Source organism: Lacerta agilis, chromosome 12 (genome assembly GCF_009819535.1).
Source record: "Lacerta agilis isolate rLacAgi1 chromosome 12, rLacAgi1.pri, whole genome shotgun sequence".
NCBI lineage: Eukaryota > Metazoa > Chordata > Lepidosauria > Squamata > Lacertidae > Lacerta > Lacerta agilis.
In genome coordinates, this window is record NC_046323.1 from 29,232,374 (window position 1) to 29,304,462 (window position 72,089).

Genomic DNA, 72,089 nt, shown 5'->3' on the forward strand with positions numbered 1-72,089 from the left:
TTATGAGGACTGAATTCTTTAATTGCTCTGTCTTGTCAACTTTAGTTGATTAGCTGGTGGAAGTCCCTTTTAATTGGCTGTGTTGATTGTTAAAGGCACTTGTAAACACTTGGACGCTATTCTTGTTCTGGTATGTTGCTGTAATGAGGAATGCAAATGTGAAAGAGCATAACAAGTTTGGCATTTTTCACTAAGAATAGGTGTTAGTTTTGGTTTATTGAAGTCTAAGTTATCTCATACGTTCTTCAATACATCAGAAAAGGGGACTTGTATTACAATGGTCTTGTTTACTAGTTAAAAGACCATTATTTAATCTATCAAAAAGTCTTTAATCAGTTGAGAGTCTCTGTTATATCTTCATTTAGATATTTAGCCTGCTGCAATGCTACTTGTGTTTTCTGGCCTTACACACAAAAGATAAGTACAGTATAGTCTGAAAGAAGAGCCAAGGGACAAATCAAAGTAAAGTAGAAATGAAATGAAACAGACCAAGAGGTTATGTGGAAGATGTAACCTTATAATTTATGTTCTTTCCTCCACCAGAGTCCTTGGTACAGTTGATGGTCTTTATTACTCAGCAGTTCCTACTGAGTCATGAAAATTCAAAATGAGTGAACTTCAGCTGAGCTGCCTTTAATGGGCATCTGCATGCTTCTGTACAATAGCAGGGCCAACCCAAGGCATTTTGTTGCCTGAAGCGGAATTGCAAATGGTGCCCCTTTCCCTCAAGATGGGTCATACAAAGAGCTTGTCAAGTTAGGATGGCATCCAAGACAGAAAATCCCATAAGCGTTACTGAGAGTAAAACTACAGCAATAAAACTAGCTAACTAAACAAATTGCTGTTCTTTAATTGCACTCAGAATTATCAGCCTGAGGCAGCCAGCTCACACTGCCCAATAGTAGGAATGGCCCCCTTCCTGTAAGAAGGTATAGTCTGTCCTATGCAAACTTTTATCTAATGCACCAAATGAGTTTAGAATCCCAATAAACTGACGCAAACATCATCTTATTTGGGCGAATGAAGAGGAACTGTTTCCCCTCAGTATTACCTAGCAATCCCAGACAATTCAAAAACAAAATGACAAGCAAATGGTAGCATATGAGATACTCTTCCTCAAAATGAGAGATACAGTGGTACCTCTGGATGCAAATGGGATCCGTTCCGGAGCCCCATTCACATCATGAGCAGTCTGCATCTTGAGCACCGCGTCTGCGCATGTGTGTGACACAATTCGGCGCTTCTACGCATGTGCGTGACGTCATTTGACGCGTCTGCACATGTGTGAACTGCCAAACCCAGAAGTAACCCGTTCCGGTACTTCTGGGTTTCATGCGTTCGTGACCCCATGACAAACGCAACACACAGCATTTGTAACACGAGGTACGACTGTACTCGTTTTGCCATGTGGTGAGCTGTGAAGCTAATTGGTTTACATAATTCATTACAGTTTTTCCAAAGTAAATAACCTCTGGCCCACCAGAAAATGACTCAAGACTGTTGATTAAAAAAAAACTCTTGGACCGTGTACAGATAGAGTCTTGATTTGTGGAAGGAGTGTGATAACGGCTATGAATTGAAATTGGTACTTATGAATACTGGTTTCCTGTAAATAAAGAAAAATTGAGCGGGTCAGAATAATGCTTCAATAAAGTGACTTAATTTATAGCCCATAATCAAAAAATGGTTTTATTTCCTCCATTAAAGCTAATGGAATGAAGTCTAGACAGAAGTCCGGTTATCTAAATGAGGGTTTAAAAAGTGTTGTTGTTTTTTAATCTTAAACCATGGCTGTGGTCCCAAAGAGATTTTCTTAGATGTAATGGCCGCTCCACATGGGACTGAATGTCCAAACGAAATCCAGACCGCAAAATCTTGAAAGAGCAAGTTGCCTTCCATTGCCACAGCTGACACCTATCCCTAGCAGCCCTTGTAGGAAGACAGGAGAAATTGAATTGAATTAATTTGTTATCTACCTCCTCTGTTCCGTCATCTGCCTCCTTCAGTTTTTATTTTTAATTCGCCTGTTATATTTATTAAGTGCTTATAAAATAATTTACATTCTGCCCTCACACAAAATGTCAGGGTGGTGTACCATGATCTAAAAGACATTAAAAGCAATACAAAACTATAATCAAAATGGCTGGCTACTCAAGAAAATTATAAACAGCTACATGGGCCTGCCAGCATTAAAAATATGATATTATTGTTGTTTGATTTTATACTAGGTATATCTTGAAGAGCAAAAAAAGAGGGCTGGCTGTGGCCATGGTATGCAAAGCAGCCTGAGCCCCCAAAATCCCCCCAAACCTGGACATTTCCTTTAAAATGAAAAAACCCGCCCAGACTGGCATGTTCGTCCGCCAAAAGAGGACGTGTCCTACTTTTCCTGGACGTATGGCAACCCTATTTTATACTGTAATCCACCCTGGGAACATTACTTTGAAGAAAGACGTGTTTGAAATCAAAACGCACCCACAGAAACCTGTTGGTCTTTATTTCTGCTATTAAGATTTTGCCTGCTCGCTTTTTAAAGGCAACAAATTAAACATGTGAAGACACTTTTTGAAATATTGATGCTCTGGAATCTTGGGGAAAGAGAAGGGAAATAAACGGTAAATAAAATATGAGACATTTAAAATAAAACTCAGTAATAGGAAAGAATGAACTATAAATAAATCAACCATTGCAACAGGGCCCATGTCACAGGATTCATACCAAGATTTCAGCAGAGTGGAGTTAGCACTCAAACCCACAGGAGGCAGTGATGGTTGGTGCCCTTTGGGATTGGTGGGGAAGAGCAATAGTATTCCTGTTTCTGCTCACTACAAACAAGTTTTCTCTTCAAATTAGACACTGTTTTCATTCAGTTTCCTCAGTAAAGTGTTATTTTCTCTCTGGGCATTTGCATTATTTAAGTGACTTTTTCTAACAGTAATTACCTTAAGATCATACCTTAATCGACCCACTGGGCACCTGCAAGATAATTAGTTATTTTCTGACACCTTTCCTCTGTCAAGGGACGACCCAGGTCCAACCCCAGACCTGCAGCAAGATTGTGGGCTCCTATGCCTTCAGATTTAGATAGATGTGCTGACATGTGCAATAATTTTGGCCAAGGATTAATCAGATTACTTTTACCAAGAGAGACTACATATCCAAATGAGGTGCCAGAAAAATTATCCCAGAATTTGAAAGCCTTTGAATTGGATCCAGGCAAAGTTAGTTGTTCTTTAGTGACTTCGAAATCAGGATTTCAATTAATCATGACCAATATGTCCCATTGATTTCAGTGTGACTAAGCTGCAGTCCTAAACCTATTTGCCTGGGAGTAAAACCCATTGATCTTAGCAGGATTTACATTTAAGTAGACAGTTAGGACTCTTAAATTGGGATCCTATCTTTAGATCCTATCCCAAGCCAGAATTAAGATTGCCGGAAGAAATATCAACAACCTCAGATATGCTGATGACACAACCTTGATGGCAGAAAGTGAGGAGGAATTAAAGAACCTTTTAATGAGGGTGAAAGAGGAGAGGACAAAATATGGTCTGAAGCTCAACATCAAAAAAAACTAAGATCATGGCCACTGGTCCCATCACCTCCTGGCAAATAGAAGGGGAAGAAATGGAGGCAGTGAGAGATTTCACTTTCTTGGGTTCCATGATCACTGCAGATGGTGACAGCAGTCACGAAATTAGAAGACGCCTGCTTCTTGGGAGAAAAGCAATGACAAACCTAGATAGCATCTTAAAAAGCAAAGACATCAGCTTGCCGACAAAGGTCCGTATAGTTAAAGCTATGGTTTTCCCAGTAGTAATGTACGGAAGTGAGAGCTGGACCATAAAGAAGGCTGATCACCGAAGAATTGATGCTTTTGAATTATGGTGCTGGAGGAGACTCTTGAGAGTCCCATGGACTGCAAGAAGATCAAACCTATCCATTCTTAAAGAAGTCAGCCCTGAGTGCTCACTAGAAGGACAGATCCTGAAGTTGAGGCTCCAGTACTTTGGCCACCTCATGAGAAGAGAAGACTCCCTAGAAAAGACCCTGATGTTGGGAAAGATGGAGGGCACAAGGAGAAGGTGACGACAGAGGATGAGATGGTTGGACAGTGTTCTCGAAGCTACTAACATGAGTTTGGCCAAACTGCGAGAGGCAGTGAAGGATAGGCGTGCCTGGCGTGCTCTGGTCCATGGGGTCACGAAGAGTCGGACACGACTGAAAAACAACAACAAGCTGCAGTCCTAAACCTATTTGCCTGGGAGTAAAACCCATTGATCTTAGCAGGATTTACATTTAAGTAGACAGTTAGGACTCTTAAATTGGGATCCTATCTTTAGATCCTATCCCAAGCCAGAATTAAGATTGCCGGAAGAAAGATTAACAACCTCAGATATGCTGATGACACAACCTTGATGGCAGAAAGTGAGGAGGAATTAAAGAACCTTTTAATGAGGGTGAAAGAGGAGAGCGCAAAATATGGTCTGAAGCTCAACATCAAAAAAACTAAGATCATGGCCACTGGTCCCATCACCTCCTGGCAAATAGAAGGGGAAGAAATGGAGGCAGTGAGAGATTTCACTTTCTTGGGTTCCATGATCACTGCAGATGGTGACAGCAGTCACGAAATTAGAAGACGCCTGCTTCTTGGGAGAAAAGCAATGACAAACCTAGACAGCATCTTAAAAAGCAGAGACATCACCTTGCCAACAAAGGTCCGTATAGTTAAAGCTATGGTTTTCCCAGTAGTGATGTATAGAAGTGAGAGCTGGACCATAAAGAAGGCTGATCGCCAAAGAATTGATGCTTTCGAATTATGGTGCTGGAGGAGACTCTTGAGAGTCCCATGGACTGCAAGAAGATCAAACCTATCCATTCTGAAGGAAATCAGCCCTGACTGCTCACTGGAAGGACAGATCCTGGCCACCGCATGAGAAGAGAAGACTCCCTGGAAAACACCCTGATGTTGGGAAAGAGGGCACAAGGAGAAGGGGACGACAGAGGATGAGATGGTTGGACAGTGTTCTCGAAGCTACCAACATGAGTGACCAAACTGCGGGAGGCAGTGGAAGACAGGAGTGCCTGGTGTGCTCTGGTCCATGGGGTCATGAAGAGTTGGACACAACTAAATGACTAAACAACAACAATCTTTAGTTGTCCATAATAAAAGGAAAGCCTAGATATTCTTTGAAACATTGGTGGTTTCAGATTCTGTCCTCTGGAAAGACTGGGTGGGGGTGGGGTTGTCACTAACAATTGTAATGGATGAAAATCATAAATATCCTACCAGAGGTAGCTTAGAGATCATTTAAACTTAGTTAATTGCACTGTATTCAATTTACTATCAGTGTTGCTGTAGGTGGATTCATCAGGTGTGTGTAAAGATGCATCCTAGCAAATCAGGTCAAGCTGACCTGAGCCACAAGCAAATATGCCCTCAGAAATTCTAATACTATAATGTCTCACAAGAAATGAAAAAGAAATGAAACTGATCTGTAGAAAACACAACTTGAAAAAGAGACAAGGCACGTATTTTTTTTGTAAACTAAGAAATCTTTAATAGCAATATATTTTAAAAAAAATGTGCAATAAACAGATCTTTTGCATGTCATTCTGAACTTGTGGCAAAATAAAGTAAGGTATGTCCTAATGATGACAGAGCATTCCTTGATCACTTCTACCTGGTAGTCATGGAAGAGTCTATATTCCTTGGATTTGTATAATATTGGTATAGACTTATAGGCATGACTAGTTCAGTGCCCTTGGGAGGACTTTTGGACTTGCGTGTCAAGAATAGCCCAACCTGTCACAGTGAAAATTGCTTCTTCTTCTTTTAAACAGGGTGGGAAAATCAAAAGCTGTTTGTGAGATGCTGTGGATGGCAATAAGAATACAGCAAGCATTCACAAGCCCTTGAGAATACCTAATGTACTTCTGCCAGCCTTCGAAGTGAAGAACAGGATGAATTTTCTTTATACATGCATAGTCCTTGGTTGTGGGGGCAGAAATATGCCTATTTAACTTAAAGGTGAAAAGGAAAGAAATACTAATAGGCCTGCTACTAATAATTTCATATTGAAAGCACCTAAAATTTGGTGCCTGCAAGCTTGCAACCTACTAGGCACAACACAAAATTAAAGGGCAGCGTCAGGGGGACAAGAAATAAATGTAGGCAAATAAATGTAAGCAAATATTAGGGTTACATAATTGTTTGTATAATGACCAGCTGGAATGGAGCCAGCTCCGTCTGTTGGCCTAAATAAACAATATTTTATTTGAGGCCAATAAAATAATGTGTATCTGGGCCAACAGACAGAGCTGTCTCCATTGCAGCTGGTCATTATTATTATTTTCCCTGTCAATGCCTCAAAATTGCTTTCGGTTAGACTTTTTTTCTTGCCGCCTCTTCCTTATCTCACTACGTTGCTGCATATCAGAGTAATACAACTATTTCAGATCACGTGCTCTGGTTTCTCTTGTGATGCAGATGCCTAATGTGGTTAAATCCTCTGGCACATGGTGCTTGAACGTTTCCCAGTTGAAAGACGAGACTTTCAAAATGCAGGTGGGCTCTGAACTTCATTGTTTTCAAAACATTCCTGAAGGTTGGACCATGGGCCGGTCTCAAAATATATATAAAACATTACTCCAGCAGGACATGGGTGCAGCGAACGGGCTGTGACTTATCTGGTAGTCAGACTGGCAATCTTCTATCAAAGAGGCAGACTGGGCTGCCATGTGGGGCAAGTTCCCCTTCAAATCAGAGAGGGCATGGGAAATTCTGCAGAAGGGGCACCTCACACTCCAGTTTGTCTGACCCACTCACCCTGAAATTTCATGGAGTGGGTGCATGACGTTGGGTTCACATCAGGGCATGTGGTGGACCTGTGAAAAGGCAGCCACATTCAGGGAGGCAGCATTCAAAGAAATCAGAGAGATACCTGGATAAAACATAACAAAAGGCTCGGAGCTGGCTTTACCTTAATCTTTACTTATGGACAATATGACCCTGCATTTTCAGCATTTTGCCAGCTTTTATTAGCAACCAGGTTATAATAGCTAGATAACGGGAAATCCTTCAGAGGGTGTGACATGGACCACGTTATTAAAAAGTCTGGTACTGATACAAATAATGTGCTCAGGGCCCTACGTGGAAATACCGGACATTGGACCTGGGTCCTTTTGTGTGCAAATCAGAAGCTCTAACGCTGAGCTACAGCTTTCTGCTAATATCTGCTTTGCTATTATTGCTTCTAGGATATTATGCCAGTGTCTGGTTTTATGAGTGCCTGCAGCTGACAAGTGTCATGTGAGCCCCATATATGGCTATAGTTTGGAGATATAACATTATACAGTCCAGATGTTTTAGACTACAATTTCCACACCATCGTCCCTGGTCATGCCACTTGGGGCTGATTTTGTAGTCGGTGCTATTTTTCTAGAAAAAGAGGTGCCAGAACTCACCACGAATACTTTCCTTGTTCTCTTATGGCACCCACCTGAGAGGTGCCAGAACTGAGTTCCGGCATGTTCCAGCTGAAAAAAGCCCTAGTTGTAGTCCACCAGAGGGTACAAGGTTGGCTACATCAGTATAGACTTAATATGAAAAATATAGGGTACTTTCTGTAAGGCGAACACTCTAAACATACCATGAAGACCTTGGTTAAATCTTCACACAACGGGGCAATGAGGGAAGTAAAGGACAATTGGAAGGTGGAGAAGTACAATTTGTAGAGCTCTCAAAATAAAATAAAAGCAGCCATGCAGCAAAGTTGCAGTCATCATGACCGAAAACACGCCAGCCCACACCTGCTTTTCATTTTCAGCACAGTGAGTGGGAGAGTTCATCCTGCCTCATCTGTCAATCTTAAAAACATTCGATGGGGACCTTGATCTGTTCATGCCTGATGCCAAAGATCTCAGTATCTGTGTCATCAAAACAAGATAGATGCTGTATTTACGCACCTTTAACGTCATTGTCGTCTATGCTCTTTAACAAAGAACGCGACTGCAGGCAAAGGTTGGAAGAATGGTTAACAAAGAAACATCTTTCTTATTCATAATGGCAAATAAGTGCTGTAGTCTGGATCCAGTCCGAGTACCTGCTGTTGGGCTCTAAGTTAACCTACAGAACATACTGACTCACTCACTCATTTGCCTGAGAAGGAACTGGGGCAACAGCAACAATAGAAGGACTTGGGGAAGCATTACATTATCCAAATATTAGTCATCCTCAGAGTAGCCCCACTGAAATGAATGGAGATGACTAACTTAAGTCCATTAAGTTCAATGGGTTATGAGTAGAGTAAGTTCCATAAGTAGAACTTAGTTGGATACAACCTTCTGTTCTGGGAAGAGGCAATACTGTACGACAGAAGTGGGGACCTTGAGGGAAGGCACATTTACTGCAAAACATTGTAGCAGATATATCATCCATATATCATGTGTGTCCAGTCTACTAGGCCTCCCTGCATGGGGCTGGGAACCCAGATTGACTCGGTCCCCCATCCTGATATAGGTATGTACAGTATGTAGATTCCCCTTCAGACTGGAGCCGATCACACAACTGCTAGAGGCACATGCCTCTGGGGCAGAGCTGTCCACTCATTCTCACTGGCTACTTCATGCATTCGGTACCTGCACATGCAGAATGCCTGAAAGGGGCTCATGTTCTGCTGCGCTACAAATTTAGGAGGCAGAAAGTGTAGTCAAACCGAACAGGAATAAATGAAAAATGTCATCTGCTGCCATCCAAAAAAGGCATTAACAGCAGTCAATGGCATGTGAAAGTAATTAGTACAAAAATATGGGGCTAATTAAGTACAGATGTAATGATTTTTGTAATTAGGAAAGAGAGAAAAATTAATGCCAACATTAGCTGCCATGACATAAAACTTCAGCATAATAATGACGACCCAAAGATTCTTCCATCCAAATGTCGATATTGGAGTCTTAGATATTCCACAAGATGAAGATTTAAAATGCCGTAGAATCAAAAGAATTGTAGAGTTGGAATTTAATTTTTAACATCAGTATTAGAGCAGAACTCCTGTGTAAGAAACTGGGCAGTCATGGATTCAATGATATAACTGCTATTTTTTGTCCATAGACGGTTGATCAATGGAGTGGAAAAGCAGGTAAGAGATCATCAAAATAATTATACATATACAAACGTATGTATTTTTATAACTAATGCAGCTTTCTGACAAACTGACATACTTCTGAATAAGATCGTTTAAAACAAATCACTGATCATTTCTGCTATGTCCATTGCTGAAGCCAGCTTCAAAGAATTCTGGGAGTTGCAGTTTGTTAAAGGTGATGAGAGGTGATAGGAGACCTCTATTCCCCTCCCAGAGCAACAGTTCCCAGTGTTCCCTGGGAAGGGCTGTTCAACCATTTGGGGAATATATACCCAGAAAATCCAGTTTTAGCACAAAGACATTAGTTTTAATCCCTGCACTATTACCACCGCCCCAGGATCTGACAAATTTAACACAACCAAAATGTTCCTTTATTCTAAATACTAGCTAGGCTGTAATTAATATAAATGGGGCCATGTGTATTTCTAAATATTTGTCATATGTATCCCTGGAGGCTGAAATAAAACAGAAAGGGTGAACATCAGTTTCATTTATTCTTCGGAGTGAAAATCTCTTCCAAAACAGAGCTAAAGAGGCACCAAAAACAAAACAATAAAACAAAATAACCCACCACCCTACTTAAAGCATATCCAAAGTAATGTGTCAATTTTTGTGATCTGTGTCATCCAAAATATTAAACTGTCTCTTGGGTTTGGTAGCTTCTTGCATCAGTTCCTGGAGCTGCCCAACTTGCTCATCTCGTAGGGCATGAAGCTTATCTTCTGGGAGGTGGGATCCAAAACGAGGCTGACCTGTACAGTTCTGTGCCTTTGGGTTAGTTTGTTGCAACAGCGTCGCTGCATAGATCTAAAAAGAAAGAAAAAGAGGAAACACTTCAGTTTGGACCCACGTTAAGGAAGTTCAGTAAGAATGAAAGCTTCTCGCTTCTTTCTCTTCTCTAGGTAAAGGGACCCCTGACCGTTAGGTCCAGTCGCGAACGACTCTGGGGTTGCGGCGCTCATCTCGCTTTATTGGCCGAGGGAGCCAGCGTACAGCTTCTAGGTCATGTGGCTAGCATGACTAAGCCGCTTCTGGCGAACCAGAGCAGCGCACAGAAACACTGTTTACCTTCCCGCCAGAGCAGTACCTATTTATCTACTTGCACTGGTGTGCTTTCGAACTGCTAGGTTGGCAGGAGCTGGGACCGAGCAACGGGAGCTCACCCCATCGCGGGGATTTGAACCGCTGAGCTTCTGATCGGCAAACCCTCTAGGCTCTGTGGTTTAACCCACAGCACCACCTGCGTCCCTTCTCTTCTCTAAGACCCCCTAAAAAACACTCTCTTAAAGGGCAGGGACTCTTTTGAACAACCTGACAACCTGGGAGCTACTGGAAGGAGGAGGTGATGGGAATTCTTTTCCCTTTTATTTGTAAAGGATTTTTTATTTCATTTTAGAATGCATACAAAGCTGAGGGAACATTTTTAATAACCAGTGAAAATTAAAACATAAAAAAGCAGAACTATAAAACAGGCACATAAAATAAATACAGTTGCATATGGGTTAGGTAACAAAGTGCCGGTCATGAAAGAAAGAAAGAAAGAAAAGCAAGGATAAGAGTTAAATAAATAATGTTAGTGTTATTTGGCTGCCAAGTATAGTTCCAGATTTGTCGCGCTTGTGCCGATGGTTGTCTTGAAAATGATGGTTCTGGTGTATATGTAACTAAAGGAATTCCAAATCATGTAAAAAAGTGTCTGAGGGTTCTAGTCCATGTCCAAATCTCACAATTCCGTGTAACTGTTTCCATCAGGGCTATATTCCAGAGGGAGTGGAACCAAGAGTCCAGTGTAAGATTTGGGGCTGTTTTCCATTGAGTTGTTACCACTATTCATGCTGTCAAGATCATATATAACGGCAGGAAAATGGGTCTCAGAATCCATAAACCAGGTCAAAAGGACCCCAAAACAATGTAAGAAACAGTAAATACTGATGGTGAAAATAACGATGTAGGGCAATAATATTTTTTTTAATAATATGAAATGAGCTCTGTAGTCAAAAAACACTGTACAGATGAAAAGCAAAATTTCCCCCTTGAAGCTGAACCTAGAATGAATGTATTACAGCATCATTGACGAGATCTGTGGACTGCTTCATTACTTTGCCAAAGCCAGTGTAGAAATGAGGAACTTCTCACGAGCAGAAAATGCGACCTTAAGATGCAGGGCTCAAGCAAGTCAATATCCCCATAGCCATTAGGGTCCTGCAATTCAGAAATAGCTTTTCAATTTAGCACTGGAAATCTGAGACCATGCACCACCCTAGGTTTTTTTTTTTTTAATGGCTCTATGCATTTAAACATCCTTTCCACACATACAACCTATAGCGTTGCGGTGGTACCAGTCCTACTTGGATTGTCGTTCCCAGAGGGTGTTGCTTGGGGAATGTTTTTCAGCCCTGTCAAACCTTCAGTGTGGGGTTCCGCAGGACTCAATCCTATCCCCCAGGTTGTTTAACGCCCCGCTGGGTGGGGTTATCCGGAGGTGTTGTCAGCAGTATGCTGATGAAACTCAGCTCTATTTCTCCTTTACATCTGCAGGTGAGGCAGTGGAAGTGCTGGACCACAGTGTCTTGCCTCAGTAATGGACTAGATAAGAGCCAACAAACTGAAGCTCAATCCAGATAAGCCTGAGGCACTGTTAGTGGGTGGTTCCCTAGACCAGATTTGGGGGGGGGGGAGGCTGCCTGCTCTTGATGGGGTTACACTTCCTCTGAAGGAGCACGTTTGTAGCTTGGGGGTACTCCTGGATTCTTTGCTGCCACTTGAGGCAGTGGCCCAGAGTGCCTTCCATCAGCTACGTCCCTATCTGGACAGGGATAGCCTAACTACTGTTGTCTATGCTCTGGTAACCTCGAGGTTGTTTGTTTGTTGTTGTTGTTTAGTTGTTTAGTCGTGTCCAACTCTTCGTGACCACAGCACGCCAGGCACTCCTGTCTTCCACTGCCTCCTGCAGTTTGGTCAGACTCATGTTAGTAGCTTCAAGAACACTTTCCAACTATCTCGTCCTCTGTCGTCCCCTTCTCCTTGTGCCCTCAATCTTTCACCTCAAGGTTAGATTACTGCAAAGTGTTATATGTAGAGCTGCCTCTGAAGCTGGTTTGGAAACTTCAGCTATTGAAGAATTCAGCGGCCAGGTTGCTCCCCAGAGCAAGACATTTTGAGCATATTACACTGATCCTGGTCCGACTGCACCGGCTACCAATTAGTCTCTGGGCCCAAATCAAAGTGCTGGTTTTGACCTATAAAAAGAGCTCAGGACCGCCTCTTTCCATATGCACCTACCCAGACCCTGAGATCATCTTCTGAAGCCCTTCTTCGTGTGCCTCCTCCTCGAGAGGTCTGGAGGGTAGCAACTCGAGAACAGGCCTTCTCTGCAGTGGATCCCCATCTGTATAATGCTCTCCCCAGGGACGTTCGCCTGGCACCTTCTTTATACACCTTTAGGCACCAGGCAAAAAAGCTCCTTTTTAACCAGGCCTTTGGTTGATTTGATTGACATCCTATGCCCTTTTTAAATGTGGTGGGTTGGGGGTATTTTTTGGGGGATGTTATTGGGTTGTTTTATTTTGATTATATATTTTGTGGTTTTATATTTTATTCTGTGAACCGCCCTGAGACCTCCGGGTATAGGGCAGTAAAAAATAAAATAGCTGGCTTTTCAATAATAAAAATAAACCCTTTAGGTTCCCAAACTGTGGTCCATGGACCTCTGCTTTATTTAGATGATCTGCAATGTGTCTATGGATTTGTGGTCAAAGATGGAAGATGGCACATTCCTTGCATTAAATATTCATATTGATTCATTTATTTGCACTTTTATTGGTTCTTTTATTTGTTATACTGCATTTTATTGTGCTATAACCTGAAGTCTGCGGAATTCAAACAGTAATACAATAAAGTACAATACACAATCAATAAAAGAAGCAACAGAAATACAATTGAAAGTCGTGCAGGCTCTTGCCCAGCGCATTACAATTGCTACAACAGGCAGAAAAATCATTTAAGTGGTCCGTCAAGTCCCTCAGCAATTTTCAAGTGGTCCATGAAGGAGAAGAAAGTCTAACAACCACTACTTTTGCACTCCGTGTTTGACGGTCACGATGAAAGCCAATTAAATTTATTTATAAGTGTGGGGGAGTGTAACATCTTTTGCATTACCTGAATATTCTGTCCTCCTATCTTGAGGTCAATTAGGCAAGATCTGACCTTTGTCCATATGATTCTTTATTTCTTTGGTGATAATTGTGTCCTATACACAGAAGCAGTTGTGTATTTTGCTCCAGCAGCTTCTAATATTAGAGCAGTATTTATTAAGGGGGTATGTAATGGTGGCATTGAACAGACATGGCATTATAATTGCAGTATGGCAGGGTCTCCTGTTTATATTCCTGTTTGTTGCCATGGTAGCCATGAAACGACTGAGATAACGAGGAACGTGTTTTATTTAAAAAGCAGGAACTATTGACTATTTTCAAAGATAATTTATCAAAAGTTTGTAATTGTTCCCCCCCTTATATATTTATTTATCTGCTGCTGTTTGCCATGTTGAAAATAGCTTCACACTTCAAGTAGTTAAAACATGATGGGCTGCAGAGAAGCATCACTGTTTGTAGAAACCTGTTGTTGGCTTTCGGCTGCCAACTACATTTTGGTATGTTCAGCTTGATTCCCAAAGTATTCTATCCAAACCCATTCTGGATCAGTCTTAAATCCCTAGTCATGATCTTATAATGTATATAGGTAAAGGTAAAGGGACCCCTAACCATTAGGTCCAGTCACGGATGACTCATGGGTTGCGGCGCTCATCTTGCTTTACTGGCCGAGGGAGCCGACGTTTGTCCACAGACAGTTTTTCCGGGTCATGTGGTCAGCATGACGAAGCCACTTCTGGCGAACCAGAGCAGCGCACGGAAACGCTGTTTACCTTCCCGCCGGAGCGGTACCTATTTATCTACTTGCACTCTGAGGTGCTTTCGAACTGCTAGGTGGGCAGGAGCTGGGGCTGAGCTCACCCTGTCGCGGGGATTCGAACAGCTGACCTTCTGATTGACAAACCCTAGGCTCTGTGGTTTAACCCACAGTGCCACCCGTGTATATATTTACCAACTTACACACAGTTATGCACACTTACGTCCCATTGCTTATTTTCTATTTTGTGCATGTGTGCGTAACTAAACTGTGCTCTGAATTTTGGCTAACTTACTTATAACTTAAGAATGTGAAGTGGAAGAAGATGATAAAGATACATGCTTCCTATCAACGCAAATAAACTGCAGGTCTCAATTTCAAAATAACCCACCAATAAAAGATGGTTTCTGTTTAATATTTATGCTTCATCTTTTATTGGTGGGTTATTTTGAAATTGAGACCTGCAGTTTTAATTGAATTTTTAAATTTGTATTTTAATCTGTTATTTTAAATTGATCGTTTTTATGTTTTTTGCTGTGATTTTAATTGATGTTAGCCGCCCTGAGCCCGGTTTTCTGGCTGGGAAGGGCGGGGTATAAATAAAATTATTATTATTATTATTATTATTATTATTATTATTATTATTATTATTATTAAGAATACCAGCATGCAGACTACAGCAGAGGTCGGGAACCTGAGGCCTGGGGCCAAATGTGGCCATCCAGTTCTTTTTTAACTGGCCTATGTGACTCTCTCATGGCCACACCGCTTCCTAGCCCTCCTCCACTGCCTTATCAAACGGTTTTGCCTGGCTCTGACCTTTAACAATGATAATGCCTCCTGCTTGTCTGGACAGAGAGATTTGAGGGTGGAGTGGATAATGGTCCTATTCATTGCCCCACATTAATTTTGCCAGTGGTATCACCCACCATGGTCATGTGGTTCTCAGAAGCTTGTCCTCAGCCTGAAAATTATTCCCCATCCCAGTCTAATAATATTAATAATAATAATAATAATAATAATAATAATAATAATAATAATAATAATAATTTTATTATTTATACCCCAGCCACTCTAAGGGACCAGACATTTTAAGAATACATTCATCATATATTGTATAATTGTATGCTTGGGTAGTACTTTCTTAAGATGCACCTTTAAGAAATTTTATTAGCAGCTTTCTTTCCAACAATGTTGATTCTCTTATCTTTTTAACCTAATCTTACATCCTGTCAATAGATGCACTCTGAAGCAATTGTTTCAAACAAAGTTATTACTCTGTAATCTTCATAAGCCTCATTGCCCTTCATCTTACTGATGTATTTTGATAACAGTAAATGCTAGAAACATTACCAGCCCATCAGGTTAACTTGCTGTATTTTCTTTTCACTTTTGCAATGGCTACAACTTCACAGCAGCCCACACTCCATAAGCAATTTAAAAGAATGTATTAAGATTTCAAAAGAAACACTTAAGTGTAGATCAAATTATAGAATCAGTTAATGAAGCTAATTTGAACTGACAGTTACTTTGCATTTCAATTTGAACTCCTGTACCAAGTCACCAACAGCAATTTATCTTCAGGTTATTTCAAGCTGCCTTTGTTAGTGAAATGAATCTATTAAACGTATCGAGTGGGTTCCCCCCCCCTTTTTTGGCAAAGGATGGAATGTTTTTCTGTGTGTTTATTACCTTTGCTTTTAAGTAAACAAGGACCGCTTTTAAAGGACTGCTTTTAAGTAAACAAGGACCCACTGTGGATATTTGCCAACCACATTGATCGTCTCATCACATTTAGACAGTCTTTATCAAGCCATGTCACAAGTGTCGTTATTGATTCCTTGATCCTTAGCAGCATCAGTCAACACCGCCTGTGAACTATGTGGACGGCAGAGGCATTTCTCATAGATTTACTTATGAGAATCAGCAATGAGGCATGATGGGAAGGGGGAGCCTACTTAATACCACTTTCTCATTCAACACAAATAAGGGTATGGAAGCAATCGGAGATGAGCTCCAGTCTCCCTCACTGCTCTTGCCTTGAGAAATTTCAATTACCGTATTGTTTGTGTTTGGATTTCTTAGTGGAAAGATGTCTAGCCTCCTCCCAAGCTCATGTACTCCATCCTAGTTCCTCTTTGTCCAATGCAGATTATTTTGCTTCCAGTTTTGATTAAATGAGCCCCACAAGTTATGCTTAATCTGCATTAAAAGTACAGATAAAATTATCACAAGTACCGCTATGGCACTTTTCTGGCAGATGGGTAGTTACTGCTTACTAGGAGAGAGATGGGGTGTTGGAAATGGCAGGGAGATCAGTGCTGTGCAAATTAATTGGCAGGGACAATAGATGGTCTCATCGCCACTGTCTTGTGCCTCCCGGTAAGTATCAGTGATCTCCTCCAGTCAAGCCGCTTCTGAAAATTGTGAATAAAATCATAGATGATTTTGAAAATGAGCATTAACCTTGCAACCGCAAGCTGGTTGTAAACTGAGGTATTATTTCATTTTCTGGCACCTATGGATTCCATTACTTAAAGGAGCCTTTCAGACAACCTAACTCTACTTGACTCCTGCCCATAAAGGTAAAGGGAACCCTGACCATTAGGTCCACTCTGGGGTTGTGGTGCTAGGAACTGCCCACAGGAAACTACAAAAATCAGTACGTACTGGGGAAGTGGAGAAGGTTGTCTGAATCCACCAATACCTCCAAGAAGTCGGGTAGAAAAAAATGTGTGGATCTGCCCAGAAATTCAAGTATCAAACAACTTCTCATTCCACTGCTTGTAAAGGATTGCTGGTGCCTAGAAGGGTTATTTATGTTCAGGTTTCTTACTTTCAGTCTTTGAGCAACTGAAGTCAATGACAGCTAAGTACTGAAGGAAACTTAGTTCTCAGTGTTCCATAGACAAGAAGTAAACCAGCCAGGTATGAAGCTCTCCAACCTTAAACAGCAAGAATGGCATCCCTGTAGGCTGGGATGTTCAAAGAAACCAAAAGGGAATCGGGTGCTCCCAGTCCATTGAAAAAAAAATGAATTTAGTACCGTACTAATTTGGGGATCCTTTTAAAAATTCAATTGATAGAAAGGCTTGTGCAGTTCAAAGACATTTGGAGCTTTGAAAAGCATCACTTCCGCACTCTGGGTATTTCAAAGTACTGTACTCCACATGCTAATGCCAAAGAACACACAGAAGCTAAGTTGTATCTCGCCAGAATACTGAACAAGTCAGACAGAAAACCCTGTGGGAGTGTTCACCCAAAGAAATAAGCACATGCTTATTGGGTAAAAGAACTTTCCCAAATCACGTGAAAATATTTCCACTGTACAAATCCACAGCAAGCACTGGGGGAAAGAATAAGAGAGCTTCCTTTAAAACTTGGGATCTGCTGAAACCGTTTTGATCATCTTGTTTTCAGCTGAAGTCTAACAATACATTTCATGCAAATATGCACACTGTTTTAACTTTGCGTGGTGGTCTTTTGCTTGAGAAGGGGAGGAATGTAAAGCACCCCACAGCTTCCTGTGGTCAGGAAGACAATTCCTGCATCTCCTGTGTAAAATCTTGTTTTGCACTGAGTCTTCCTGTTGTTTGTTTGTTCATACCACACATTTCAATGGATTTCCCCATCACTTTCCTAACTGCAAAAAGATGGTTTCTTTTCCCCCCAAGTGGATTTGTTGCACTAGAATACCTGAACTGGGCAAACTTAAATTTATCAGTATGCGCTTGGACCCCTTGCTCCTATTCCAGTATCTTTTTCAATGTGCCAAGAAAATACTGCTTCCAAGCCAACACCACTGGCTCCCCTGTTGCCAGATCCAAAATACAGTGGTACCTCAGGTTACAGATGCTTCAGGTTACAGACTCCGCTAACCCAGAAATAACGCTTCAGGTTAAGAACTTTGCATCAGGATAAAAACAGAAATTGTGCTCTGGCGGCGCAGCGGCAGCAGGAGGCCCCATTAGCTAAAGTGGTGCTTCAGGTTAAGAACGGACCTCCAGAACGAATTAAATTCTTAACCTGAGGTACCACTATATAAACACTACTGATTCCAGATGGTACTTTCAATTCATATAATCCATACATTACTTTGACTCGATATTCAGTCTCGCTCTTGTCAAGAACAAATCTTTTATTTCCACAGAGAATTGAGTTCTGCTTTTACTGCCACAAAGATTCATTGCAGGGAGAGGCCAGATGCATGAGAAATGATCACAGGGAAGGATATCTAATCAAACTGCAACACTGACTTTTCTTTTCTTTATTTTAGGACAGTATGAAAAAATAAATCTTACTGACTACAGAAACCCAATAAGTGTGTTACATTTTTTGTTGCAATGTGCACATCCAAGGGATTGGCCTAAGCAGAGCTTTCCAAATTCTGTGTCACGACACATTAGTGTCTCTGCTGCAATGTGTATAGGTGTGTCGCACAAACGCTCCCCGTGCTCCTCCCGGGGCTGGAAAGGAGTTAAGTTTAACCTCCGGTTTGCTAGTAAAGCTGAATTACTGTGTTGCAAAATGATGCATGTCGAAAAAGTGTGTCACCAACATGAACGATTTGCAAAGCTTTGGTCTAAAGTATTCTTAAAGCATTGTATTAAAGAAAAACAGGATTGCCAAATATTTTGAGCTTTGTATAGCATGCTACCTAGACACCTGTAGATGTCTGATGCTGGAGGATATGAGCTGCTGTAGCAACTCCTATGTACTCCCTCTTTGGGCTTGCTGCCTATCCCTCTGCCTAACTTGCCAAGAGACACAAAGCAGATGAAGAAGAGAGAGACAGATGAAGGGGCCAGGGAGGAGCCAGGTGGAAGCAGGTGCAGCTATCTCATCTACTGCATCAATGGCTGTATGTCCAACACCCAGGTTGTTATGTGGCAACCCTACTTATATACCCCAAAGATGGGGGATATGTCACCCTCCAGCTACTGTTGAATGCCAACTCTCTTTAGCCCCCCAACGAATGTAGGCAATGGGCAGGGATGATGGGATTTGTCATCCAACATCTGGAGAGATTATCCATCTCTGCCATACACCATGAAATAGCAATTCAAAACATCATTTGCCTTTCCAAGCATCCTGCACTTTCCCAATGGATTTCCCCCTGGGGAAGCAAAGCAGCCTTCTTCTCCATGTGTTATTTATTTATTTATTATTAGATTTATAGCCCACCTTCCCTGCAAGGAGACCCACTGAATATTTCCAAGTGAAACACACACAAACTGTGCTGTTAAATACTGAATATTTCCAATTTCCAACTTAATATAAAGGAAACACAATAATGACTACTCGTTATGAAGAAGCACAGAAGAGCTCAAAAGAGATAAAAATGTTATGCAAATGTTAATTCATTTATATGCAGGAGGCCATTCGTCACGCCTGGATTTCAATACGAAGTTGTAAGGTTAAGCCTGGGCCCCCCCCTTTAAGTTTTCGAAAAAGGAAAAGCTTTCAAATACTCTTTAAGCTCTTGACAGCAATCAAACAATGTACGAGCCCTGCCTCCTGAAAAACTATGTCGCTCTGGAAGCTGAAAATAAAGGAGTGTTTAAAATGAATACACCTTCTTAGAAATAAAACAGAAATCTCAGCTTCTTCTCCTCTGCCTTAGCTGCCATAGCAACGTGACTTACTCTCATACAATGAAGCGTTCTCTACCTTTGCAGCCCTGAACTAATAAAAGTTAAGCACGGCACGTCATATTAATGAGTTTTGATTCACTTAGGTACACCAACATTTTGGTTCTAGCCTATAGCAAGGGTAGGGGACCACCTGCCCCACACACCCAGGACCGGTGCTAGGGTTTCTGGCGCCCTAGGCAAGACCACCTTCTGGCGCCCCCCGCCAAAGCCTGCTTTAGCGGGAAGTGGGGGTGGTGGAGAGGCGAGCAGCAGTTTCTCCGCTGTAGCGGAGAAGCTGCTGCTCGCCCATCCCGCCCCCCCGCCCAAGCCTGGCCAGCGCCCACTCCATTTTGGCGCCCTAGGCAATTGCCTAGTTCGCCTTAATGGACGCGCCGGCCCTGCACACACCTCCCCACACCTGACATCAGGTGACATCGGGTGTGGGGCAGGTTAAAGCTACACAGCTACAGTTAAAGGGAGCTCCTAGTTGTTCCTTTGAAAACAGAGCTCCCTGGCAGCACCGACAGGGAGCCCCTTGGGCTTGGCAGCAGTAAGAACTTCCCCATCGGGGAACGTGCTTCTTCCAGCACTTTAAACCACTTCCTCTTACTTCAAAGTAAATGTGCATAGGACTGATGGGGTGTCAGGGACTGACTCCAAGCACAGATCCTTGAAAGACTATATTCCACTGCAATCAATGGCGCTTACTTCCAAGTAAACATATTCTACATACACCCTTGTGCAAATTAATTGAAACATACAATGTAGTTTGTTGTACAAATCTCACATATACGTACATTAGTAATGGATATGACCACCGCTATTTTTAAGCAGCATATGAACATGGTTTGGCATGGATTCTACTAGTTTTGAACCGTCACTGCTGATTTTTGGATCCCTGTAGCACGCTTGAATCAGCGCCTGGATGAGCTTCTCCATGGTCGTACAGTCTACAGCATGGAGGTGACTTTTGCATATAGCCCACAAATTCTCAATGGGATTTTCGTCTGGGGAATTCCCTGACCAATCAAGTACCTGGATTTGCTGCTCTGTCATGAATTTCTTCACCACTTTCGGTGTGTGACAGGGGGTTAGGTCCTGCTGCAATATCCCAGTACTGTCAGGATACCTCTTTTCCAGCTCTGGAACAACTCTCTTTTGTAGAACCTCAATATATTGTGGCGAGTGCATCATTCCTTCTATTGGCTGCAGGCTTCCGACACCATAATGATCAACTGACTTTTCGTGTTTGTTTTGAGTACAGGATTACAAGTAAGATAGAAAACATGCTTTGTTTCAATTAATTTGCACGTGTGTGTGTGTGTGTGTGTGTGTGTGTGTGTTTAAAGTGCCTCAGAATGGTGCAGACCTAGTCCTTTAGGTTACTCCTTTATGCACAAGAAATTAGTTATTACTTTTGTTTTTTTCTGTTAATATATATATCTACTCACACACAGTTGCAGGGAATTAATTTTAGTAATGTATTCACACATACACAAGCAGAAATATGACTACTGGTTTTTCTTCCGCACAATATCTGCAAAACAATTTTATCTAAAAAGCCAAAGTGTCATCAATTTGGAATTTCATTATCTTCCTGGAGAAATGTTTATCGCTACCACTCTCAGAATTACCTCCTTTGTTCCAGTTTCTAAGGAACTGTTTCAATGCTATCTGGACAGAAATGCAAACAAATGCATACATTTTTGGGGGGGGGACAACATACCTGGTATGTTTATAGAGGCTGGCAGGCACTGAAACACTCTGGAAACCTTTAATTAACCAATGGGATAGACTAATTAGGAGAAGAGCATGACGACGCCAACAAGGAGCTGACTCTGAACACATTTGATGGTGCAAAAGAACAAAGGCACTAAGCAGAGACCACAAACCAAATTCTAAGCACCTATTCACACAGCAATTAAAACCCATTACACGCTATTATCGGTTTTTCCACCAACTAAGCTCACATGCAGTTCTTTGTTATTAATTTAGCTGCTAATGGATTCTATAAAGCAACATCTAAAAAATATCTCCACTGATATGTGCAGATCCAAAGAGTTATGCACATAGGAAAATAGCTGTGACGATCACACAGGGTCCCCGGTCGTTTAACGGACTATTGATCCCTGTGCACCACGGCGCTTCGCTGCCACCAACCAGGATCCCCTCCCTGGTAATCACTGTCACAGTCAGGGTGTGATTTTAAACAAAATAATAAGTGTTTATTTAAAACATCAACAAACTTAAGATATTGGTTACATTGGTATGTATTTGTTCTTATCTCAACCCTATCCTAATCCTACACTCACCACTCTACCTCCCCACCAACCCTCACAGTCACCAACCAACTGCTTCAGTCAACTGCCCTGAACCAACCCCTAACCCCAACTGACTCACTCCAAGTGCCTTTGTTCAGCTGCCCCTAGCTCCTCCTCCCTCTATTGATTGGGCCATCTAGGGTCAGCCACTTAACCCTTTACTTACTCCTGCACATACATATATTCTCTAGGAAGGGCAAACGCCACAATAGCTGCCATGAACCACACCGAAATCTAACACGTGTATACATATACTCTACTCAGATCAGAAGATGAGAAAGATGGCAAAGGTCAGGATCAGGGAAAACAGGCACAATCCTGGCCCTGGATTAAATGTGAACTGAACAAGAGAAGTTCAGTTCACATTTAAAAACAAGCCTGCTTAGTTCTCACTTTATGAAACAATGCACTTCTCTGAATTTTGCATTGCCATTCTCCAACCATATATAGTAATGGGTAGAGAAATGCACATACGAAGGTAAAGTGTGCATATATTAGTGAAAAATAACACATTTGGGAAAAATAATTGTTCATATTAAGGAATACTGCATACAAAACACGTATATATCTATATATATAAAAACGTTCAAGATGGGTGCACAGATGCAAAGGCCTTGCTCTGTAACTGCTTGACCGATTGCCTTCAAATTTGGACACAACATTCCTTGGCCATACGGGAAGGTTCTTAGCTACCTAGATTGCAAAAATATCACACCTTTCCCAGGTAAATCCGTAAATTTGTGCAAAAAGCGTCCTCCAGTGGATGTTAGCAGCAATAACACAGTATAGACGTCTCTGCCGCCTTCCCCTTCTTCGGATGCCACTGCCATCATCCAATACAAAGGCAGATTGTCCAAAAACATTGCCACGCACGCGCGGACCAGCAAAGCTCCGCCGGCCATTTGCGAGCTGGCCTCTCCCACCACAAGAAGCAGCAACTTTCCGGCAGCCCCCCAAATCCTCATCCGAAAGAAATAAACATAAACATGGGCTGCAAACATCCAGCACTTCAGCAAAATATGGTCTGGCAAACCCTGCGTTTCTTCTTTTCCACTATACTTCCTTTTCAATTACAACAATTCAGCCACGGCAACGCGTGGCCGGCTCAGCTGGTTAAAAATATATACAGTGGTGCCTCACAAGACGAAATTAATTCATTCCACGAGTCGTTTCGTATTGCGAAAAATTCGTCTTGCAAAGCACGGTTTCCCATAGGAATGCATTGAATTTTTCATCTTGCGAAGCACGGCCATAGAAAAATTCGTCTTGCGAGTCACCTAAAAAATCGCAAAACCCTTTCGTCTAGCGAGTTTTTCATTGTGCGAGGCATTCGTCTTTCGAGGTACCACTGTAATCACAAACTGATGTGGAAATGTTAAGATTGTGGAAACTTCTAACAAGGGTACATACAACATATCTGTTTTCGTTTCAGAGAGTCCCTTCTACACGTCAGTGTGAGACGCTGCTGTCACAGACATTGTTAGGTTGGCGGGGAGAGAGTCAGGGGCGAGAGATGGGGGAAGAAAGAAGTGGGCAGTGGTCTTTCATTATTTTGCTTCGTGTACTTAGAGCCAGTGTGGTGTAGTGGTTAAGAGATTCCATAGGGTAGTGATAAAGTGGGATATCAAGTCCAAACTCTTCTTCTTCTTCTTCTTCCTCTACGTGCAGAGTTTTTGCGTCAGTATTGCGAGGATAGGTTCTTGAATGAAAACCTCGTTCACTTCCCCCCCAAAAAAAATCCCAGAGTGGAGCAGCGGGAGGGAACCGGTGGCCATTTAGATGCTGCCAGCACTACAGGGCCCATTTTCCCTGACCCCTGGCCATGCTGGGAGTCGGAGTCCAAAAACATCTTGAGGAACACGGGTTGCCCTCCCCTGAACAAGTGTAGGCAATCAGAGTGCTACATAAACTGCATCGGATTGGGGGGGGGTGTCTGTGTGGTGTTGCTGTGATCTTGCCTTTTGCTACTTAGCTTTGTAGCACAGGCGACTCCTCGCTTACAGGAGGGTTACGTTCTGGGCCTCTGCATGCATAAGTGAAACGCGTGTAGGTGCGCAGCCTGCTGCAGTACACGCAGCTTCCCGCCCAACAGCTGTTGAGCGGGGTAGCGTGGCAGCAACAAGAGCTTCTGCACACCATTTGGGAGGCCTTGCAGGTCTTTTTTGGCTCACTGGCGTCGTCTTCGGGCTCTGGATAGGGTCTCCTCGCAAGCCACAAGGACTTCCCAGCCCTCTCCTGCCAATTTCACCTTGGAATTTATGTATACATTTCCCAGCGCCGCATGTATGCACGAGTCAACCGCGCATTAAGTCGGGGGTGTTTGCCTGTACAAGTTATTTCTGTCAAACACACAGCGATATAATGCTATTCTTTATCTTAAAAAAAAAATGCAAACACGTTCAAACCTATGAATTAAACCCAAAATGAATAATATCCAACATGGCATCATCTATTTCAAAGTGCCAAGTGAGAGAAAATGTGTTTAATTCTCTATCAAATTAAATATTTATTCTCCACCAAGGGAACAATTAACGTGTCAATCCATTATGTCTTTCTCTAGTCTAATAAGGAATTGCCGAGTTTTTATATATGGGTTTTGTTTTTGTTTTTTTAAGATTTACCTAGAGACAAGAGACAAATTCAAGGAGGATAAGGCGATCAATCAGTACAAGTGGTTATGTTCTACCTTACTCTTGGAAGCAGCATGCCTCTGCCTGCTAGGTGTTGGCCAACCTATGTGCTGTTACTTCCCATAGGCACCTGGTTGTCCATTGTGAGACCAGGATGCTGGTCTAGACAGGCCATTGGCCTGATCCAGGAAGCTCTCATTAAGTTCTAATATACTTAGCCATACTTAAAGTCATACTTTTGAGACCGTGGGAGAGCACTGCCAGGCAGAGTGGAAAACACTGAGCAAAATGGACCAATGGCCTGGCTAAACACCTTCATGTGTTCATACGGAATAGATCAGACTTTCCCCAACTTTGGGTTGCTAAATGTTGTTGGGGCTATAATCCCCATCTTCCCCAACCAGCATGGCCAACGGTCAAGGGTGATGGAGGCTGTGGCCCAAAAACAACTGCGGAACTGTACGTTCTTCTCCCACGTTGTAGCCCATGCTGGGGAAGCTTGGCTGGATGGACCACTGGTCTAATAATGTCTTCCTCGTCCAAATGGTGTCTTCTTTTTCATCCAAAATATAATCTCATCGTATGCCAGCTTCCTTTCCCATTGACCTCCCTGCCATGCCGTGTTGGGGGGGTCTGAATATAATGCAACTGAAGTGAAACTCTACAGTTCACACATTAAATGCTCTCCCATTACATTTACTTGTCACCAGAAGCAATTGGGAAGGTTTCTGATGCTGCACAGAACACATGAATTCTCTTGAAAAGAGCAATTCAATCACAGGACTTAATACAGTGGTGAGGAGGAGTGGGGGGCAGCTGTTTCTATGGAATAGTCAAGAGTTATTCTCTCTGTAATAGCTAGACTGCCCAGCTCAGAGATCTTCTTTTTTCCCCTCTCTTTTTTTAAGGTAATGGCTCGTAGGCCTACTTCTCTAATAGGCAGGAAACAGCCTGACACCAGAGGAGGAAGTTCAGAAAGAGGTATCTATTAAAGCTTTTAGAACTGCGTTCAGAACCCACAGAGAGCACTCCCTAATCTGAAGACGGCTATGTAAAAGTGACAGCTCTTGAGAACTTGATAGCGCAAGGCAAGGAAGAGAATAGATAGGAGCGTCTGAGAAAATGGGATACAGAGCCGACAAGTAAATTCTTATACCAGCAATGAAGCCTAGTTGTGACACTGATTGTGGGGAGGGGGGAGTCCAATTTTGGTAGCACGGTTGCCTTTGAATCAGGAGCCTTTTTCTTCCCTAAGCACTTGCATATTACTAAGACTCTGGTACAGACACAAGAACTGCAGCATAAACACATCAGAGGTGAAGGATTGAAGCAATTATCCTTTTAATGCTCAGATAAGGAAACAGTTCGTCTTGGGATCGTAATATGTTTCGCCAGTAGTTTACACCAACTTGGACCCAGACCACTAAATCGGGATCGTGCTCCTGCTTAGAGGAAGGCTGTTGAGGGTCGGGTGGGGGAGGCGGTGGTTTTTGACAATTCATCACCATTTATAATAACTTCCCACCCTTCCTTCTGAAGAGAGCACAGGAAAGCAAACACATAAGCATCAAAAGGATTCAATTAAAAATAAAATAACGTGTTGTTGTTTTTAACTTCAAGTATTTCTTCTCCCTGAAAAACTGCTTCAGAGGGTTGGTCAGGTGGACACCAAAGCAGTACCTCGGTACAATGGTACCTCAGTTTTCGAACAGCTTAGTTCACAAACAACTTGGAACCCGAATACTGCAAAACCGGAAGTAGGTGTTCTGGTTTTCTAACTTTTTTCGGAAGCTGAATGTGCTCCATTTTGAGTCCCCCTGTGTTTCCTGTTGCACTGCTAATTTGTGCCCCCCCCCATTGTAATTCAAGCCTTCCGTTTCCAATTGCAGTGTTCTGAGGTGATATCTAGTGCTTTTGTTTTTGCTATTTATCTTGCGTTGTTGTTGTTTTTTTGAGGCTTTTTCAGTTAATTTGTTTTTCTCACTGTGTGGATCCCAGTTCAGCTACTGATTGATTGATTGATTGATTGAGTGACTGCGGAAATGGATAAAAGCCCCCCCCAAAACAATTACTATCATCAGTGCAGGTAAGAAAAAAGAATAATTTTTATTTTTATCATCTACAACACTGTCTTATTTATTTTATAGTACAGTACATTGTTTATTGCTTTCATTTTATGGATCAATGGTCTTGTAAGATAGTAAAATTCATGTTAAATTGCTGCTTCAGGGGTTGTTTTTAAAAGTCTGGAACGGATTAATCCATTTTGCATTACTCTCTATGGGAAAGCGCGCCTTGGTTTTGGAACGCTTTGGTTTTGGAACAGACTTACGGAATGGGTTAAGTTTGAGAACCAAGGTACCACTGTATTAGAGGTGATGCAAGGGGGGGGGGTAGCTATGGGGGAAGGCGAATCTGCAAAAAATGGTTCCCTGTCTCTCCAATGGGAGTCTTCCTACTTCCATTCACAGATGGGACACTCTGGAACCCACCTATAGACCACAGACCCATGTCCCCAGCTTTGAGTTCTCAAGACCACCAGAATTAGTTTTTGCAATAAAATATATTTGCTAGATAGCAATTGTTTTCTTCTAAAGTGCAAGACTTGGTCCCATGTCCACATTCACCCCCTTGCTGTCTTTATTTTGATCAAAGGCATCATAATCCTTCAGCAATATATCAAGGAAAACTGTACTTAGTGTTCCATCACGCTCACTATGGGGCTGAGAGGAATCATTTTTGAGTTCTAGACTCTTAGTCAAATAGCTGCATGTGAAAAGAAAACTGAACCAAACATCTATTTTCGTAGGTGATACATAAAGCAACTGAATACTGACAGATTATTTAAAAAACATATATAATTGGCTAAATTATTAAATTACATTCATTTTCTCTCTCCCTCTCTCTCTGAAACTGTGAATTAAGCAATACAGGTCTGATCCTAAATAAATAAAAAGTTTTCTTCCATGAAGTGTAATGATGTAAGCCCAGCTCAAAACTGATTTAAATCAAGAAGACTCATTCCGAAGAGACTAGCTTGGATCATTATTTTAATAATGGCAAAATCAGAGAAAGGGGGAGGCGATACAAAGGAAATAAATTATGAAAGTTACCGCAGCAAAATGGAGCCCATGCAGAGTAAAGAAACTTACTGTATCCTAAATAGAAACCGCCATCAATATGTATTAGGCATGTACACTCAGAGGTGCAACCGAATTTTCCACCATGTCAGTGAAATCACAATGAGACCTTTTTGTGATGCCTTGGAGCTTTTTTTTATCAGAAAGCTTTTTAAAAACATCTCCCAGAGGGAAAATTCTTTCACATACCCACACTAGCAACGTGGTAAAGTTATGATGGCTATTATTTAGCCTCCGAAGTGCTTAGGAAAAGTCGTATGTTGAAACCCTAGCTTCGTTGTTCCCATCCTGATTCCTATTATAACAAACTGCATTCATATGAAAGGACTGCTGCAGTTATAAAGGAAAGAACTACAGTTCAGAGGAAGGACACATGCTTGCATACAGAAGCCTATACCAAGAGCCAACTCATTTATTTATTTTCTTAAAAGGGCATCTAAAAATCACAGAAACCGAGAATTGTTGAGTTGGAAGGGACCCAAAGAGTCATCTAGTTCAACTCCCTATAATGCAGGAATCACAGCTAAAAGGTATGGGGATGGGCCATAGCTCAGTAGCAGAGCATGTGCAGGAGGTCTCAGGTTCGATCCCCAGCGTCTCTTGTTAAAAGGATCGAGTAGCACAGAGGTGAGGAACAACAACTCCCACCATCCTTGACCACTGCCCATGCTGGCTGGGGCTGATGGGAGTTGGAGTCCACAAGCATCTGGATTGCTGCAGGTTCCTCACTCAGCTCTGTGCTACCACCTGTCAATGCAACAGGTTCTCTGCTCCTGACATCATAGATAATGGGAAAGGCCCTCTACCTGAGAGAAAGTCCCTTGGAAGAAGAAGAGTTTGGATTTGATATCCCGCTTTTCACTACCCGAAGGAGTCTCAAAGCGGCTAACATTCTCCTTTCCCTTCCTCCCCCACAACAAACACTCTGTGAGGTGAGTGGGGCTGAGAGACTTCAAAGAAGTGTGACTAGCCCAAGGTCACCCAGCAGCTGCATGTGGAGGAGCGGAGACGCGAACCCGGTTCACCAGATTACGAGTCTACCACTCTTAACCACTACACCACACTGGCAAACAGTCCCTGCCAAACAGAAGAGACAACACTGGGCTAGACAGACAGGAAGTCTGATCTGGTTGAAGGCAGATCCCAGTGTTTCCATGTTTATGGAAGCCTTTGGGTCATGCCGGAACAACAAAGCATCTGGCGATGCTTGCTTTTCAGGTTAAAAGCAGCGCTAATCAAACCCACCGCGCTATGGATCATGATGACAGGCCAGAGCAGCTGTTGCCGTGACCCGCCTTGGCCACATCTGTCCCAGCAACCCATGAGCGCTGTGAAACACCTGGCAAAGGTCGTTGGTGCCACCGTGTGGAAAGCTCCAGGAACTGCACACTGATAGGACAACATCACCACTAAAGACCCATCATTTCATTAGCAGAAACTGGTCAATTGGTTGTGGTGGCATAGCTGCCATTTAAAAAACCCTCTCCCCTGTCGTTCTGGAGCTGGGTTTGTCATTTCAGGGGCCCGGTCCTAAAGGTCCTACCAAATCTAAGTCCTTTTCTTTAATCTCTAGGGACCTTGGAACACTCACTGCCTTGGGAACAGACCGTAGTTCAGTGGTAAAGCATCTGCCTGGCAAGCAGAAGGTCTCAGGTTCAATCCCCAGTGGCATCTGCAGGTAAATCTAGGAGAGACTCCTGCTTGAAACCCTGGAAAGCTGCTGCCAGTCGGTGCAGGCACTACTGAGCAAGATAGATCAATAGCATGACTCGGTATAAGGCAGCTTCCTATATTCGTTTAAGGCAGGTCTTCCCAAATTTGGGTCTCCAGCTGTTTTTGGACTAGCTGGAGACCTAAGTTTGGGAAACCCTGGTCTAAGGAAACAGAGAGTGGTCACTCCCAGACCAGGACCACAAGAAAAATTACTCCCATGCCTTTCCAGTGCTTTGCTCCCTTGCTTTGACCTCCTGTGCTCTTTAACCTTAGGACCTCAGATGTTATTATACCACAACTCCCATACAGTAATCCCTAACCAAATTAGCCAATGGTCAGGGGTGTTGGGGTTTGCAGCGCAGCAAACACTGACCTTCAACAGGTGTGTCAGGATCTACTTACTGGGTGTCACAGCCTGATTGCAACAGCAGCACTACAACTATCCATATATATATATGGTAAAAATAATAGTAATTAAGGAGTGGCTTCCCAAATGCATCTTTGAGTCAAAGGCAAGTCATGGATATGAAAAACTTGAAGACTACTGCAGTAAAGCATGACGACTGATAGCCTCAATGGCAGGGAAAGCCAATGTGATAAGGCACACAGATGTTGCTGGACTCCAACTCCCAACACTCTCAGCTGGAATGGCCGCTGGTCAAGGATGATGGGAGTTGTAGCCCACAACATTTGGAGGCTACTGCATTGGTTTCCCCCTGCTGTCTTGTCAGATACTCCATCTGCCGATGTAACACCTCCCTTCCCCCCCATTCAGGAATCTCTCTTGGGCCTACCTATGATCCAGAAACAAAGTGTTCTCATTTTCATTTCACATTTTCAGCATTTAATGCTGAGTGAGAGAGCAAGAGTAACATGCAGGTAATTTGTAGGCGTACAGTAAAATGTCTAAAGATAGCCTCCAAGACAAGAGATCTGAGACTATTTTAAAAGGTAGGGGTTGTATAACTTATTGTTTCGTAGAAAACCATGGAAATATGTGTCCAGTTTCATGAAGTTCTTAGAAACAAAAGGAAACCTGAGCAATGCTTCTTGTCTTTAGTGGGGCTGGTATTTCTTCACTCAGCACAAATCCTGGAGTATATTAAGTAACTTCCAGTTCCTTTTGCAAAGGAAATAATGCATAGAAGTTATATGGATGCACATGGACCAATCAGCATAATTTATATTCAATATGTAAGTTGAGGTTCTGGCTACAGAATTCCAGGCAGTACACTCACTTTTGCATCATGCCTACTTTAGCCAACTCTATCTTACACGGTGTCTTTTTTTCTGCAAAATAACTGAATTTCCGGCTTGGAGTGGTAAGAAACTAAACTATGCAGGCGAAAAAGCAATCTACTTTCTTATCCTGTGAAGGCATCCAGAGATGAAGAAATGTTGACTCAGAAATCAAGCCAGGGCAGATCACTATAGCAACAACCGCACAATCTCCCCTTTGAACTTCAAAATGGTGGTGCACATTAGGCTGCTGTTTTAAGCATACTTACTAGGCAAAAAAACCCAGCTGCAATTTGCTACCTTTCCATGCTGCCTAAGGAGAGGCCAAAGGAGAGTACAGTAGTACCTTGTAAGTCAAACAGAATCCATTCCGGAAGTCTGTTTGACTTCCAAAACGTTCGAAAACCAATTCGCGGCTTCTGATTGGCTGCAGGAGCTTCCTGCAGCCAATCAGAAGCCACGGAAGCCCCGCCGGATGTTCGGGTTCCAAAAGAACGTTCGCAAACCGCAACTATCACTTCTGGGTTTGTGGAGTTTGGGAGCCAAAATGTCCGAGTTCCAGAGCGTTCGGGATCCAAGGTACCCGGAAGCTGAACAAGAAGCCTTGAAGGACCACATCTGCCTTCAGAAGAGAGGTTCCCCACACCTGGGTTTGGTTCTCCCCCTCTCCCTGTGATGGGAGTGAGCCTTGGGTTCAAGTGGTTCCCCTTCCCCTCCTCCAGGATGGCCCCTTCCACTTGCATTCTTTTTATTAACCACGGTTAGCATTGTCTTCCAAATCTACAAAGCTATGGTTTATGAACCACAGTTAACAACTAACCATAGTCTAGGGATCAAAAGCAATGCTAAACCGTGGCTGGTCAAAAAATGGAAGCGAAAGTGGCCATGCCAGAAAAATGGGGAGAAGGGGAAGCGCACAAGTCCAAGTCTTGCCTGTGCTCATCTCTGTCACAATAAACCCGAGCCATAGAGAATCAAGTATTACCTTTAATCGTTATCATTAATTTCTCAACAAAACGCAGTTATCACACACAGGGCTTTGCATGACCTATGGGCTGCATGACTTACCAACGTTAATTCATTAACACTCTTGGGTAATAGCCACGATCAAGCCACACGCGCCAACTGCCTCTTTGTAAAGAGTGCCAATTATTTTAATTAAAAAGTAAGCATGTATTATATCGGAAGAAGGATGTGCTAATAATATATGCCGCTGATTGGATCTACCTGAAGAGCAGTATTTCCTCATAAACAAACAATACTTTGTTTGTACACCTCCCTCTGGCATGAATACTTCCCTGTGGCTTTCAAGATAGGACCCATTAATCTGAAAGCAAGCCTGAAAACATAAAAAGTAAGCCTGCTAACCAAGACCCCCTGCTACTTCAAAGCTAAAAACAACCACACACCAAAAAAACCAAGGCTGGGAAGAATGGTGTGCAATGCTTTGTGCCCTCTGTGAGTGCTTTTGCCTAGCCAGAATGTGTCCTTGAACTATAAAAATGCCTTTTGCTTGCCTGGCTAGAGAGCAGTGTTCGAAACTCCCACTGTTCTAGACGCATTTTGCAACAGGGAACTTCATTAGCACAAGCAGTTTCTGAGCTCTGAGAAATTAGGAGAGGGGACCTGTTCTCCTGTATTTTTCTGGGTTTCTTTCCAGAACTTTGCGTCTTTAGCAGTGACACATCTGAAAATGAATAGTGGTTCTATAGCTTTCTGCACACTTGTAGTGGAAAACGCGGAAGGGAAAAAATTGAACATGTGTAGGTTTGGCCTTACACAGCCAACCCTTCCTGAGTCATTGCAGGAGCACTCCTGCCCTTGAAGGTGGCCCTATAGAAATAACGCGAACCGTGAAAGGATTCAATCATGTATATATGTGCAACCGGAGGGGATGAAATACATAGCAAATACAAATATCTCTGAAGAGCCGGATAAGGCTCAAAAAGTACAATGTACAATGTGCAAAGAGTCCAATGTAATAAAGTGCTACAGTCTCTCAGGCGTCCTCGTCTGTCCTCCGACGGGCGGCTAGTTTATGTTATCACCGTTTCACTAGTGTAGTTTCTTCAAGGGACAGACTTCATCAACATGCTCACACACTAAACTTAACAAGGCTGAGATGCTCACACACCTCAACGGTTCCTGATTGGCAAAGCCCAGACGAGGACGCCTGAGAGACTGTAGCACTTTATTACATTGGACTCTTTGCGCATTGTCTTCAGAGATATTTGTATTTGCTATGTATTTCATCCCCTCAGGTTGCACATATATACATGATTGAATGCTTTCATGGTTTGCGTTATTTCTATACATCCTGCTATATTACTGTGTTGTCTGTTGTTGTTGCCTGGTTCACATGGCACGGTAAGCTTTGTCTACAGCCCGTGGTTAAAGAGGAGAGTGCTTAACAATGAGTCTGTGTTCAGATGATGAACTAAGATGGAACTTGGCTTAGCTGCAGCATCACAGTCTGCTAAAAGGAATGCCGGGGTAGCAAAACAAGTGCAACCTCCTCTCTGGGAGCCTGCATGTTTAAGCATTCACACTAAACCATGGTTTGACTTAACTTTATGTGTGAAAAAAGGGCGATAAGATATACATGTACAGTGAGTAAGACAGACCCAAATCGCATCCCCAAAAACTGAAGCAGGGCAGCAAAAGATGAAAAGATACTTGCCTCCCATTCCCGCAAGAAGCACTGAGCCTCTTCAGGACCAACAGATCTGTGTCTCCTGAACTCATCTTTCACATACTGGTCTCCCAGGGTCTTCAATTCCAGTGGCAATGCTCGGTGCAACTGCAGGATCTTCCTGTACAAAGTCCTTACCCGGGATACATGGTGGTTTAGGGTGCCTGGCATAACCCCTGAGAAATGCCACCAGGCTAAACAGGACTATGGGGGGTGTTGCTGGTTGCGTCTGGGCCAATGTTCGCCCTGGGGAAATAATTTCAAAGACCAGTAAGTTGGCTGAAGGAGAGAGAAGGGGTAGCTTTGTTAAATGCCTGCTGCTGAACTTGGTGGTGAAAAGGTACAATTAAAAAGTGTTAAAGGTACAATTAGGGATGGTAGGGGAGAAATTAGATTTGAGTTTGCATTTAAAACAGGGGTCCCCAAACTAAGGCCCGGGGGCCGGATGCAGCCCAATCGCCTTCTAAATCCGGCCCGCAGACGGTCCGGGAATCAGTGTGTTTTTACACGAGTAGAATGTGTCCTTTTATTTAAAATGCATCTCGGGGTTATTTATGGGGCATAGGAATTCGTTCATATTTTTTTTCAAAATATAGTCCGGCCCCCCACAAGGTCTGAGGGACAGTGGAAAAAGTTTGCTGACCCCTGATTTAAAAGGTATATCTAAGTTGCACTTTCTGAAACAACATACAAACTGAAAGCAGACATCCTTTTGAAAAACTCTCCGGGCTTTCAGACAGGGATCTTTTCCCAGCTCTAACTGGAAATGTAGAAGATTGAACCTGGAAAAAAAGTAGATGCTGTCTCACTAAACCAGGGACCTTTCTACTACTCTGGGAAATGGATTGACCGGTGATCCATTCTGGGAATTGCAGCTCTGTAAGGTGAATAGGAGTCTCCAGACGACTCTAAGCGCCTTTAACAAACTACAGTCCCCAGGATTATGGGGGGTGGGGGTGGGGAGTCAGGGCTGCTTAAAGTGATAGGATACTGCTATCTCCACTCTGTCCAAAATGCTCAAGGAGTCCCCCAGATGCAAGAGCGTCCCCACTTCAGAATGTGATTAAAATGGAGGAGGCGGAGCTCATGCCTATAACTGCATTGTCCTCCCATGGTTATTCCCCCACATTCCTAATTCTTGGAGAGGCTAGGGATGATGTGGAAACCTGTGTCCAACTGGAGCACTTCAAGCTGTCAGTAGGGTGGAGAGAGAGAAAGAAGGGGACTGAAGTGTTTGACTGTTTGTCTCTGCACAAAATTAAAATAAAATCCCTGCACACAGAAAGCTAGCGTGTTAGGGAGAAGCATCAGGCTGGATCTCTGCATATAGGAGGTGGTTTGGCTTTGTTTTTAAGTGAAGGGTTGTTCCAGCCGCAGTTTGTTAAAAGATGTGGAGTGTTGTTAGGGGGACCCCTATTCCCCTTGCAGAGCTACACTTCCCAGAGCTCCCTGTGCAGTGTGATTGCTTGTTAAACCACACTGAGAAATATAGCTGAGGGGAATAGAGGCTTCCTAACAACTGTCAGCGCCCTTAACAATCCACATTCCCCAGAATTCTTTGGGGGAGGCCAAGACTGTTTCAAGTGGCACCAGTGTTATTAAAAGTGTGGTGTGAATGTGGCCAAGTACAGAACAGATGCACACATTTTGCTACAGTCAAACCTTGGTTTTCGAACGTATCTGTTCCTGCACTCAAGCGGAAGATGCGTCGGACATTTGGCTTCTGAAAAACATTAAAAAACCAGAGCATTTACTTCCGGGTTTTCATCGTTCGGGAGCCGAAACGTTCCAAAACGGAGCCGTTTGGGAACCGAGGTTTGACTGTACTCCACTTGTTGTTTTCGTGTGGTCTGAACAGTTCCTCGCAAAACCCTGTGAAATAAGTGCCTTGGTTTGCTGTGTGTCAACCCAGTCACATTTGAGAGGTTTCAGGGTGGCAATCCTATATATGTCTCCTCAGAAGTAAGCCCCAATTTTATTCAAGGGAACTTACTCGGTACCAAGTTTGCTCCTGCCAATCAGTGACAACAGTGAGCTAGACGGACCAATCATCTGGCTCCATATAAGGCTGTTTCCTATGTACAGAATGGGAACTCTAACCACACTTTCGTATATATAATCCTTAAGCAGAGTTTGATCAAACAGTGGTGGAAGCTTGTCCTTTGCTCAGTTTTAACTGTAGCTTGGATGGATTAAACCGCAATTAATACCACCCCCTAGTGGAAGGACAGGGAACCCGCAGCTTTCCAGATGTTGCTGGACTACAACTCCCAGCATCCCACACCACTGGCCACGCTGGGAGGGGCTGGTGGGACTTGGAGTCCAACATCACCTGCAGGCCCTTCAGAGAAACCCACGCTCCCCTCCCACTCTACCTGCTAACACCGGGGTCAATGGAAAGCTGTGATCCTGCACACCCCTCACCTGGGAGCAACCCCCAGTGGGACTTACTCTCAAGCAAGCGTGCGGCAGACGGCTGCGTAACGAGGGGCGGCCGATTCAGGAGTGAGCCCTACGGATCACAGTGGGGCTTACTCCCGAGCAAACGTATCGAAAACCACGAGTGGGCTCCAGGAGGGCGTGTTTCTAAGGAGCCCCTGGAGCAGCAGACTGAACAGTGGGGCGGTTACGACGCCGCTATAGACACCAAACGGCGGGGATCCAGAAGGGATCTGAAGGCGTGCAGCCGGGGGGGGGGGGCAATCCTAAAACGCGCGCAAGGAAAGAGCAGGCGTCGCAGACTCGCAGCCCCAGATCCTGAGGCCGCCGGGTCTGGGAAGGCGACGTCGGAGGGATCCCGGGGCCGCGAGTTCGTTACCCGCAAGGTGCTTCCCAAGGGCAGGCCGGAGAAGGAGCAGCCGGGTCGGGTGGCTCGGAGCCGGCGCAGTGAGGCTGGAGCACCGGGGGGCGGCATCGCGCCTTTGCTCCGCCTCGGAGGAGGGCAGGGCTGAGCAGGACGTCTCCGCCCCTGCGTTGCGCTTTGAGGGATCGAGGCGGCGTGGAGACCGAGGGAGCTGCGATTAAGTTTCTTTTTAAAAGAGAGAAGGACCCATCTAAAGCTCTGTGCCCCGCTGGGTATCAGGACCCTTGCTCCTTGTTCCGTTCCCCAAAGGGCACCATCCGCTCACGCCTGCAAGAGGGAGGTGCCAGGCTTTTTTGCGCCCTACTTGCTCTCATACACACACACACACCCAAAATTGCTATTCATTTAAACAACCTTAATTCAGTGATCCCTTCTTCTCTTTCCGTGCTTCATTCTGCATACCATACATCCCTGCATATTTTACATGAACTAAACCATTCAGTAATCCATTGTGAACGCCATCAAAACTTATTTACACTGTTGAATTTATCTTCATGCTAGCTTCAGTTTTCGAGATCGGATGTAGGAAAAAAAATGAAGAGCATAAAACTTGGAACTGCTAAGTTTATTTTAAATTGCAAGAGCAAGTAATATAACCCTCTTTTTGATTATCTTTCTCAAATACAAAAGAAAACATTTTTAGCACCCAAAATGATTTTGGATAACCTTGTGAATTCTGGCGTTCAAATAAAAGTCTCTTAAAAGTTTCAAGTTCAAGCACATCAAAATCTCACTTAGTGTGTGTTTTCCTTTGCAAATTTTGTCACCAATTCCTTCAGGTCAAGTGCCCGATGCTTGGGGATGTTCAGTTGATAAGAATTGATAAGCCAACTGGTCTCTTTTGCAGCATTGTTGAGCTTATGTAAGTTTTTATAAGTTCAAGCTTTGAGAAGCTGTGCTCAGAGTATGAAATAAAATTAAAATATCAGACATTTATAGATATAACAAAAACAAACATGTATAAAAACTGCCCCTCAAATGTCACTATTTAAAGCCTTCTGAGGATTCCAGACCGGTGAGGACCTGGTATGCTGGCTGACAGGCAGGGGAATGGAGTGTCATTAAAGGGCATGGCCGGCTGAACAGAAGCAAGCCATGCTGCAGGTGCATGCCTTTTAAATGAACAACTTCCTCCAAATAATCTTAGGAACTCTTGTTTACCCCTCACAGAACTACAGTCCCCAGGATTCTTTGGGGGAAAGTCGTGTGCTTTAAATATGCCGCATGTCCAATTTTTAAATCTTTAAAAACAAAAACTTTGGCTGCAATACTGCATCAGTTTGCCTGGAAATAAGTACCAATGAAAGCGAGATCATATCAGCCTGCCCATGTACCGGTATTAAGATAAACAGGGGAGACCCTACATGCAATCCTACCACCAAATGAAGTTTGGGGTTAGGAGGGCGCATGACAGGGCCTTCTCTGTGGCCACCCCCAGTCTATGGAATGCTCTCCCTGCCAAGGTGTGCCTCACACTGACATTTTATGCTTTTTTTGTCAGCAGATAAAAACACACATTTTTGCCCTGTGGGGAAGGATGGGGTTGTGGCAATACCTGTTCCTTCTGCACAAAGTTGTTTTAATTACATTTCCATTTATCTAGATTATTTAGATTCAGATATCCCAAATGATAAAAATAGAAGATTCTTATATGCTACAACTGCAGCAAGAATATTAATAGCTAGAAACTGGAAAAATGAATTAGTACCAACAAAAAAGGAATGGCAGGATAAAATATTTGAATATCTTGAATTGGCAAAAATGACGGAGAAAATTAGGAGACAGCCTAACCAAAAGTTCCAAAAGGAATGGGAAATTTATAGAGATTACTTTTTAAAAAAAACAGTGTGCCCAAGCCAAAACCTGGATTTGCTTTGATTAATTTTCGCAACCCATAATGTGGATTATAAGTACAGTATAGTATGTGGAAAACAGTAGAAATGATGGAATGATAAAAGAAGCAGTTTAACAAATAGACAAAACAGACCTACTTTGAGGAAGATGGAAGTCTGTCAGAGTAGAAAAGGAATTGGGAATAAAGAATATGGTGAGATAAGTCCATGTATAAGAACTTACGGATTTATGGTTGTATGTATGTTTCTTGTTGTTGTTGTTGTTTTGTTGTCATTTGTTTATCAAGTAAGAAAATTAATAAAAAGCATGAAAAAAACACATTTCCATTTATCTAACTTGCATGCCGCTTTTATATTTCAACAGAAATCACTCATAACGTTTTGCAATGCTGTGTATTTTAGATCTGATATGAAATTGTTTTATTTATGGATGTACTTCCACATTCTGTTTGGGGAAAAGCGGGTTTTAAATGTTGCAAGGAAATTTAATAGCCATCAATTGCCACATCTTGAGGCAGTGAGTTCCATAAATTAATGAGGCAATGTATGAAGTACTCCTGCATCTGCCACCCTCATCATTTCATGGACTCTCTTCCCTACACACACACACACACACACACACACACACACACACACTTTTTTAAACAAAAGAAAACTGAATTCTGCACTTAACTTAGTTATTTGAATTCTGTGTGTTCCACTTACTCCAGCAATGCCACACTCATCTACACTGACTGGAGAGATGCAGGGTAATAATTTTGTCCATTTCACTTTGCATCTTTTGAAATGGAAAGATGTGCAACGGAATATCCTCTCCTCTCTGGCTCTACCCTCCCTCTGCCTAGCATGTAGGATTGAATATGTAAGAAGGGATAGTGAAACATTTGCACAAAGCAAAGGGGTGAAGTTGACTTAAAACCACCATCATCAGACATTTGGTCATTTATGGGGCCAGCAGTATACTTCTATTCTACCTGCACTATTCATTTCCCATTTTAACATGTGGCTTTTAATCAGGCGCTGTGGGCTAAACCACAGAGTCTAGGGCTTGCTGATCAGAAGGTCGGCAGTTCGAATCCCTGCCACGGGGTGAGCTCCCGTTGCTCGGTCCCAGCTCCTGCCCACCTAGCAGTTCGAAAGCACATCAAAGTGCAAGTAGATAAATAGGGACCACTCCAGCGGGAAGGTAAACGGCGTTTCCGTGCGCTGCTCTGGTTCTCCAGAAGTGGCTTTGTCATGCTGGCCACATGACCCGGAAGCTGTCTGCGGACAAACGCCGGCTCCCTTGGCCTATAGAGCGAGATGAGCACCGCAACCCCAGAGTCGGACACGACTGGACCTGATGGTCAGGGGTCCCTTTACCTTTTTAACTAGGTAATGTTTGGCAAGAGCAAGGGAGCACTGTGTGTTAAGTACAAACACGGTATTTTATCTGGCAACATCAGAGAGCGTAACCTGAATTTGAAGTTTCTCTGCATCAGATTCTCGCTCTAAGCCAGGGGTCATCAAACATTTTCAGCAGGGGGCCGGTCCACTGTCCTTCAGACCTTGTGGGGGGCCGGACTATATTTTGGGAAAAAAATATGAACGAATTCCTATGCCCCACAAATAACCCAGAGGTACATTTTAAATAAAAGCACACATTCTACTCATGTAAAAACACCAGGCAGTACCTACAAATAACCCAGAGATGCATTTTAAATAAAAGGACACATTCTACTCATATAAAAACACGCTGATTCCCGGACCGTCCGCGGGCTGCATTTAGAAGGCGATTGGGCCACATCTGGCCCCCGGGCCTTAGTTTGGGGACCCCTGCTCTAAGCCCTTTGTACGGATCAGTGTGACAATGTTGGCCAAACAGAAGGAGGCCTGAGATAGATGATAGATAGATGATCGATAGACAGATTGAATGAGATCTCTTGACACACCAAGATTACGTCCTGCTGCCAGTTGGGGGCAGCAGAATGTCTTGATCCAGATTTATGAAGAAGTGTCACATGGAAAAACCCTCTTCTGTTATTTTGAAGACTAACCAGTCGCCCTCTCTCTTTCCCCCCTCAGACTCCTCACGCCCAGCTTCTGTACAAGGTTTGCACTGTATAGTACCGTATTGGCCTGTATATAAGCCTCACTCCCCTCCCCCCCAATTCTGACCATGAGAAGTTAAAGTGTGGCTTACATTCATGACCTTACAGTGTGCAGCCAGGAGTGTGGGGCAAACAGTGCCAGGAGCGCGGGGCAAACAGCTTAGTCCCCCGTCCTCTCCCCCAAGGCCAGGAAGGGAGAGAGTGAAGACTGGGAATGGCTGCCAGCAACGCAGCGTGGCTCCCTCCCCGCCTCCCCGCCGCCGCTGCCGCCACCACCCAGTATGCAGCCAGGAGCAGCGAGGAATGGAGTGGCTTATATTCGGGTATTTTTTCTTTTTTTTTCTCCCCCCCCCCCTCCAATTTTACAGGTGCGGCTTATATTCACGTGCGGCTTATATTCGGGCCAATACGGTAAATATCAGAAGTCACCGTTCTGGTTTGATTTTAATTATTTTAGTGTCAGTAGCCAGAAGAGTGCTTGTACTGTGACACCAGGGAACAATGTGGAATGCTGGCTTTGCATTTTCACGCAGCTGACACTTCTATATTTACATTTCATTTATTTACCTTTCGGGGCAGATGGAAACTGGATCTGGCTTGTTTTCCCCACCGCATTGCCCTTGCGTTCGGCTGGCCTCCCACACGCCGCCCTCGGCTGAACTCCGCTGCACCAAATACAATTTGCTTCAGTGATCAAATGGCATATCCAGCCTGCACACATTTTCAAAGGCCATGGATGGCGAACCTGAAAATTTACCCTGCTCCGTTTGTAAACAAGAGTCCTGCATAACATCTACCTATTCTCAGCACGTGCACTGATGTTCAATTCAAAACGAACCCTGCGTCCTCCCAGCAAATTTGTCACCCTGTGCCAAAAATTCATCACTACCATCCTAAAACTATTTTCAGCTGTTTTTATTATATGTTTGCAGATTGCGTTGAAAACGCATGGAGAAGATGCCTCGAATATTCATAAAGAATGAAATATAATTTTGCATACCCGCCAGCATTTCTCCTCTGATGAAAATAGGGAAGTCCCATTCCCTAATGATAATTTTACTATTTATAACCCCGCACGTCTTACTGGGTTGCCCCAGCCACTCTGAGCTGCTTCCAACATATATGCAAACATAATAAAGCATTAAACATTTTTAAAAAAAAAAAAAAAAAAACTTCCCCAGACAGGATTGCCTTCAGTCGGCTTCGGGGTCAAATAATTCCATACCCTCCAACATTTCACCAGTGAAAAGTGGCGCTGTGGGTTAAACCACAGAGCCTAGGGCTTGCTGATCAGAAGGTTGGCGGTTCGAATCCCTGTGACGGGGTGAGCTCCTGTTGCTCGGTCCCAGCTCCTGCCCACCTAGCAGTTCAAAAGCACGCCAAAGTGCAAGTAGATAAATAGGTACCACTGCAGCGGGAAGGTAAATGGTGTTTCCATGCGCTGCTCTGGTTCACCAGAAGCGGCTTAGTCATGCTGGCCACATGACCCAGAAGCTGTACACCGGCTCCCTCGGCCAGTAACGTGAGATGAGTGCCACAACCCTAGAGTTGGACACGCCTGGACCTAATGGTCAGGGGTCCCTTTACCTTTACTTTAAGGAAAAGTGGGACATTCCGGGATCACATCAGAAACCGGGACGGGTTCTCTAAATCAGGGACGTCCCTGGAAAATAGGGATACTTCGATGGTCTGATATTATACATTTTATCATTTGGCAAGATGTTGGGTTGAGGCTATAAAAGGCCTCACCCCTAACCTTTTGGCCATCTTAAAGCATAATATAGTGGTAGCCAATGTGGGGCCCTATGGATGTTGGACTCCAATTCCCATCATCCCTTATGCTGTCTGGGAGTGATGGGATTTTGAGACGCAAGCATCATCAGTGGAAAGAGGGAGGAGATAAGAAAAAGCTAACCTTTCCTTTGCACAGCCAACTATGAGACATTTAGGTTCCTTTTGTTTCTATATTTGCTCACCCATTTATTGCATTGCCTTAAATTTTAGCAGAGCCTTAGCCTCCCTCATCAAATGGTAGAAGGGGAAGAACTCAGGCCACAGAAGTTGACTCGAAGACTATCTGCTGAAGAAGAATTTCCAAAACAGGGCCCTAGAATCATAGAGTTGGAAGAGACCACAAGGGCCATCCAGTCCAACCCCCTGCCAAGCAGGAAACACCATCAAAGCATTCCTGACAGATGGCTGTCAAGCCTCTCCTTAAAGACCTCCAAAGAAGGAGACTCCACCACACTCCTTGGTAGCAAATTCCACTGCCGAACAGCTCTTACTGTCAGGAGGTTCTTCCTAATGTTTAGGTGGAATCTTCTTTCTTGTACTTTGAATCCATTGCTCCGTGTCCGCTTCTCTGGAGCAGCAGAAAACAACCTTTCACCCTCCTCTATATGACATCCTTTTATGTATTTGATCATGGCTATCATATCACCCCTTAACCTTCTCTTCTCCAGGCTAAACATACCCAGCTCCCTAAGCCGTTCCTCATAAGGCATTGTTTCCAGGCCTTTGACCATTTTGGTTGCCCTCTTCTGGACACGTGTCCTGGTGTATATACTTCATCTGACGTATAAACTTCTTTAAATAAATCCATCTACGGAAGAGATTATTTGAAACAATTGTATCATTTGAACTACTATCCAGTATTATTTTAGTTCTGTGGCCTGAGTTCTTGCCCTTCTACCATTTTCGTGTGAGCTTCAATCAAGAACTCCAACTTCTTTAGTTATCTCTCGTCAGTACAGCACTGTATGAGTTAGGCCAGTACAATTTCAGGTGGCCCCTGCACCCATCTTAAATAGAGTTTCTCAAGATCAGTAGCACCTTAAAGGCTTAACAGGCTTAGCCATTGCATCTCATGACAGTGGAATCCAATCCATGAAAGCTGATGATGGGATAAATCTTGTTATCCTTTAACTTGCCACAAAACTCTTGGTTGAGTTTAAAGATCAGCCGTGAGATGGATCAAAAGTCAACTTAGCAGCTTCCTATCATCATGATACATTTCCAGTGCAGACAAGTGCCGATGTTTACATAACAGCAAAAGCATTCAAAGGTCTTGTTTCCTGGGAAGAAAGCCATTCTTTCTCTGCAGAACCACTTTTGCCCCCTAGTGGACATTCTTTATTATGTCAGCAAAAGAGTATTTGGTCGGTTTTTAACTGGAACTTGTCAATGCTCCTCATAATTCTGGGTGTTTGGATAGACAACCTTACATGGAAGGGCCTCCTGGAGCATGCAGGGGGGGCATGCAGTGTGTTTTTGTGTGTGTGCTGACGACAGATCATAGTGCAGTGCCTTTAGAACAACATTTACAAAACCTGGTGATCCTGGTGTCAAGAAAGAGTTCGGTTTTGCTTCCTTTCAGTTCATCCCAGATTGCAAACTGCATATAGCTCTGCCTTAAACAGCATTTCTTGGCCACCCTAGGCCAGAGATAAGGAAACTCAGACTTGGAGGCCAAATGCAGCCCTCCAACCCAGCACTCCCCCACTGACATCATAACTCTCCCAGTAGCATCAGTGCTTCAAGATATAGTGCAGGATTATACTTTTGCACCAGACACACAACGTCATTGGCATCAAACTGCCGTTCCATGTCCCTGCCCCCCATGTTATCCAGATGCATCCTTTCTGGAGGAAACCCAATAATTTTTTAGAAATCTGTAACCGGAAGAACAGAGATACGATTCGTCTTAATCAATGGCTTGACGTCATGACAAAATTGGCAACATGTGAACGGACAACTTACAGATGAAGGCTTTATTTGGGTAAAGACAGTGCTATCTGGAATGACTTTACAAAGAATATATTAGGTTATTGAAAACTATACGTACATTAGGATAACAGGAATATGTGTATCTGTATATTAATGTATGGTAAGGTAACAGGGTTGAGGGTTTTTTTCTTTCTCATTCACTCTTTTCTTTCTTTTTTCTCACTCTACTTATAAATGAAACTTTCTTAATAAAATATTGATTTAAAAAAGGTAATTTAAAAAAAAATCTGTGGCCAAAAACTCTTTTGCGATATCTGAACTACACATTGACAGTATTAAGCCTCCATCTGGAAGCTCAGTTGATAATTCTTCCTTATGATCCTGGAACCTTAGGGTATTTTTAACCACTTAAATGTCTTTTTAGCTGGAGTGTCTTTAGTTTCATGTTGTATTGTGAGAGCTATGTAGCAGCAGTAACACACCAGAAGCAGCATAACCTCAAAAAATGAGGTTGCCCTCAAATGTGCCTTTATCTTCTCTTCCCCACGGATTAAAATTGACCCTTTGAAATCATCTCGACCTTTGCAGCACAGTCTGATGCACATTTTCCTGAAAGTAAATCTCCACTTACTATGGAATGTATTTAGAAAGGGGAAGGCAGGGCTGGATTTAGGTTTGATGAGGCCCAGAGTCTAAGCTACTGAAGGTAATGGGGCCCTTTATATGTCCAGCTGTCCTTTGTCAACAACAAATTGTCGCTGTTTTTCATGAACAATCTAAGCATAACTGTTAAGAACATGTGTATTAAGTTGATGTAAGTGGAATAAAAGTTTTATGAATGGAAAAAACAAACAAATTGTCGCTGTTTTTTTGTGTTAGTAAAGGTAAAGGGATCCCTGACCATTATGTCCAGTCGTGTCCGACTCTGGGGTTGCGGCGCTCATCTCGCGTTACTGGCTGAGGGAGCTGGTGTACAGCTTCCGGGTCATGTGGCCAACATGACTAAGCCACTTCTGGTGAACCACAGCAGCGCACGGAAACACCGTTTACCTTCCCACCAGAGCAATACCTATTTATCTTCTTGCACTGGCATGCTTTCGAACTGCTAGGTGGGCAGGAGCTGGGACCGAGCAACAGGAGCTCACCCCGTCGTGGGGATTCGAACCGCCAACCTCCTGATCAGCAAGCCCTAGGCTCTGTGGTTTAACCCACAGCACCACCCACGTCCCGTTTTTTGTGTTAGATTTACGCTATATGGTAATATGGCTAGCAGGCGGGGCCCATTACTTACGTCATAGGAGCCTACACAACACAAAACACTGTTGCTGTATGTAGGTTTTGTTTGTTTTTTATCTTACATTTTGGAAATGTACATCCAGTTTTTTTTTTCTTTAATTTTTTTTGGGGGGGGGGGGCGAAGAACATGGAACCCTAAGCTATAGCTTGTTTAGCTTATACGTAAATCCGGCACTGGGCGTGAGGAGGCAGGAAGGGCCAGTTCAGTAAGAGAGCATATGCTTGGCATGCAGAAGGTCTCAGGTTCAATTCCTCATGTCTCTAGGAAAGACTCCTGACCTGAAACATTTGAGAGTCACTGCTAGTCAGTATTTGACAGCACTGCTGAGCCAGATGGGCCAGTGATCTGACTTGGGATAAGGCAGCTTCCTCTGTTCCTATGAATGCAGCCTTACAGCATTGTCCTGTGCATTTTTACTCAGAAGTAAGTCCCGCTGTGTTAAATGGGACTTTCTCCCAGCTCAGCATCCTCAGAATTGCAGCTGTGGTTGCTTAATCTCCCTATGCAACCAATCACAGCTTACATCCCTAGCTTTAAGCTTTAAGGTCAACTTTATGTTACTCCAGAGGGAAATTGAACAAAACAGTAACATGCATTTAAAGTAAAATTAAAAGAAAGCTCACTGCCCGGCCTCTCGTTTTAATTAAACTTGTGCTCACATAAGACATGCATAAGTGCAAGTTATGTGGTTTCCTTGGCATGGTCGCTGCTCTGAGTAAATACACCGTAATATTATTTTGTTTACTTTCCCCTCCTTTCCAGATTTTTGTATTTTTCTTACCACTCTGTGTGGCTTGCTTCAGTTTTGGCAACTAGACATATGACACGCAGGGTTGAAGAAGTTCAGGATACACACACACACACACACACACAATATATATATATATATATCACAGATAAGTCATAATGGTTCAACTTTTAGCAATCAGGAAGAAGAAGAAGAAGAAGAAGAAGAAGAAGAAGAAGAAGAAGAAGAAGAAGAAGAAGAAGAAGAAGAAGAGGAGGAGGAGGAGGAGGAGGAGTTTGGATTTGATATCCCGCTTTTCACTACCCGAAGGAGTCTCAAAGCGGCTAACATTCTCCTTTCCCTTCCTCCCCCACAACAAACACTCTGTGAGGTGAGTGAGGCTGAGAGACTTCAGAGAAGTGTGACTAGCCCAAGGTCACCCAGCAGATGCATGTGGAGGAGTGGTGACGCGGACCCGGTTCACCAGATAACGAGTCTACCGCTCTTAACCACTACACCACACTGGCTCCCACACAGAAATGTGAGAGCCACTGAAATAAATACCGTCAAGGCCTTATTGTACTGCTGCTGACGCCTTCACCTACCAGGCAAGTAACACAGTGTTACAAAAGTTGGACGCCACCCCTCATTCACTGCTGAGCAGTAGCAAGATCCCAGGGAGATCCAGGCACTCACCTAGGATCTGTGTTCCTTTGGAGAACTGAGGCACGATGGAGACTGTCGTAACTTTAAGAACTATGGTTTATTCCCTTATTTACACCTTCAGTCTGCATGGAGGGGGAGATATACAGGTGAAACTCGAAAAATTAGAATATCGTGGAAAGGTTCATTTCTTTCAGTAATTCAACTTAGAAGGTGAAACTAATATATGAGATAGACTCATGACATGCAAAGCGAGATATGTCAAGCCTTTATTTGTTATAATTGTGATGGTTATGGCGTACAGCTGATGAGAACCCCAAATTAACAATCTCAACTTTGGGGGTTTTCATCAGCTCTGTGCCATAATCATCACAATTATAAAAAGCAAAGGCTTGACATATCTAGCTTTGCATGCCATGAGTCTATCTCATATATTAAACTCCAGTAGCTAATGAAAACAATTGCTTACATAAATGGACTTTTCCATGATATTCTAATTTTTCGAGTTTCACGTGTGTGTGTGTGTGTGTGTGTGTGTGTGTGTATACACACCTCATATTTCCCCCTGACAGGGACTCAAGGTGGCTTACAAATTAAAAATAAGAAAAACATAGAAAAAGCCATCATTTTTTTAAAAAACCAATTAAACATGGATAGAATTAAAACATGCATGACTACTTATAGAAACAGGTCCCTGAAACTGGGATTATACATACCATTACATTCTGCCAGACATGTTTCTACATAATGGGGGGGGGGGGGCCTTATACTTACTCTTTTGCCCTAGGAATGTTTCCAGTATCCATTCATTTATGGTAGGTCATTATCTGGAAAAAAATAAATAGAAATTTATAAAAGCAAAAGTCTCATAGAGCTCTTTTGTGTGAAGCTGGTCTCGTAAGTTCTTTGTAGCACTGGAACTGTAGAATATTGCACTCATTTATCACGATTACTGCAATAAAAGGGATATTTCTCAGGACACAGGCAAATAAGTTACAAAGATATACATATTGTCAAGTAGCGTGGTTAACTTTAAGATGTCTCAATTATTTTGTTTTAAAAGTCTGCACGAAAGACAATACAAATTGTAACACATCTGCATTGTCAAAATAAAAAGATAAAGGACCCCTGGACGGTTAAGTCTAGTCAAAGGCATGGGGTGCGGCACTCATCTCGCTTTCAGGCCAAGGGAGCTGGCGTTTGTCCGCAGACAGCTTTCTGGTTCGTGTGGCCAGCAGGACTAAACCGCTTCTGGTGCAATGGGACACTGTGAAAGAAACCAGAGTGCATGGAAACGCCGTTTACCTTCCCGCCACAGCCGTACCTATTGATCTACTTGCACTGGTGTGCTTTCGAACTGCTAGGTTGGCAGGAGCTGGGACAGAGCAACGGGAACTCACCCCGTCGCAGGGATTCGAACCGCTAACCTTCTGGTCGGCAAGCCCAAGAGGCTCAGTGGTTTAGACCACAGCGCCACCCGCACCTGCATTGTAACACATGCAGAGATCACATCTTACAACAAGAGGGGCTTGTCTGTGACTCCACTGAGCCCTCTGCTGCCTCTCTTTACACCTCTCAGTAACCCCTGCCACCCTGCCGGCAACAGAGCCTGCTGGATCAGGCCAATGACCCATCTAATCCAACATCCTGTTCTCATGCTGGCCAACCAAAGGCCACTAGGAAACCCGCAAGCAGAATGTGAGCACAGGAACACTCTCTCCTCCTGTGGTTTTCCAGCAACTGGCATTCGGAAACATTTCCAGGGGTATAGGAAGCCTCTTCGCTGCCCGGGGGGGGGGCAAACGCCACACGGAGGCACCCCCTAGGGGGTGGGGGCATCGCCGTCACGACGTATGCATCGTGACATCACGGCACACGTCAGACGGACTGCGCATGCGCGAAAATGCCGCACATGCTCAGTCGGTCTGGGCTGGCACTGCTGCTCCCGCGGCGACTGAGCAAGCTGCTTAGCGAGCAGCAGCTTGTGGGGCTGCCCCGGCCATCCATAAAGCAGCACGGATGGGGTGCCGGGCAGCGGGGCTCGGCTTGGGGAGTGGCGGGAGGGGCCACCGAGTGTCACCCCCCCTCCCCTGGAACCCGGGGCACCCTGCCCCATCGCCCCCTCCCTTGCTACGCCACTGAGCATTTCTGCCTCCAACCAAAGAGGCAGAGCATAGCTATCAAGGCTAACCATTGAAAAAATAATTGCATTTTGACTGAGATTTGCTTAATGCCGCCGCCGCTGCTGCTTTGCTTTTTTAAAAGTAATTAGAAAAAGACTTCTGGCCCTTTAATTCAAAGTTTGCATAGGGTCTGTTCTGAGTCACCAAGTCTCTGCAACAACCTCGCTGTAGCCTCTTTATTGGCATTTACTGACATGCCACCCACCTTGAACTCCAAATGTGGATCCAAAGATTGCTGAGCTGTGAACACGGTATTTGTGTAACTCTGCCAGTATTGTAACCGCCCATATAACCTCAGGAGAATCAAAGCAAAACCATGCTGAAACGTTCAAAAATAGCTTGAACACCACCATTGAATAAGAGGATGTTCGCTGGCTTCTGAATCCAGACCTTTAGAATTCACATTTCCTAGAAAAGCCAAGGAAACTTTCCTTGCTTGGCCTCTAGATGGAAGGTTTAGTACTTTTAAGAGGAAATCATCATCATCATCATCATCAATTAAATATATATTGCTCTTCATCAGAAAGCCACAGGGCAGTTTACAACAAACAACACAAATGTGATAATGCCACAACATCACAGAACTCAAAACTATTATATAAATATAATAAGGAAAACATAATAAAATACAATTTCTCGTAACAGCAACAGCATAAAAAGAGGAGAAAATTGTAGTTGTTGTTTATTAAATTTGTATACTGCCCTATACCTGCAGTATACAAATTTAATAAACGCAGGTGGCGCTGTGGGTTAAACCACAGAGCCTAGGGCTTGCTGATCAGAAGGTTGGCGGTTCAAATCCCCGCGACGGGGTGAGCTCCCATTGCTCAGCCCTGCTCCTGCCAACCTAGCAGTTCGAAAGCACATCAAAGTGCAAGTAGATAAATAGGGAGCGCTCCGGTGGGAAGGTAAATGGCGTTTCCGTGCGCTGCTCTGGTTCAGCAAAAGCGGCTTTGTCATGCTGGCCACATGACCCAGAAGCTGTACGCCGGCTCCCTTGTCCAATAAAGTGAGATGAGCGCTGCAACCCCAGAGTCAGACACAACTGAACCTAATGGTCAGGGGTCCCTTTACCTTTACCTATACCTGCAGGTCTCAGGGCAGTTCATGGGATAAAATCACAGCATAAAAACATGAAATATGCAATCAAATAAAAACAAAAATCAGAAACCTGGTATTAAAAGACAGCACACAAATACAGTATCTTCTCTCAAAGGTACCCACAGAAAATGGCAGACCCTCCCAGCTCTCACCTGGGCTCTTTCTTCTTTCTTTCCCTCACCCTGGGAGATCTTTGCTTCCCTGCCTCTCACTCAGGGTCCGTCGCTAAATTAAAGACTGCCGTATTTGTCTTTGCTTCATCTCTCTGGAGCGTGTGTGTTTGCTTTTAAAGTTTGGGACAAATCTGGTTTACAAACTAGGCTTTAATTCCTCAGAGATGGGGAGGGCCTGTTGTTCCTTTGTCCTAGAATCCTTAAATGTGTGGCCTGATATCCACAGCATTTGGGAGGTCCTCAGTCAGCCTGCAATCTGCAAAGTGACCTCGCGGAATCAGTAAAGGTATGGATTCTGCAGTTCTGCTATGATTCTGCCATGTTTCTTTTCCATCCTTCAATGCACGGAGCGGCCCTTTGGATTTTACCATTGGAACCTGCAACAAAATGTTACAGTGAGGAGTGTTCCCTGCCCAAGACTCCATCCCATTCACACACACCATTCTGTGGCCACTGCACACACTCAGCCGTTATTGTGCTGTGTTGTTTTTTTCGCCTCTCCCTTTACGGTTACCCCCCAATGCTATTTTTGGACTTCTGCAAACATCAGAGGCCCTGCTCACCCAAGCCTGCTGATGCCTCTCTTCCCTGAGTGGGTGGTGCCGTTGTGGTGCCATAGAAGAACGGCACTCGCAGCCAGAACATCAGAAAGAGATTATTTCTTTCTCCACTGTCACCATCTGATGGGTCAGGCTAAGAGCAACAGATTTTTCCAAGGCCACCCAGTGAGTTTCATGGCTGAAAGGGGACTTAGCCTTGAGTCTTCCACATTCCACATTGGATGGTCCATGTCCTGCCACAGTACATCACATCAGATGCATGATGCCATTGTCCTCCAGAGTTCCCCCACCCCCTTCCTCGAGTTCATTGGCTGCCACTTTTGGGTGGTGGGGAAACTCTTGAGTACTGTGACTTCATGCATCTCGTTTGGGCCTCAGCCAGCCACATATCATTCATAATACATTTGTACCTTGGAAGTCGAACGGAATCAGTTCTGGACGTCCGTTCAACTTCCAAAACATTCGAAAACCCAAACAGGGCTTTAGGAAGCTCCTGCAGCCAATCGGAAGCCGCAGAGCAACATTACGCAGTACATTTCTTTTGTTCTGTTGCCCTACCATTTCTGTACATGTCAGACAAAAGCAAGGCTGGCAAGGGGTGTTAGCTAGCTGCTCCGGCCCCCGAAGCGGCGGGGTCGGGGTGAGCCGCCCAGGGGGGTGCCGCAGCGAGCTGTCCACAGAGTCCGCCTGGCGGATGCAAGCCCCACACTGCCGTTTTGGGCAGTGCGGGGCCCCGAGACACCACGTCACTCCCAGGAGAGACGCGTGGCTCGGGCGCACTGCAGGCCAGGCCCCACGGTAAATGCCGCCCCCTGCGGTGTGCCATTTTGTCACTCCCTCAGGGATGACACCTGGGGCAGGCCACACCCCCTGCACCCTCCTTCCTACACCCCTGATGCTGACTCCTCCACGTATAGGCAGCCATTCCAAAGGCCAAGTAGACCCTTGGAAATATATTTCATTTTTTTTTTTAAAGAATTTATTGGTTTTACAACAAACAACATACAAATATAACACCCACATTAACCCACCCCCAACTAGAAATAAACAAATACACAAATACCAATAATTCTTCTTCTTATGCTGTAAAAAAAAAATTTCTTGGTCGATTCTTGGTACAGACTTCCCCTGCCTTTTCACCTTCGGTTCCAATCCCAAATATTACTTTAATAACATCTTATACCATCTTAATCTTAAAAAATCCAAATATCTAAAAATTAAAATCAAAAGCTTCTTTTTAACAAATCTTGTTTCATAATAAACAGTATTTTCCCATTCTTAACTTAACATAGATCAGATCATGTTATAACTTAATATTAATTCCATACAAGATTCTGGTTCTTATCTCCTTGTTTTCAAAGTAGATCATAACAAATGTCTTCATTCACTATAACTGCTGTTAATAACAAAAATTTAGAATACCTCTTTTCTTTCTCTAAAAAACTTAAAGTCTTGACACACCGGTTTCAGGTTACCATAATGCATTCTTTTCCTTTATACCTTAATATCATTCACCCTATCCCCCTTCTGTCCATTTTCTTTGGTCGTCTTGCTCCAGAGCTGCTCCTCGAAGTATCCTTTTTCTTTACATAACCACAGATCCAGACTAAGTCCAACGTAGTCCTTGCATAGAACATCAGGGTGCGCACCTTTTCCCCCAGCCTCTCCGGTTCATCATCACATTCTTCTTTTATTTGTAGATATAAACATATAGTTCTCACCTTCGCTCCCAAGCTCTCACCTCGGGAGTTAGTTATAACAATTTTCTCCGTCCTGGGTCTGCCACCCCCAAGGGACGATCCATTACTCCGGAGTAGCCATACCTTTTCATCCTGTTGTTCAATCAGTCCCTTCAGTTCTGTGCCAAGGCTCTCCTCCAATGCAGCCATTTCCTGTACAGTCTCCTCTGTGGGATATAACTTTTTTGACATATGACAGTTCAATATCTCCAATTTTCGGTTGAGCAGTTCCAGTCTCAATAAAATAGTCCTTTCTTCATGGGTCATTTCACAGTTCGTAACCAAGTCAAAAACAAAACCGAGCATGGCAGAAGCGGGCATAGGTGTCAAATTACAGTTTCGGTTCTCAGACTTCTCCATCTTGCCAGTAACTTTCCATTCAGTCAAAGTCTTTCACGGCCATTTTCCCCGAATCCAGGGTGCAAGAACCAAAAATTTTAAAAAGAGATACTGTCCACCAGTTTAGTCCCCAAAGGGGAAAACCATAAGTCTCACTTGTCAAATTTTAAGTACTTTGTTGCCATCGCTGTAACAGCAGTCTCTTAAGCTGGTTATTTTCTATCTCCCGAAGGGAAAGAGGCAGGCTCCCTTTCCAAATGTCCCCCAGGTCGTCAACAAGGTACAAAAACAGGTCCAATCCAATACTCACGACACCGGGATTCTTAAACTCCAACTTTGACAGGTAGAACGTTAACGCACATCGCGGGGGCAACCGCCGCTTCGCGTCCCGGTTGGGGCTTGTCCCCTGAAGCCCGGCTCCGTTTTTCCCTTCACCCCCACTCCCCCTTTACAGGGGGAGCGAGGGAAGGGGACGGAGCCATAGTGGGCATAGCCGGGGAGCCCAGGGTGCGGGACGCTCTTCCCGCACCCTATCGGAGCCCCGCTTAGCGGTAGCGGGGCTCCAACCCCCGGGATGAGCTGGGTCGCCTCGCAGCCGAGGCAACCCACGACCGCTCCGCCATTGCGTCGCCGCCGGAAGTCCCTTGGAAATATATTTCAATGCCAGTGTATTGAAAAGAAATGAGATGGGGTGATGGATTCCATCCCCAACCCAACCCAGCTTGGATTGCAGCTACTGTTAGTAAATATTTCTAGCACACTCAGCCCCTGCTAGAAATATTTCTGCCAGAAATCTTCTGTATTCTTCTCTTACAATATCTAGGTTTTTTCTGTTTCACAAAATCCAATTGGGGGGGGGGTGGACCCAGGATCAGGAGTACTCTTCTATCTCTGCCAGTTTACCTGTTTAGTCAACACTCATTGTGTGCACAAAGCTTATGCAGCGGTTAGATAATATCTGGTCTTTGTTGTGCATCCGCTCTAATTTGTTCACAGGGCAGCCATTCGGCAATTCTTCTTTTTCTTCCTCCTCCTCCTCCTCCTCCTCCTCCTCCTCCTCCTCATTATTATTATTAATTGCATTTATATCCCATCTTTTGGTCCATGGGGTCACGAAGAGTCGGACACGACTGAACAACAAAAATCCCATCTTTTTCTCCAAAACGCTACATGGTTTCCCCATTCCTCATTTAATCTCCACAACAACCCTGTGAGGTGGATCAGACTAAGAGGCAGAGTCTGGCCCATAAGGTCACACTCTAACCATTGCACCACAGACCTTCCCATTAGTCATTTGGACATCAATGTGTTTTTCTGTCAGTTTGCAAACTGTAACAAGGCCAAACTTTTGTTTTTAAGTAGATTTCTTGTGCTAGGGTGACACAGAGCTTGGGTGCATAGAACTAAAGTTCTGGTATGCTCTTGAGCCTCCTCACAAAATACTGGCAGAGGCACCCTTTAGTCAAAATAGAGCATGTGGAGGTTTCTCCTAGTCACCAGAAAAGGTCCCAAGTGACTCATATGAGAGTGACGCAAATAATTGAAATGGTCCTTCATTTTAACAAATACAGAGCCACCTATCATATAATATAATGGCCCAGAAACTGCCATTAGTAACAATTACAACCAAAAGAAATGTCAAGGGGAAAGCTCTCTGTCATAGAACTGCCATGAGACTTCCTTGAAAAATAATTTATGGCCATCATTTTAATCAAGATTATTGAGAAGTTATGATTTAAAGTGTGTTTTTAAAGCAATTTAACTGAACGCTTGAAAGTCGAAGGGGGTTTCTTATTATTATTTTCCCCCATGATCATATCCCAAAGAATGTTATAGCTTTCCCAATATACAGTATATAATTGTATATATAGTATATATAACCCATTTCGGTGAAGGTCAAAATGTACGATGACTCAGGAGCAAACACCTGGCAGTAATCCCAGATTTAGGTTTTACAAAAACTTTCTGGCTCCTATGGCTAGAAGCAAAGCAGCAAGCCAGAGAGAGAGAGAGAGAGAGTGCGCGAGAGAGCGCGAGCGGCAGGGAGAGAGATTTGTTTAATTTCTGTTTGACTCCAAGCCTGCTGCTATGGGGGAAGCGAACCCCTCCATCATAGGCTCAGGTTGTATATATGTGTAAATAAACTATATATTATAAAGACACCACAGTCTCCACTGCCCCATTCCCAAAGAAAACACAAACCTCTGAAATCTTGCACCGCTCAGAGATTGGGGTAGCAGGCAATGTCACGTTTCCAGCGCGACCCTGACTGCCAGTGGTCAATAGTAATTGTTGTTGTTGTTGTTGTTGTTGTTGTTGTTTCAGCAGTTGTAAAAGAAGAAGAAAAATTGAAATGCCTGAACTACTCCAGAAAACTGAACATGTGGGAACCATTAACTTCTGCAAGATTTTGTTCTGTAATCACGATTGCCCATGTTTTTCAACTGGTGCATTCTGTATTACTATCACAACACGCTCCTGGGATTCTCGGTGCACACAAAAAACCTCATCGAGGTAATATAATGATGCCAAGATGAAACGCTGTCAGTGCCTAGCTATAAAGATGACATAAGGGTGTCAGAAATGAAAGGGAATTATATCAATGTGTGTTGTACAGCCACTCAACAAATTGTAAAAATAGGAAAGGCTCCACAATTTAGGGTACTGCTTTGTTATGACAGACGTGCTCAAACATCTTTAAAGAGAGAGAGAGAACGAGAGAGAGAGAGAGAGAGAGAGAGAGAGAGAGAGAGAGAGATAAAATGCCATTTTCCAGCAGCCAAATAGTTCTCTTTCCCACCCCTTGCAAATAGATCCATCAAAAAAAAATCGTATCTCAAATGGATATACTTTTTTTCACAGGACAGTAAAGTGCATTTTTAAATTTTCTTAAAGAATATTTCACCCAATTTTCAGCTAGTTCGTGCCTTTTTGTTTCTTCCTCAAGATGTCCCTTTAAGGTCTGGTGATTCATTTTAAGATAATGGTCACCTCTCCTTTGGGGCTAGATGAAAAGATGCATAAAGCAAAAGCCCCACCACATTCAGTTTCTTCTGTGAAAGGCACGGAAGTTGCCTTTCATAGAGATAAAATGACACTCTATCCTTAGCGAAAGACGATATTGGCATTGTTGGCAGGATCAATCTCCGCCTGTCATTCCTCTAGTGTTCTCCTTAGCGGTGTTCACAAATACTTAGAAAAGCTGACACCCTCGGAGGGGTGGGGGGGTGGGGAATCTCAGTGTGCTTCAATCACCCAATTATAGATTTCAGCACAATACCGAACATCATGGATGATCAGTATTGTTCAGTGGCAGAAAAGAATTCTGACAGGATGATTTATAAATATGGAGGCCTCAACCTCCCCAGCGTATTTAAATGGTCTAACTCCTTGGAAACATGCTAAAATGAATAAAAATTATGTGTCTCTTGCAAAATCGTTTAAAGTGGGGGGGGGGGGTTGTAGCCTTCAGTTTTTGAAGAACAATCTGCTTTCAAAAAGTTCCCCAAACCATGCTGAATAGATCGGAATCAATAGGATCATTCAACTTTATTTGCCGCATGTATGCGATTCTGCTGACTCCCTTTATAAAGTATGAACATTTACAAAATGTTGTTTAAGTACGATGTGTTGCTTATATGTCTGTATCCAGGAGAGGTGGGTGAAGGCCCAAAACACTGAAGCTCAATTCCAACAAGATGGAGGGATAAGGTCAAGAGGAGGTGTCCAATCTGTTCTGGTAATGGTTCTATCCCCACTAAAGCAAGCCTGAGGACCTCCAGGTGTGATCCTCCAGGTCCTCCAGCTGGATTTGCAGCTCTCTTCATCCTCATCCGTAATGGCTGTTGATCAGGGATGGTGGGTAGTTGAAGTTGAACACCATTTGGAAGGTACTGGGCTGGCTACCCTTGGATTACACTGGCCACATCCAGATGTTCCACTAAACCAAGGGTAGCCAACGTGGTGCCTTTTCGATGCTGCTGGACTACAAACCCCAAAACCACCAGTCGGCATGGCCAATGTTTAAGGATGATGGGAGCTGTAGTCTGACATCTGGAAGGCAGTCCTGGGGTGATCAGATCCAAAGGAAGTTGGGGAGGTTGTACCTAATACAGTGGTGCCTCGCTAGACGAAAATAATTCGTTCTGCGAGTATCTTCGTCTAGCGATTTTTTCGTCTAGCGAAGCACCAATACAAGTACAGTGGTGCCTCACAAGACAAAATTAATTCGTTCTGCGAGTCGTTTCGTATTGCGAAAAATTCGTCTTGCGAAGCACGACCATAGGAATGCATAAGAATGCATAGGAATTTAATTCCCATAGGAATGCATTTAAATTTTCGTCTTGCAAAGCATGACCATAGAAAAATTTGTCTTGCGAGTCACCCTTTCGTTAGCGAATGCCTTTCGTCTAGCGAGTTTTTCATTGTGCGAGGCATTCGTCTTGCGAGGTACCACTGTAGCGGTCTTGCGAGGCAGCCCCATAGACTTTTTCGTCTTGCGGGGCAGCCTTCCGCTAGTGAATGCCTTTCGTCTAGTGAGTTTTTTGTCTAGCGAGGCATTCGTCTAGCGGGGCACCACTGTATATGCTGTTGTGTTGTTTTGCCAATTATTTTTTATTCCTTTTTCAATTTTTATAAAACAAGTTAACATCAAATTAATTCAAATTTAGTACAAATTTAACAGTTGACTTCCCACCCTACTGCCACAATGCTTTACTACCCAGCCTTATTTGCAGCTCAATATTACAGACATTTCCAAATTACATTTTAAAAAACAACAACGTATTTTAGCCGTCTAGAGGGGCTGGGAGCTGGGGGCACTGTTATACAGTGGTTCCGCTCCTTTCTCCGGGGCCGTGTCCAGAAAGCATGCAGCGTTTTGTTCTCCCTCCTGTTGAGTTGAGGCTAAGGACAAGAAAGCTATAGACTGTCTGCATCCCATTCCTGCATTCCCCACCCAGCAGTTCCACTCAGTATCAGACCTATGATCAAAGGACTGAGAAACAAAAAAGGTTCTGACTGCGGGTCACCTAGGATGTTACTCCATGCTGGTAGGGTAGAAGGCAGGGAGCCCGACAGTAGGTGGCGCCAGAGGCCAATGACAAGGAAAGCCAGCTAATTTGAGTTCTGTCCCCTTCTCCCTCCTGTTGAGTTGAGGCTAAGGAGGAGGAAGTTGTCAGGCAATGTTGAAGTTAGTTCCCCTAAGAAGGCAAGCAGATGGGGCTGGCTGAGGTCAGACTGAGGCTGGCAGTGCACTGCCCCATTGCCCTAATGGACCAGCCTCTCCTGGTGTCACTCAAGGAGATCAGTGCAAACAGTCCAACTTGCCGAGACTCTCTTACATTGATTAGCAATGTGTTTCACTAACGGATCTGCAATTCACAACCCATTTGTTGCTGAATAGTTTTATTAAAGCCGTCGAAGAGACAAGCTGATCTGGAGGAAATGGGAGAGTGGATTGCAGATGAAAGATACTTGCTGTTAAAATATGACTCTTCAGTTCACACTTGGATTATTTCCATTTCCAGCCATTATATATACAATAGCATGAGTTGACCCTTTCATTGCTAATTGAAAATTCAGCCTTCTGGGTTCTCATCATATGAGAATGGAGAACGGCGTGTTAGAAAGATTGTCTCCCCGTTAGGAGGTAATGTAATGATTCGGGGGTGATTTAAATCTCTTTTTCTACAAATTAGTCAATTGTGACTAACCATATTCAATTATATTCAGATAAGGGAGAGACGGGGGAGCTCATTTATTTTTGCTACCTTGACCAAAGAAGTACGTTACCCAGGTCAGCCAGAAATAAGGCAGTTTATTCAGACGGTGTCTACTGTAAAAACCTGGGAATATTGTAATACTAGGGGCAGCACCTCTGCTCAATGCTCACCAACCACACAACCACTTTAACCCCCTTTCCCCATGCACCAACTGAGTTCATTTTTCTGCTTCTCAACTAACTCCATTTCTTTCTTTTTTTTCTTTTGGGGGGCCATTATTTCATTTTTTTTAATATTTCTATACTTTTCAAGTTTATACATTTCGCTAATTTTACAATCATTTTGACATTTACATTTCTAAACTTGACTTCCTTCCCCCTCCTTCTACTGTTCCTTAAATTTATTTTTAATGTCTTCTGCATATCCAAATTAACTTAATTTGCTCATTTAGTCATCTTCTTTAAATATATACTCTTATGAAACTGCAGGTTGTTACAATAATCCTGCCAATGTTTTTTATCTGTTTACAATTTATCTGTAAATATTCAATAAACCGTTTCCATTCTTTTATGAAAAATTTGTTATCTTGATTTCTTATTCTTCCGGTAAGTTTCGCCATTTCTGCATATTCCGTAAGTTTTTATATCCATTCTTCCTTTGCTGGGACTTCTGCTTCTTTCCATTTAAGGGCAAGTAACATTCTTGCTACTGTAGTAGAATACATAAATAAGTTTCTATACAGTTTAGGTAGTTCTGTCTCTATAATTCCTAAAAGAAAAGCTTCTGGGTTGTTGTTGTTTTTACAAAGGTTATTTTAAACATCCTTTTCATTTCATTATACAGTGGTACCTCGGGTTACGGACCCAATCCGTTCTGGAGTGCCGTTTGCACCCCGAAAAGTCCGTAACCTGAGCGGCGGTATCGTGCATGCGCGAAAGCGCAATCTCATGCTTCTGCGCATGCGCGAACCGCACAGAATGTGTCTGTGCATGTGCAAACCACGCAGAATGCTTCTGCGCATGCTCGCCGGGGGAAACCCGGAAGTAAACACTTCCTGGTTCCCCGCATTCAGAACTCAAAAAAACGCATCCTGAAGCACACGTAACCCAAGCTATGACTGTATATCATTTCCCAATAAGCTTTAACCTTACTGCAAGACCACCACATATAATAAAAAGAACCTTCTTTCTCTTTACATTTCCAACACTTATTTGATTTAGATTTATACATTTTTGCCAATTTACTCGGTGTTAGATACCATCGATATATCATTTTCATATCATTTTCCCTTAAACCATAACATGCTGTAAATTTGATATCCATATTCCACAACTGTTCCCATTTCTCAACTCCATTTCTAAAGTCGCTTCTCTTGTCTATTCTGCAGCCCCACTAACGTACCTTTAAGATGAATGGGATCTTAAGAGCAAGCCTGTCAGCTTTTTCAATGAGAGAAGGTTAAATTCAGTTGATGGATATTGTGCATATATGGGTGTTTGCTTGTTAATAAAATATTTCTTCTAAATTACAACATTGAATCTGGAACATCATGTTGAATACAACAGGTGGTAAAGGTAAAGGTAAAGGTAAAGGAACCCCTGACCATTAGGTCTAGTTGCGGACGACTCTGGGGTTGCGGCACTCATCTCGCTTTATTGGCTGAGGGAGCCGGCGTACAGCTTCTGGGTCATGTGGCCAGCCTGACTAAGCTGCTTCTGGCAAACCACAGCAGAGCATGGAAAAGCTGTTTACTTGCACGGAAAAGCTGTTTACAGCGCACGGAAAAGCTGTCTACTTGCACTTTGACGTGCTTTCGAACTGCTAGGTGGGCAGGAGCAGGAACCAAGCAATGGGAGCTCACCCTGTAGTGGGGATTCGAACCGCCGACCTTCTGATCAGCAAGCCCTAGGCTCTGTGGTTTAACCCACAGCGCCACCCACTGTACCAGGAGTGAAATACACTGTAGAAAGGTACTATGGGATACATGAGGCTGTGCATCCTTTATCTTACACGCGGCAACTGAGGAATAGAAGAAAGTGAAGTTTCTTTCAGTGCTGCTCCCTTCTTGCTGTACTCAAACGGCAGTGGATGTTGACTTAAATCTGGGGTGGGAGGGACATGGAGTTGAAAATTGTGGTTTAAAAAAACCACAGAGGTTTGAGTAAAGCAGGGATGGAGGGACACCGGTTTGTAAAACAAAAACTGTTTTAACAAGGAGAAATACCAGAGATGGGTACAACACAGGAGCTGGCACTAACAAGCTAACAAAACAGAGCCTTTTCCCAACTTCCCTTCTCAATGAACTCAAACCTTAATTTAAATAATCACATAACATAGCTTGGAAAACTGCGTTGCAAAATTCAGAGAGTTGAGAATTTTGAAGGTTGGCAATGTTCTGGTTCCCGTATTGTTTCAGAAAGCATGAAGTAAGGAAATTCACTTTTAACGTGAACAGGATTGACCTTCTATCCCCCTCCCTACTCAGAAGTAAGTCCAATTAAGTTCAATGGGACTGAGTTCCAGAAACGTGAATGTAAGATTGCAGCTTGTTCATCTGAAGCCCATCAGGCTTTTTTATTATTATTATTTAGGTTTATATCCCACCTTTCATGACTTTTGTCATCTCCAGAGCAGATCCTGCAACTCCCATGCTCATCTCTGGAACTTCTGCTTTCTGGAACAAGCAATCCCTTACTGTGCTCCAAGCCATTTCTCTTCAAAAGGGGTTGGCTTTAAATCAAGAAGAGATATTATTTATGCAGGTAGGGTTGAAAGAAAGAAAGAAAGAAAGAAAGAAAGAAAGAAAGAAAGAAAGAAAGAAAGAAAGAAAGAAAGAAAGAAAGAAAGAAAGAAAGAAAGAAAGAAAGAAATTAAGTTAGTTTTTCTCCTAACCATCTAGAATTTCAGTGAAGGATGAGTATGTAGTTTGTTAGAGGCTTCTGAAAATTTTAGCCTCAACCACTAAGGAATAAAAACAAGCTGGGAAGAAGGATTTTTGGACCAAAAGGAGAGAGTTAAAGACCAGGGTTTAAAATTAAATGGGGGTGGGGGGTGGGGTCCCTTTCTGGGAAATGTGTTCTGATTTCACCTTACGATCCAAACATCAGTAATGTCAAAAAGGTCCACAGTGCGGAACTCATTAAAACTACTTCATTAACCTCTGTATTTATTGAAACTGGTTTTTAAAAAATCTTATTTTCCCCCTCCCTCCTCCATCAAGAAAAAGTAGCTGAGCATTTTTCTTGTGCACAGAAAAGGTATGTTTAAAAAACACGAAATATTCAAAATGTCAATGTTATGACAACATATTTCCCAAGTTGAATTATATGGTGCCTTGAGTCACCCGCTTTGCAAATGCCAAATTCTCATACAAAGTAACAACAAAGCCTGACGTTATTATTCAGGTCACAGATGTATTAAGAAACAGATGTGATTTCTTTAAAGAGTTGATCACCCATTTCTTTATTTCCTGTATAATCAAGACTCCCACAGAAAACTGACACTTCAAGGTCTTTCGTGCATTTATATCTTTAAAGAAACAAGCGTGCCTGTCGCCCTGTTAGTTGGCCCTTCCTGGGAAAACTATTGACTTTTCCGTTCTGCTGCTTCTGCGTTCTGCTGGGTTTAAGAATACACCAGGTGGTTCTTGCCTGCGCACCTGATTATTCTGTGTTACACAGCAGGGATGCCTCTTATCAAAGTCTGGCTGCCCTGCTCGGAAACAGGCACACGTAAGGTAGTAAACACAGCTGCAGAAGAATTTGTTGTTGCAATTTCATTTCCATGCTCCAAAAATAATACAAATGCAGAAATAGGGAGGGCTGGGGAAAAGTCCCTAGATGCAAAACACATTCTTATATATATAGACTCTGACAATAGCTGATATCCAATAGTAGTCACATTCAGAGTGGGTTCAACGAAATCAGTGGACTTAAGTAACTTGCATCTATTAATTTCAAAGGGTTTAGTCTAAATATGGCAATAGATGGATATCACTCAGTAACTCCCATCTAACAGAGCTGGGGAACCTGTGGCCTTTCAGGGTTTTGTTGGACTACAACTCCCATCATCCCTAACCATTGGCCACACTAGGTGCAGCTAATGAGCATTGGAGTCCAACAACATCTGGAGAGTCACATATTCCCCAGTTGTTTTAGCAGCCAATTCAGAAGTTGAAATTGCTTTTTTTTAATGGCTGCAATTCTATGCTGAAGTCAGTGGGGCTGACCTCTGCATAGGATTCTGCCATTGTAGTCCACACATGTCTACTCAGAAGTAGGCACTCCTGTACCTTTAATAGTTGTATAGCAGAGAGGTTGAAATCCCCACTAATGTGTGAGCTCCCGTTGCTCTGTCCCAGCTCCTGCCAACCTAGCAGTTCAAAAGCACGCCAGCGCAAGTATATAAATAGGTACCGCTGCGGCAGGAAGGTAAACGGCGTTTCCGTGCGCTTTGGTTTCTGTCATGGTGTTCCGTTGTGCCAGAAGTGGTTTAGTCATGCTGGCCACATGCCCCGGAAAGCTGTCTGTGGACAAACGCCAGCTCCCTCGGCCTGAAAAGTGAGACGAGCGCCACAACCCCATAGTCACCTTTGACTGGACTTAACCGTCCGGGGGTCCTTTACCTTTTACCTTTTTTAGCAGAGAGGATTTGCATGCCAAGCTATACCGGCTGGAATTCCCTCTTCGACACACAACTATTAATGGCTTTCTTTTGCACCTGGCCACCTTCAGATTGAGGCAAGGCAGCCAGGATGAGGAATGTACCAGCTGAGTGGAGGCTGGGTCTACTAGAGCAAATGGGGTGCTGCCCCACCAACATCAGTCAACCTCCACCTGGCTGTCTTCTTACTTATGGCAAGTCTGGAGGTGACCCTAGCTGTCAGCTGCTTTCTTCTCCTTAGTCTTGTTGTTGTTGTTCAGTCGTTCAGTCATGTCCGACTCTTCGTGACCCCATGGACCAGAGCACGCCAGGCATGCCTATCTTTCACTGCCTCCCGCAGTTTGGCCAAACTCGTGCTAGTCGCTTCGAGAACACTGTCCAACCATCTCATCCTCTGTCGTCCCCTTCTCCTTGTGCCCTCCATCTTTCCCAACATCAGGGTTTTTTCTAGGGAGTCTTCTCTTCTCATGAGGTGGCCCTTATAAAACAGGGACAGAACTAGAATTAGTTGGCTGTGTCTGACATTGTCTCTGGCTCCACCTACTGTTGGGCTCCCTGCTCTCCACCCTACCTGCCCCAGTGGGCATCAGCCACCACTGTACCAATCTGATTGTGGGCGGGGGGGGGGGGTTGTGTAATGAGAGTGGCAGTAAGCTCAGCCACTCAGATACAGGCTTTCAGTTTGTGGCGCCAATGAGCATGCCTTCATAGAGAAGGGGTAAATGGCACCTGAGTGGCTGAGCTCACTGTCACTCTCTTTGCACTCTCTTTGGGGATGTTAAAGTTAATGTAAAATGACTATAGCCTCAGCTACTGACCACAGTACATATTGCAGTGTGCTGCTGCCAGACTTGTGTGTGTGTGTGTGTGTGTGTGTGTGTGTGTGTGTGTGTGTGTAAAAGAGAGAGAAGAGAGAGATTCTTTTTATTTAATTTCAGATTATATATCCTACCTGCTAAACAATCCCCTTGTTCTTTTGACAGCATTTGTTCCTCTATTTCATTCTGGGAGAACATCTTTCGCAACACACAGTGATTGATTTAACTGACAAATTATTCTCTGCGCTATTATTTTTAAAACAAAATATGATCTATTCTCCCCCCCAAAAAAGAACTTTTTATAATAAATAATAATAATAATAATAATAATAATAATAATAATAATAATGTCACTTTAAGGAGAAAAGAAATCACATTCTCAACCCAAATGCTTTTATGAAAGCAAAGTAAACTGCAAATAAATTCTAATATGCTATATCAAGCCTGGCAAACTCATGTAAGTTATGCAAAGGCCACATCATAAAATGAGGAAGATGATTTGTCAAAATAAATCTCTCTCTCTCTCTCTCTCACACACACACACTTTAACAAATTATATAATGTAACAAAAATGTGAAAGAAAATACAGAAAGAGCTCTCTTATAATTATGATGTTGCACTTCATGTTTATATTTCCTTCTATTTTGAAGACTCTGCAGCCCTATTCAGGTGTTCCAAATCCCTTACATCAGGAGTGTGGAACCATTTACAGGCTGAGGGACGAATTCCTTTCTGGGCTATCTTCTGAGGGACACACAGACAGGCCAGCGGTGGTCTTGGTCAGAGACAAAAGTGAGCAGAGTAATGAATGACAATTGTACAGTTGGCTGGTTGTACACACCCTTCTGTGTCCTCCGTCCAACAGAGCAAGCAAAAAGCATTGCTCAGTGATGCATCCCAGACCAAAAACATTCCAGGTGCCAAATATGGGCCAGTGAGGGCTGGGGCCTGTGGAAAATCCCAAAGGACACATTTGGTCCCAGCCCTGAAGTTCCCCCATTATGTGATGAGGAAAAGTGGGGATGAGCATACTAGCTCTCCTCCCCTGTCCCCAAAGCCCTCCATGAGTTGGAGGATAGCTTCTGAAGCAGAAAGCCCGGCCTACTCATGTAGCTTCTGTGGGTGATATAGAAACCTGGAAAATCAGGATTTGAAATTGCCCGGAGAGCTGCCATGAGGACCCAAGGCTCTGTACTGAAGGAGCTGGTCCTTCAACTCATGGAGTGATGTAAACAAGGGGAAAGCAACGTGCCAAAAGTGTTGGGGCTCGCCAGCATGCCCCACTCTCCTTCGTGTGAAGAAAAAGAACACCCAAATAAGGTTGCTGTTGTATTCATATTGAATGTTCCTTATTCTTTTCACAAGCCAGACAGGGTTTGATCATTTCTACACACAGAGAGCAACCTCCAATAGTCAAATGTAGGCCTGCAATCCTCTACACACTTATCTTGAATCAAGTTCTATTGGAATCAAAGAACTGGTTTCAGAATAGGCATGAATAAAAATGTGCCGGTACTCTTTTAGCCAAATAGTTAAGCTTCCCAGAGCCCTCATGGAGCCTTATGGTATTCTAATTATGTCTAAATACCATGTAGAAATGAGGTCTGGAAAATATAAAAGGGTGTTGTGATAGAGACCAAGAAGGAAGCAGTCTGGTGGAGAATGTTCAAAAGTTCAAAATCTCTATAAGAATAAAAGAAAATTATTATAAATTAGTTTGGAGATGGTATTTAACACTACTCAGATTAAATCAAATAAACTACTCAGATTAAATCAAATAAACCAGGAATATTTGGTGTTCTGTTGGAGGGGATGCCAGGAAACCAGAAATTATGTTTACATGTGGTGGGGGTGTAAATATGTTCAATTTTTATGGCAAAGGGTGATTAAGGAGATAACAGAAATCACTGGGTTAAAGCTGACCAAAAGTCCAGAGGTAGCATTATTATCAATTTATGATGAGGTGGAAGGTTCGCAGGCTATGAAGGTCTTGCCCACACATTTTTTGACAGCTGCACGAATTATGATAGCTAGGAAATGGAAGGGGCAAGCAGAATATAAAATGGAAGAATGGTATAAAGAGGTGTGGGATATAGCTATTAATGACAAATTGACATGTGCCATTAAGGTAAGACAGGGAATATGCAGGAGAAACAGTTTTGAGGAGATGTGGAGGGTGTCTGTAGAAGTTGTACTGTTAAAATAGAAAGGGGTCAAACCAGGTTGGATAGTTACAATGGAATGGTCTCGGTGGTGGGGTGCAGTGACAGGTGGTATTTCTGGGTTCCAACTTGTCGCTGACATCCCAAGTGACTCCTGTGGTCAGGAGTATTTATTACGCCCTGCCAAAGCCATTCCTGGATCAAAGTAGCCTGGCCTTGGTTGTACATGCTCTGGTGACCTTCCACTTAGACTCTACGTGGGGCTGCCCTTGAAGATGGACTGGAGGCTGCAGCTAGTGTAGCTGCAAGGTTGTAAAAGTGGGACAGCCTGATGCAACCATGTGTCACCAGTCCTGAAGCTCTGTACTGAATGCTACTGAGCTACTGAGCCTAATCAAGATGTTAGTGGTAGCATACAAAGTCTTAACTGGCTTGGGACCCGGGTAACTCCTCCAATATCAACCATCTCAGCCCCTACAATCAGCAGAGGAGGCCCTGTTGGTAATACCATCTCTAGCTACTGACCAGTTGCTGCTGACAGGGCCTTCTTAGTGATGGTTCCCTGCTGGTGGAATGCCCTCTGGAGAAATCGCCTCTTAAAATGTGTTCACCGGAGCAGGATTTGGTTTAGTTACAATGCAGAAGGGGTTAAAATGCCAGTGGGCAAGTGTAAATCACCCACTTCATATATGTAAATTGGCATTTTTGCTGGTACCCAAAGGTTATAATGTGTCTAGGGATTTTGGTTCCTACAAATACTTCTCATATGATTAAATTAGATATAAATAAGTTAATAAAAGGAATCTCCATTGATGTGGAAAGGTGTGTCCTCCTTAAGCTTAGTATTAAGGTCAACACACTTTAGATTAAGGTACTGCCAGAAATAATATATGTACTGAATGGTATTTGACTACACATTCCTTGAGCGTATTTTCAAAAGATTTGTGTGTTACTTTCAGAAGTTTATTTGGGGTAATTCTCCACCTTGTATATCATTTGAGTCCAGGTGGTATCTCCTTTTTGGTCTGAAGTTGTTGTCTGTGTTAATCTGGATTTGGCGAAATCTTTGGTATTTGTGGGTGTTGATGTACAGTAGTGTGGGGACTAACAGCTGGGCAACAAAAATGGGTTTTACTTATGGTCACTCACACTTCGAGCCTGGAAAGGTACTCACCAGCTATTAAGTTTGTATCCTATTTGGACATTTGAATTGCATATATCCAACTATAAGATCTACCAGTTGGAGCCTGGTGTGAAGTACATAGGCTTAGAATTAGAGAACTGTGAGCCTAGGAATTTAGTTTTGAGTACCAAAATTGAACAAAGCTCTTCTTCGTTGTGTCACCTGGCAAACCACTGCCAAGATTTTATCATTTCAGCAAGGTGAGTGAGTGAGAAAGGGGGAATCGTTTTTGCAATTGTTAAAACTACCAGGAGTCAGAAATCCTTGTGGAACTAATGCAAATCACCCAGAGATCAACCAGGAGGTCCATGTCTACCTTTTCTGCCCATCCTTGTCCTCAAAGCCATAGTCTGTTACATTAGATTGTGGAGGGATACCAAATTCAAGGAAATGCGAATTCCAGGGATGCCCGTTCTTTACCAATTAAATATTGCTGAGCAAAGGGAGGGCTCCTTTAAAGGTCATTTGCCTTTTACTGTTTTATGCTTGTCTCCACTACAGCACCTGCTTTGCCTCAGTATCTCCAGCTCTCATCTGAAGCCTGTCGCTCAGTGACCAGGCTCTCTTCCCTTCCCTTTGGTTTATACTGCATGGGCAGATCCCTTCACTGGCTCCTGGGGATGGGAGAGAGATTCATTTCTGCTTGCATTTTAACAAGAAATTGCCTAATTAGGGTGTCTCAAACCAATGTAAGAAATAACAACAACAACAATAAATTATTATTTATACTCTGCCCATCTGGCTGGGTTTCCCCAGCCACTCTGGGTAGCTGTAATAAATCAATCAATCAATAAATAAATAAATAAAACATCAAACATTAAAAACTTCCCTAAACAGGGCTGCCTTCAGGTGTTTTATGAAAGTCAGATACAGTAGTTGTTTGTTTGTTTCCTTGACATCTGATGGGAGGGCATTCCACAGGGCGGGCGCCACCACCAAGAAGGCCCTCTAGGTCTGGTTGTTATTGAGCATGTGTTTCAATTCATTTGTGGAGAGGTTAGGTGAGCATTCACACCCTGATTTTGCTGGCAGGGTGCTTATACATCTTCGCATTCATCATCCATTCATTCCACACTTTTCAATGCATTTCCTGCCACAAAAAGGCAGTTTTGTTGCAGATTTGTTGCAGTAGGGCAACAGTGTGCTTTAATTGTACATATGTAACTTTTTCAGTATCCCCCCTCCCTGCCTTGCCTCATTTCCCCCTCATGTTGTCTAGTTTAAATGGTTAGCTCCTTAGAGACAGTGACCTACCCACTTTAGGCCAGCATGTAACTTGGTCTGTTGGCATCTGTGTGTCACAGGAGACAATGGAGGAATGCACCTTTGGGGGTGCAGTCAAACTGTTGGAAGGTTACAGCGCCTGCTGTGGCTGTAGAGACTGATACAGGAGAGACACATTTTGTGGCAGCAGTTTCTTCTCTCTGCGCTCCTCCCAGCAGTCATTCCTCCTCTGGTCGCTGATATGGATCCTGTCTCCAGGCACTGCAGTCATCTGCAAGGGATTCCCACATGGCAGGGTTGGTGTTGCCAGCTTTCACGTCACGGTTACAGACATCTTTGACATGCAGAGTTGGCCTGCCAACAGGATGGGTGCCAGAAAAGTGCCATGCCCAGGTGAGTGTCATTGCCATAGGAGCCAACTCTGAGGGGCTGAGGTCCCTTTGGCCTCCCCCCAATAAAATATTTGAGGGGCCTGAGGCCTCCCAAAGTTGATGGGCATTGCCAATCAAATGGGGTGAATGTGCTATGTCATGTGGTAATGTGGGGTGGAGCTTACCTAACCCCCCCCCCAATATTTTATTCAAGCTGGCACCCAGTGCCGGATTTACGTATAAGCTAAACAAGCTATAGCTTAGGGCCCCACATTCTTGGAGGTCCCAAAAAAAGTTAAAGTGGGGGGAAACTGGATGTACATTTCCAAAATATAAGATAAACAAAACAAATAAAATAAAACCTACATACAGTTAGAACTTAATAAATATTTCACTATTAATATACTTCTTTATTGTATTTTACTATTAATATACTTCTTAATTGCATTTCAGTTCAACAATTACTTTGATAAAATACATATTTTGTTAAGTGCAAATGGCTTTAGATACCTATTAGGACCATAAATTACCAGATAGCATATATTCAACACAAAAAACAGTGGCAATTTGTTGTTGACAAAGGACAGCTGGACATATAAAGGGCCCCATTACCTTCAGTAATGAAGTGTGATGCGGGTGGCGCTGTGGGTTAAACTACAGAGCCTAGGGCTTGCTGATCAGAAGGTCGGCGGTTTGAATCCCCACGACGGGGTGAGCTCCCATTTCTCAGTCCCAGCTCCTGCCCACCTAGCAGTTCGAAAGCACGTCAGTGCAAGTAGATAAATAGGTACCGCTCCAGTGGGAAGGTAAACGGCGTTTCCGTGTGCTGCTCTGGTTCACCAGAAGCGGCTTAGTCATGTTGGCCACATGACCCGGAAGCTGTACACCGGCTCCCTCAGCCAATAACATGAGATGAGCGCCACAACCCCAGAGCCAGACACGACTGGACCTAATGGTCAGGGGTCCCTTTACCATTACCTTTACCTTGCCTTCAGTAGCTTAGGGCCTCATCAAACCTAAATCTGGCCCTGCTGGCACCCCTGATGTTGCTTCTGTAGCCAAAATAGCACCAACCACCCACAACTGCGGGCAGACAGAATCAGCCTTGGAAATGCCCTTGGTTTGCAGATGTTTGTGTGTGTTGCCAGGGTGGGGGATTTGAAACCAAAAGCAGCTTCGGGAAGAATGAGCAGGCTCAGAGACTACAGAAAGCTGACTGACTGACTGACTGACTGACTGACTGCTGGGGGTGGGTTAGAGCTGGGGGGAGGCAGCTGCACAGAGAGGGGGCATAATGGAGGCATAACCTCACTCCATCCATGTTACAGCATCTTCTCTGATGTCCCATATATTGTTAAAACAAAATAATAAAAAAATCCTTCCAGTAGCACCTTAGAGACCAACTAAGTTTGTTCTTGGTATGAGCTTTCGTGTGCATGCACACTTCTTCCTGGGAGTCCTGGTTGATGGTTTGCGTCCTGCCTTTCTAGGGAAGAAGGTTAAGCTGAAGCGGCCTTTCCTGGCCTTTCCGATGGCCTTGCTGGTCCATGCAATTGCGCGAGGTTCCGTTTAACCTGACCAGGCCGTCACCGGGTCCTGCGGATCCGACCTGCTGCAACCCTTGGGCGCAGAGCACAGCTGCAGAGGGTCTCGTTGGGCTTCTTTAAACCTGCGCCCGGATTGACTCCCCAACTTCCGGCCCCTTCTCCAGACTAACTTCGCGGAGCGGCGCGCCTCTGAGCCACAAGATGGCGCTCCTAGTAAAGACTTCGGCCGCTCCTCGCTGCCTTTGGTGATGCTGGTTCTCCAAAAAGAAGACCAAGGAAAAGAATGACTCCCATTCTTCCTACGTGTCATGCCGCTGGGATGGCACCGAGGTTCCTTCCTGCCCCGCGCGGCATCCTTATTTGTAGCAAGGAGAGGCGGCAGCTGCTGCTGCTGCAAGAAAGTCCAAACTCAGCAGAACACGAGGCTGAGGTTGGGGTTGAGCTGAAGGCTTTTTCCAACCCCCGAGTGGAGCCGCCACAGGCTCCTGCCGTGACCACTTCAGCCAGCCAGCCGGCCGGCCGGCCGCCCCCCCCCCCAACCTCCTCCCTGGTCCCGGATCCCCGAGCCCTAAACAATGAGCAGATTGTGCGCGGACCAAACCGGCTCCGGCTTTCTTGCTGAACGCTCCCTGGACTCTCCGCTCCGGATGTGCCAAATATAAACTAGCGAAGGAGAGAGTCCAGAAATCGGGTGGGGAGGATGGAGAAAGACTGGGACAGAGAAGGGTGGCTTACACGTGTCAAATCAAGCATCTCATCATCATCATCATCATCGCTTGATTGGCTTCCCGCTTTCATCCAATCTAAAAACCAAATCAAACTTCTAATCCTTACACAGACAGGAATCCCCGTCCAGTGAACCCCCAGAAGTAATTTATTGCAAATGACTATACACTTAATCCGGAGTAGCTCCTAATGAAACTCCCAGATCGTGCTCCTTCTCGCCGAAAATTCAGCCCCACCGGGTTCAACGGGGTTTACTTTCCAAGAAAGTGTGTGCAGGATTGCAGCCTACTTCTACGGCGTAACCAAAGCACCACGCTATGTATTCTGAATCGGTGCACGATTCAGTACAACGTTTTGCGTGGAAGGGAGTCCTCTTTTATCAACTGGGGCTTACTTGCTCCAGTAAGGTTACAGGTTTAATCTGAAATTGATTTGGGACTGGCATGCTAAAACCACAAATCGGTGGGGCTTTATCTCCAAGTAGATGTGTCTGAAGGTGGGGTGCATTGAAACGATCGACAGGACTGAAGCTCCAATCCTTGGGAGTGAAGTAGCCAGAGATGTTGTGTTTTGAATCGATTGGATTAAACGAGGCACATCTTGCAAAAGACGGCGAACACAGCAGACGCCCTATAACTTGGGTAGAACAGTAACTTTTCCCAGGTCCATGTAGGCTGTTATCTCGCGCTGTGCATTTAAAGCACGCCCAATCCCACCCCAATGATCCTGGGAATTGTAGTTTGTTAAGGGTTCTGGGGACTGTAGATTCTTGGGGAGGGTAGCCTATCTCTTCGATCTGTCTCTCGTGTCTCAACCTTCCCGTGGCAGCGCTCTCCTCCAGGCCTCTTCAAATACAAATCACTTGGAGAGGTGACAGGAATGGCGGAAGCTGGAGTCTAGCAAGGGCCCTCCTGGGCCTTGATTTATGGGCTTGGCG

At 43.7% G+C, this 72,089-nt stretch overlaps 1 protein-coding gene across 1 annotated transcript; it reads right to left on the reverse strand.

The window, feature by feature from the left end:
* Nucleotides 1-9,411: 9,411 nt before the first annotated feature.
* SDHAF3 (succinate dehydrogenase complex assembly factor 3) lies at nt 9,412-36,359 on the reverse strand. The gene is made up of 3 exons (XM_033165818.1): nt 36,241-36,359; nt 33,411-33,668; nt 9,412-9,953 (listed from the first exon to the last, which is right to left on the reverse strand). Exons 2-3 carry the CDS (start codon nt 33,591-33,593, stop codon nt 9,750-9,752), a joined length of 387 nt encoding a protein of 128 aa, XP_033021709.1. The 5' UTR covers nt 33,594-33,668; nt 36,241-36,359; the 3' UTR covers nt 9,412-9,749.
* Between the last annotated feature and the right edge of the window lie 35,730 nt (nt 36,360-72,089).

Coding starts and splice junctions, on each gene's coding strand:
- SDHAF3 (XM_033165818.1), bottom strand. CDS start 33,593: ATGCCAGGCACCCTAAACCACCATGTATCCCGGGTAAGGACTTTGTAC. Junction 9,954..33,410: donor GCTTCTTGCGGGAATGGGAG/GCAAGTATCTTT, acceptor CTTTCTTTTTAG/ATCTATGCAGCGACGCTGTT.